Source organism: Hyaena hyaena, unplaced genomic scaffold (genome assembly GCF_003009895.1).
Source record: "Hyaena hyaena isolate Hyena2069 unplaced genomic scaffold, ASM300989v1 scaffold_282, whole genome shotgun sequence".
Classification (NCBI taxonomy): Eukaryota; Metazoa; Chordata; class Mammalia; order Carnivora; family Hyaenidae; genus Hyaena; species Hyaena hyaena.
The window spans coordinates 1,453,426-1,525,514 of NW_024080915.1; the positions used below are offsets into that span (position 1 = coordinate 1,453,426).

At 41.0% G+C, this 72,089-nt stretch overlaps 2 protein-coding genes across 7 annotated transcripts in view; both read right to left on the minus strand.

The window, feature by feature from the left end:
- The window catches only part of SERPINB9 (serpin family B member 9), a 66,088-nt gene extending 55,369 nt beyond the window's left edge, over nucleotides 1-10,719 (minus strand). The window contains exon 1 of the mRNA XM_039246538.1: nucleotides 10,509-10,719. The gene's annotated coding sequence lies outside the window, so the exon portion shown is untranslated. The remainder of the gene's footprint in view (nucleotides 1-10,508) is intronic.
- A 2,557-nt stretch (nucleotides 10,720-13,276) lies between these two features.
- Nucleotides 13,277-52,375, minus strand: SERPINB6 (serpin family B member 6). 6 transcript variants are annotated; one of them, XM_039246545.1, is made up of 7 exons: nucleotides 52,324-52,375; nucleotides 24,478-24,652; nucleotides 22,521-22,667; nucleotides 18,845-18,962; nucleotides 17,455-17,597; nucleotides 14,007-14,162; nucleotides 13,277-13,820 (listed from the first exon to the last, which is right to left on the minus strand). In XM_039246545.1, exons 2-7 carry the CDS (start codon nucleotides 24,640-24,642, stop codon nucleotides 13,416-13,418), a joined length of 1,134 nt encoding a protein of 377 aa, XP_039102476.1. In that variant the 5' UTR covers nucleotides 24,643-24,652; nucleotides 52,324-52,375; the 3' UTR covers nucleotides 13,277-13,415. The 6 variants fall into 6 exon arrangements, with proteins under 6 accessions (XP_039102476.1, XP_039102472.1, XP_039102477.1 ...); XM_039246541.1 differs by lacking the exon at nucleotides 52,324-52,375 and adding an exon at nucleotides 41,262-41,342; XM_039246546.1 differs by lacking the exon at nucleotides 52,324-52,375 and adding an exon at nucleotides 40,785-40,860.
- Nucleotides 52,376-72,089: the final 19,714 nt, after the last annotated feature.

Genomic DNA, 72,089 nt, shown 5'->3' on the forward strand with positions numbered 1-72,089 from the left:
AGGGAAAAAAAGTCTAAGCTCTCTGGAAACAGTGATTTTATCATTCATTATTGAGTGAAAAATCTACATTTTTTTTGTGTGGTTATACTTTAAAATTTTTTTTTAATGTTTATTTATTTGGGGGTGGGGGTGGGGAGAGCATGAGCAGGGGAGGAGCAGAGACAGAGGGAGACACAGAATTTGAAACAGACTCCAGGCTCTGAACTGTCAGCACAGAGCCCAATGCAGGGCTCAAACCCACGAACTGTGAGATCAGACCTGAGCCAAAGTTTAATGCTTAACCGACTGAGCCACCCAGGTGCCCCTGTACTTCTTTATTTTCCAATAAATCATTTCAGCAAGGAGTGGACTCAAAAATTAAGTACTGCATTTTCTTATCTCATCAAACAGAGTGAGTAATGTGCACAGAATGGTGTTTATCATCCACCACAGTGGGTAGCACAGAGAGATCTCTAACCATATGAAGACCAGAAGATGCTGTCTGTAAGAAAATACCATTGGGGCGCCTGGGTGGCTCAGCTGGTTAAGCATCCAACTCTTGGTTTCAGCTCAGGTCATCATCTTACAGTTCATGAGTTCAAGCCCCATGTCAGGCTCCACACACCTGCTTGGGATTCGCTCTCACTTCCTTGCTTTCTGCCCCTCCCCCACTTGTGTGCATGCTCTCCCTTGCTCTCACCCTCTCTCACTCAAACAAAATATCAGCATTTCCTTCAAAAGGCAGTAGTCATTTTAAGAAAATTCTACCCACAGATGACAATCTAATAAGTGCAGCTGTGGGGGGTGAATGTATGTATGACTTTGTGAGGTAGACTTTCCATTTGATCAAATGACTGTTATTCTAAATCAGTTTCTGCCATTTTCAAAAAGTAAACCAATAGTGCAAATGTTGGCTCCATTACCAGAAGACAAATTACATATTGTGAAAGCCAGTTTTATCAAGGCTTCAAATAAAAAAGCAGTTTAGGTTTTTAATTTCATTCATCAATAGAATCAAAGTTAAGCTTTTGGGAGTTGTGTCCCCCGGGGGGGAAATATGTAATAAACTCTGTGAATAAATGCTGCTATTAACTTAGTTTAAAAATGTGTATCAGTGAAGATTTTTGTAATGACAATATGAATCAAATTTTGATGGAACACACTCCCGTGCAAAAACAATATTCTTACTAAATTAAAAACCTTTGGGGAGGAAATGACTTGGAGCTGGTTATAATATACACACCGTTCAGACTGCAATAACAAGTTGTAATATTCTTCCAAGAAAGATAATATATACTTGTGTAAATTTACAAATATTTTTTATATAATCACAACTACAAATTATTTGTGATGCAGCTGCTGATGAACACAATCCACATGTCAACATGGAAGTACATGCTTTTCCCCTTTGGTGTCTATCAGCAGGTGGAATGTGGTTACATGTGCTCTTTGCAAGAATCATTTTAGGGGTGCCTGGGTGGCTCAGTCAGTTGAGTATCCAATTTCAGCTCAGGTCATGATCTCACGGTTCATGGGTTCAAGCCCCACGTCGGGCTCTGTGCTGACAGCTAGCTCAGAGCCTGGAGTCTGTTTCGGATTCTGTATCTCCCTCTCTCTCTGACACTTACCTGCTCATGCTGTCTGTCTGTCTCTCTCAGAAATAAACATTAAAACATTTTTTTAATAAAAAAATAAAAAAAGAATCACTTTAAATTAGCCGAAATGTCCAATGATGATATTAACCTTTGAACTGAGTTCCCGAAATGTCACGTGCATCTTGTTCAAAATCAATTAGAAGGGCAGCATTGGCGGCTGCGGCAGGCCAGCCCTGAAACTGCTGCGTTCCCACACGCAGGCAGGGTGCAGAGGCCTTGGATCCCAGGTTGTATCGCTGCTTGACCCCAGTGGATCTGAGGCTGCTACACTTCCCCACCCACCACTCAATCCCCAGCAGCAGGGAAGCAGAGACCTGCGGGACTGTTTCGGGCAGTGTAGACAAAGTCCGCCGACTCTGGGACCTGGAAATGGGGTGGCGTATGCGGCATAGAACTCAGCCCGCCTTGGCTAAGTCCTCCACACAGGGAGATCGGACCCAAGTGAGTGGTTTGCAATGCTTGGTTGAGAAGGGACTGGGGCAATGCCATTCTTCTGCCCACAACCACCAAGGCGGGGCCTCAGAGAGCGGCCAGCCAGACACAGTGGAGGTGAGACCTGCCTACACCAAACCACGCCCATCCCCTCCAGAGAGCTGTTTTGTTATTGTTGTTTTTACATGAGACTGGGTTTGCGTATTTATTGGTTTTGTCTGTGCATTTGTGTACCTTTGTTCCCTGTGTGGTTGTCTGTTTTCTTTTTCCAGGGCTACCTCAAGAAACAAGCCAAAGTACACATGGTGGAGAGTCCCAAATACCTCTACTAGTAGGGAAACAAAATAACCAAACTCTCAACAAGAGAAACCAAGAGACACCATTCAAAGAACACTTTCTGGATGGACAGGTCCTGAACAGTCAAAGAGCCCTCTTTAATACAGCAGAACTCCCAGGGGCAGAGTGTACAACAAGCTTTTAACATTAACAAGAGATAGAAAACTAACCAAAATGATGAAACGGAAGAACTCTCCTCCAAAGAAATTCCAGGAAGAACTGACAGCTAAAGAACTGCTTAAAACAGATATAAGCAACATAACTGAACAAGAATTTAGAACAATAGTCATAAAATTAATTTCTGGGCTTGAAAAAAGCATGGAAGACATTATTAGAGAAACTATTTCTACAAACACTATGGAGCTCAAAAATAGTTATGATGAGTTAAAAAATGCTATAAATGAGATACATAATAAAATGGAGGCATCCAATGCACTGATTGAAGAGGCAGAAAGGAGAATAAATGATTTAGAAGACACAATCATAGAAAAAGAGGAAGCTGAGAAAAAGAGAGATAAACTGATCCAGGAACAGGAAAGGAGAGTTCGAGAGCTCAGTGATACAATCAAACGGAACAATATCCGTACCATAGGAATTCCAGAAGAGGAAAAGAGAGGGAAAGGTGCTGAAGGAGTCCTTGAACAAATTATAGCAGAGAACTTCCCCAACCTGGGGAGGGAAGTAGATGCTGAAATTCAAGAGGCAAAGAGAACTCCCCTCAGACGTAATTTGAATCGATCTTCTGCAGGACCTATCATAGTGAAACTGGCAAAATAAAAGGACAAAGAGAGAATTCTGAAAGCAGCTAGGGATAAAAGGGCCTAACATACAAAGGGAAACCTATCAGAGTGGTGACAGACCTATCTACTGAAACTTGGCAGGCCAGAAAGGAATGGCAGGAAATCTTCAATGTGATGAACAGAAAAAATATGCAGCCAAGAATCCTCTATCCAGCAAGCCTGTCATTCAGAATAGAAGGAGAGATAAAAGTCTTTCCAAATAAACAAAAACTGAAAGAATTCGTCCCCACTAAACCAGCCCTACAAGAAATCCTGAGGGGGACCCCCTGAGGGAAATGTTGCAAGAACACAAGATGCTAGAGACACTACCACAAGCATGAATCCCACAAACAACACAATGAAATGTTATTATTTCAATAATAACACTGAAATTAAATGGGCTGAATGATCCAATCAAAAGACATAGGGTAGAAGAATGGATAAAAAAACAAAATCCATCTCTTTGCTGTCTATAAGAAATGCATTTTAGACTGGAGGATACCTTCAGATTAAAAGTAAGGGGATGGAGAAATATATATCATGCTACTGGAAGTCAAAAGTAAGTTGGAGTAGCTATACTTATATCAGACAAACTGGACTTTAAATTAAACACAGTAACACGGGATAAAGAAGGGCATTATATAGTAATTACAGGGTCTATCTGTTAGGAAGAACTGACAATTATAAATGTCTACGCACCGAATATGGGAGCTCCTAAATATATAAAACAATTAATCACAAACAGAAACAATCTTATGGATAAGAATGTGCTAATAGCAGGGGACTTTAATACTCCACTTACAGCAATGGATAGATCAACCAGACAGAAAATCACTAAAGAAACAATGGACTTGAATGACACAATGGACCAGATGGATCTGACAGATACATTTAAAATTCTACATCCTGAGGCTATGGAATTCACTTTCTTCTAAAATGCACATGCCACATCCTCCAAGATAGATCACATACTGGGACATAAAGCAGCCCTCAATAAATATAAAAGAAATGAGATCATACCATGCACACTTTCAGATCACAATGCTATGAAACTTGAAATCAATCACAGGAAGAAGCCTGGAAAACCTCCAAAAACATGGAGGTTAAAGAACACCCTACTAAATAACGAATGGGCCAATCAGGCAATTAGAGAAGAAATTAAAAAATATATGGAAACAAATGAAAATGAAAATACAACAATCCAAACTCTATGGGATGCGGCAAAGGCAGTCCTAAGAGGAACGTACATTGCACTCCAGGCCTATTTCAAGAAACTAGAAAGAGCACAAATACAAAATCTAACAGCTTACCTAAAGGAACTAGAGGCAGAGCAACAAGAGCACCCCAAATCCAGTAGGAGAAGAGAAATAATAAAAATCAGGGCAGAAATAAACAATATAGAAACCAAAGAAACAGTTGAACAGATCAATGGAACCAAGAGTTGGTTTTCTGAAAAAAAATAAACAAAATTGACAGGCTTCTCAAAAAGAAAAGAGAGAGCACTCAAATTGACAAAATCATGAATGAAAATGTACTTATTAAAAAATCAATTGGAAATGTTTAATCAAAGTATTCCGAATGGAGTCTCTAAACTAAAATTTTGATGACTTTGAAATCGTCAAACACAAAATTCAAAGTTGTATCTACAGGGACATGGGAGAATGTGACAAATTAATAACCTGAGCTCAACTGTATACAGAACTGAATTCTGAAAGTATACAGCTGATACAACTGAATTTGGGAATATCTTGGCTGATGGGAAGAATCTTTAGAGAGAGTTCCTATTTTTAATTGTATAAATATATACTCTATATTAGAATCCAATGAAGCTGGGGTCAAAAAGTTCTGTAGCATATAAATTTGGTGAAAACTTCAGAAGAATTATATAGATAAATCATTTGATAAGCTTTGTCCTATAAAAATATTTGGAAAAGAAACACATGTTGTGTGGAGGCAAAAAGACCGAAACTATGGAAATATTCCCACCGAAATATTTATACCTTTACACATTTTGTCAGTACAAAATGAACAATTCTTTCAGAATTTCTAAAAAAAGAAAAAGGATGAGTTTTATTCCAGCTAAAGAGAAGACACATGCTGGGGATACTTGATCTCCATAAAGAGAGTGCTCTGTGCAATACACACTTAGATATGTTTTTTGTTGCATCATTGTAACAGAAGACATTCCAGAAGATAAGAAACTTTATCTCATGCCTTTAGCATGTATAAGGCTGCAGGCTTCCAGGTATGGATAGGAATTTAGGGAGATTTTTACTCTTATCTTTAGTTTGAAATGTTTCTTCTAGGTTATTTACTGAGGAGCAGGTAATAGCTTCATGCAGAGAGTTCATGCTCTGAAGTTTGGTGAAGTCATTCCGACCTTGGTGAAAGTTAAGTATAGCTTTCCTGGGAGCCCAGGAGCAGGGTCCACAATCATTAAAGGCTAGAAATTTGCTTTCTCAATTTTAGTATGAAAAAAATAGAATTGAGATCTTTATTTTTCAGAATTTGCTCTGAGCTTACCTAGGTCCCTCAGCACCTGAGTGTTTTCTCAATTAAAAAGATGCTGTAGTCTACAGCAGGTCTGGCTACATAATTTGCAGGATCCAATGAAAAATGAAAATGAAGGATCCTCTGATCAAAACTTTGAACTTCAAGATGATGATAATAAGAGATCATTAATACAAGTGTGGCTCTTCTGAGAAGGGCTCAGAGTGGTGGCACAGGCCATCTGCCTATAAAGCCAAGAGGCCATCAACAGATGAGAGTTGATTGATGATGACAATAATTTCAAATTATTTTAAATTATTCAATGGATGAAAAATTGTCAAAAAACTTTAGTAAGATCATATTGAAAAATAAATGTTTGTGAAATATGCCAGTGACATTTCAGCAGATTCAGCTAAGAAGAAATTAAAATATAGGTAGCAAGGATAATTATTCTGTTTATTTTTTAAACATTTAGATAATCAGTATATTTTTAAAATTTTGCTTTAATGTATGTTTTTAATGTATATATTAATTTATAATCTTTTAAAAAATATATTTCTATTTTTTTAATGTTTATTTTATTTTTGAGAGAGACAGAGAGAAACAGAACATGAGCGGGAAGGGCAGAGAGAGACGGAGACACAAAATCTAAAGAAGGCTCCACGCTCTGAGCTGTCAGCACAGAGCCTGATGCAGGGCTCAAACTCAAGAACTATGAGATCATGACCTAAGCTGAAGTTGGATGCTTAACTGACTGAGCCATCCAGGTGCCCCTTAAAATATATATTTCTAAAGACCATTTTTACAAGAACTATTTTTAAGTTCACTTAAAAAAAAACAAATTGGCAGTCAGTAACTAAATTTCTAAGAATAAAACAATCAATTCTTTTTTTTTTTTTTTTTTTAAGAGGGTGAGATGCACGAGTGAGCAAGAGGCAGAGGCAGAGGCAGAGGCAGAGAAAGAGAGAGAAGTGGGGCTCACCTGATGCAGGACTTGAACTCATGAACCCTGGAGTCATAACCTAAGCCAAAACCAAAAGTCGCACTCTAAACCAACTAAGCCACCCAGGCACATGTGATTTCACACTTTAATATTTCATGTTATACAGCTGTGTATAGGTGTTACATAGGCTTTAGATACCGAAAAAATAATTCTAGGTTTTCAGAAAAATGTGTGCATTGTTCTCTAATCTGATTTCAGCTGTGTATTGATCTATTTCTTCTAAGAATGGGGGAGGAAAAGGAAATGTGACTTCTAAAAAAGAATATTTTTAAGTTACCTACAAGTTCACAGAGAAGTTCTGACACCTACTTTCAGCATTCATTTCCCTTTGTTGTCCACTACTTTTCAGCAAAGTGACATGTGTACATATGAATTTCAAGAAATCTGTAACGTAATTGTCCTTGGCATTCTAAGAAAGTATCTAAATGACTGTAAAAAGAAAGGGTTTTTAATGAGACTGGGAACACTCTTCTATTGTTGAGAAGAAATTTTATCCAGTTTTGTCTACATATTAAAAATAATAACAGCAATATAAGTTGATCTCAAAAGATAGCTATGGAAATTAAACTAGTGTATAAAGGGTTCAGCATTTGCTCTAGCTGATCAAAAAACAACTATCAATAAATAGGCCTATTGTTGTGTCTATTAGCCACTGTCTTCCACTGTCTTCTGCTGTAAGGTTAGACAGCTATTTCTGCATCTGCTATTAAATTTTTTCTCCTTTGTTCTAAAAATGAGACAGATGATGTTAATTTTATCACATTGCATTGAGTGGATTCCTAGGATAAATTCAACTTGTCCATACTATCTTTATATTATCAAAGCTGTGCTAGCCATGTGCAATTGAGTCGTTTTTTCATTTTGTTCCATTTTGTCTTGTTTCATTCTGTGCATATTTTGGCTAAGACTGATTTGTGCCTTGATTGTTACATAGTTTCTATTGCTGGGAATTTGAACTCAGGTTCCACCTGACTGCAAGGCATGCCCTATTCACCAAGATCCAAACTGTCTCAGTTAAGGAGTGAATAAAAACATGGCCCTGGTGCATTCACAAAATAGTTGGGCCTTAACTGATGATTCCATTCTCCTTTCCTCAGACCACGTATGAAACCTTCAGAAAGAATAATATGAAGTCAAAGTAATTTATTGAAATAAAGATACTGAAATGCATCCAAGGACAGGCATTTCTCTTGGCTCTGGCCACCATCTGCATGGCCATTGTAGACCAACTAGTCAAATTGAGAGACGACCATTCCAACCACAATTGTGCCTGCACTGATATTTTAACACTGAGTAGTTTGAAAGAATGAAATGATATAAGAACTTAAGGAAGAAAGAGGATAAGATAGGAGAAATGTGAAAGAACATCTTTGCAGGCATTTATGACGACTTCAAAGGAAAGAACATTCCCAACAAAATATTAGCAAACTGAATTCAATAATACATTAAAAGGATCATACACCATAATCAAGTGGGTTTTATTTCAGGAATGCAACATCCACACATCAAACAACGTGATACATCACATTAACAAAATGAAGGATAAAAACCATATACTCATCTCATTAGATGCAGAAAAAGCATTTGACAGAATTCAAAATCCATTCATGATAAAAGTGCACCTCAACAAAGTGGGTGTAATGGAAACATACCTCAACATAGTAAAGGCCATATATGACAGGCCCACAGCTAAAATCGTACTCAACAGTGAAAAACTGAAGGATTTTTCTCTAATATCAGGTACATTACAAAGATGCCAACTGTCAACACTTTTATTCAACACAGTACTGGAAGTTTCAGCCAAAGCAATTAAGCAGAATAAGAAATAAAAGACATCCAAATTGGAAAGAAGTAAAGTTGTCTTTATTTACAGATGATATTTTATATATATATATATATATATATATATATATATATCCCTGTGGAGTCCCTGAAGACTCCACACACAAACTAAAGAACTGTTACAAACAAATTCAGCAAAGTTGCAGGATATAAAATCAATATACAAAAATCAGCAAATTTTTCAGAGAAATAGAACAAACAATCCTAAAAAGTGTGTGGAACCACAGAAGACCCCAAAGAGTCAAAGCTATTTTGAGAAAGAACAGAGCTGGATCACATTTCCCAATTTCAAACTATTTTACAAAGCTATAGTAATCAAACGCAAGTTGGGTTTAAAATAACAAGATACATAGATTGACGCTAGAATACATTAACAGAATATTAGAGAGCTAGAAACAAACCCACACATATATGGTCAATTAATTCACAACAAAGAAGCCCAGACTACACAATAGAGAAAAGACAGTCTTCAATAGTGTTGAGAAACCTGGACAGCCACATGCAAAGAATGATACTGGACCACTATCTTACACTGTACACAAAAAAAATAACTCAAAATGAGTTAAAGACTTAAATGTAAGATCTGAAATCATAAGACTCCTAAAAGAAAACATGGTGTGGGGGGGTGAGCTCCTTGACATTGGTCTTGGCAATGATTTTTTCTTGGATTTGACACCAAAAGCAAAGGCAACAAAAGCAAAAACAAACAAGTGGTACTACTTCAAACTAAAAAGCTTCCATAAAGGAATCCATCACCAAAACTGGTCTCCTAAGGAATGGTATGAACTGGTATGACAAGGTAACCTATAAAATGGGAGAAAATGTTTGCAAATCATACATCTGAGAAGAAATCATATTTATGTTATCTATATATTTATATATTTTATAGATAGATGATAGATAAATATATAGACATAACTCAATGGCAAACCAAACAATCCAATTAAAAACTGGGAGTAACTGAATATACATTTTTCCAAAAAAGACATACAGATGGACAACAGACAACTGAAAAGATGCTCAACATCACTCATCATCAGGGAAATGCAAATCAGAGCCACAATGAGATAATCAATTCATAACTACTAGAATGATTTTATATCAAAAAGATGAGAAATCCCAAGTGTTGGCAACCCCTGTGGACTGTTAGTGGGATTATAAATTAGTGAAACCATATGATCCAGCAATTACATTTCTAGATACATATCCAAAGGAAATGGAATCACTATCTCAAAGAGATATCTGCACCCCTATGTCCACTGCAGCATTATATATAATAGCCAAGACATGGAAACAACCCAAGTGCCAACTGATGGATAAATGGATAAAGAAAACGTGATAAACACACACAGACACACAGATACACACACACACACACACACACACACACACACACACACACAGGAATATTATTCAGCCTTAAAAAAAAAAAGAAAGAAATCCTTCTTTGTGACAATATAGATGGACCTTGAGGGCATTATGCTAATGAAGTAAGTCAGACAGAGTAAGACAAATACTATGTGATCTCACTTACAACGAGAATCTAAAACAAAGGGGTAAACCACCCAAATTCATAGATACCGAGAACAGACTGGTGGTTGCCAGAGCTGAGGGCTGGGGCAAAGGTGAGTGAAATGGGTGAAGATGGTCAAACTTCCAGGCAAAAAAAATTCCAGGTATACGAAATAAATCTTGGGCATGTAATGCACAGCACAGTGACTATATTCTTTTTAAAAGGAAAGAACAGACTCTGCACATCCTACTCCACAATATAACAGAGACTCTCGTGCCTGTGCAGTTTTTATTTTTCATGATTATATAAGAATACACATTCGTTGTAGAAAAATTTTATATATATGTATGTGTGTGTGTGTGTGTGTGTGTGTGTGTGTAGTTTCCAAAAAATAATAATAATATGCAAAACCCACCTACAATCCTGGAACCTATTTTCAACATGTCAGTGTATAAATTTCTTGCAGCTCTTCTACTCACCTGAAGCCACGGGATTTTGGATTACTGCTCAAGATGATCCCGACGACCAGATTTCTGGGTCATGCCCACTACGGAACAGATCTTAAGAAATAGCATTGAAATCCGAGCGTGGAAGGGGGCTCAGTAGTGCATGACCCCAGGACTCCGAAACTTCCTTAGGTGCATCCAAATCCCAGCTCCAGCGGCCGCCACTCTTAGGATTCTCCACCCCCGTGCCCCAGTCCCCCGCCTCCACCTGCTAGGAACGCCAACGGAGCCCGGCTTCGTGCTGCCCACCAGCGAGCACGGAAGATGAGAACTGGCTGGTGTGCGAGCCCCGCAGTCCATCCACTTCCACGCAAGCTCTGCGGCCCGGCCTCAGCCTCGCGGCGGTCAGCGCGCAGAGGGCGCCCCTGGACGCCACTACCCCGTGCGCAGGGCCTCCCAGGCGTCCGCACCTGCAAGCTCAGCGAGGCCGCGGCCCGGAGGCCACTCCTCCGAGAACCGCGGCGGAATCGTAGGGGCGGGGACCGCAGCACCTCGCTCGGGCGGTCCCGGGGAGGCGGGCGCCCTGGCGGCTTTCCTAGGGCCTGCCGCACCGGCCCTGGTTCCACACCCAGGGCCGTTGTTCGGGATCCAGTACTTCGTGGGTTTTCAGGGCTGGAAATGTCGCAGCCCCGCTTTTCCAGAGGGGAAAACAGAAGCTGAGAAACGAGACTTCTCATGGGAGGCTGGGACATTTCTTGCTCTCAGGCACAGCTTTGCTGATTGGCTGTCCTAGTGGGAGCCGCGGTCTCCACTCAACTCCCCAGAAGCCGAGGTTTGGAGTTCTGTCCCTTTGCTGGTTGCCAGAAACTGTTCACGTTACTTAACCCCCGGGCCTCAGATTCCTCCCGGGTTTATTCATTGCTGAGGATCAAATAAAATCATCTATGTAAAACACCTAATGCAAGGCAGGTGCTCCGTAAACCTTTGTAAGTGGTTGGGACTAACTTCTTCCTAGAATTAAATCCTGGGAGGATTTTATCTTGTAGATCCTTACAGGAAACACTGCAGAACATAATGGAAATGTCTTCTGGTGCAATTTCATAAAAGATGTAGAAACATTATTCTGGTGACTGTGCCTTTTACTAAAATTAGATGTTGAGGGACCCTCCAAAGGCAATTTGACAGCTACAGTTTTAGAGAGAATTCTGTGGGAGCTCTTAGAGCATACGCATGTTGTTTATTCTGTATGCACTGTGGCCTTTCACATGGTTAAGGTCTTACTGTGCTATAGGTCTATAGGTCTAGAACACGGCCACTGGTGTTCATTTTTGTAACTTCCTACTGACACAGCCTGACACTTCTCCAGACAGCAGCAAACACACACAGTGCTCGGGGCAGGGCAGGTGGGGGGGGGGGGGGGGGGCGGGGTATGACAGTGACCCAACCAGCAACCCCACATAGCCCCTCAAACCACTCATAACATTGTGTCTTCAGTCCCAGCTGATGAAATTATGAAGTGTGGTTTGTGAGCAAATGGCTAAGAAAAATTCTTGAGACGTTTGTGGTGCAAAAAGGTGATTTTATCATAGCATGGGGACAGGACCTGTAGGCAGAAAGGGCTGCCCTGGGATTGTGAGGAGTGACTGATTATATACTTCCAAGTTTGTGGACGGAGGGAGATAGGGATAAAGTAAGTTTTTAAGGAATTTTGAAGCAAGGCTTTTAGGACCTTGAGGAGCTAGCTGCTAAGATAAGGTTGCTCTTCACTTAAATAAAACATAAACATGAAGGCACTAAGGCAGCATGAGTTTCTTTAGGAAAGTCAGGCTCTGTATGTTTCAGGTGTTTACTAGCCAGCTGCCGGCTGCAAGGAGATTTAATTGTAAGCTACATTTCTCTTGCCTTTGTTTCCCTCATCACCAGCCTCTCCCCACGGCTAAGCTGCTGGCTTGGGTACAATGGAGAAAGCGGACCAGCAACAGAAAGGAAATATAAATCGCGTCAGTTAAGTTCTGATCGCATCAGGATAGGTCCTGGACGAAGTCCTTGAGGCTGTCCCCAAAACAGAGCACAGCCCTCCCACTTGAACCCCACGCATCAATAGGTTAGAGTGTCTCTAAGCATGGTGATTGCGTTTCTAGCAAGTAACACAAGTGGCCACAGAAACCTTGCCACATTTTCCTCTAAGGCTTGCAGTAAAACAAAATTGTCTGGTATTTACAACTCATGATGAGGTCTTAGACTGCACCACTATGAAAGGAACCTGCCTGACCATCTCTGGCCCCTTGTGGCAATTTAAATCATTCATGGAAACTGGCTGTTGTCCATCTGAACAGGTGTGTGGCCGCAGATCTCTAGGATTACAAGTGACAATAAAAGCAGAAACACAGGTGGCCAACAGGTGCTTTCTCCCCAGTCTAAGGTAACTGCTCTCCTTGCTTCTCTGCAGGCTTCTGGGGTGCTTGCAACAAGTTTGGGATAGAGCTTGCCAGGGGGGTCTCCATGGCCTGCCACTCCTCACAGGCTGCATCACCCTGTCCCCTCACTGACAGTGCCACTGAGTAGAGGAGAGAGAGCACCAGGTACCCTCTTGTGCCTGGAGAAGAGCTACACTCTGCCCCTAAGTGAAGACCTGAGGGCCTCGCGGCTGTGAGCATGGATGGGACCTCTCAGAGCAGGGGGATTTGCTAAGCAGCCCGTGCTGGCCCGGCCGACATGAGCACAGACCTTCCTGAATGGCAGTTTCAGATCCTAAGGAACATCAGACATGTGAACACATGGACATACAGGAGTCTAGAACATGGGATTTCAAAACTGGGCCTTTTATTTTTGGATTGTCACCAAAGGTCACTTTGCATTGTAGGCACATTGTGAAGTGTCAGAGAAAAAGTAGGTCAGTAGGAGGGAGGAGAAGGACCGTGTACAGCGCCCACCATCTCCTTACGGGGAGGAGAATCGGCCACAGAACAGGATACTGTTGGTTTTGCTGTGCTGGATGAAGAAAAGGAAGGGGTGGTCGGCGCAGAACCTGGGCATGATTCTCGCACATCGCAACATCATGATGGCCGCAGTGGCGGCCGCGGCCTCCGTGCCTTCCTCATTGACTTCCACAAAAGACTTGTGCACCACTTTGGACAGATAGAGGTCTTTCCTGGACGACATTCCAGAAAAGTCTGCCTTCCCCTGATCGAAGGCGTCGGTCATGCCCAGAGCACAAAGGATGTTCCCCATATCGTAATTCTCCTCCAGTTTGAATCTAGGGAGGAACACTTCCACCTCTTCTTCATCCAACATGTCTGGCCTCGTCCATTCTGTGAATTTCTCATAAGTGATTTCTTTCTCCACCTAGAAGGAGAGAGTTGAAGATTTTTAGATCCAGACCAGTGCTGCCCAACAGATCTGTCTGCTGGGATGTGAATGCTCTGGGCTCTGCGGGGCAAGACGGTAGTAACAGGAAGTGATGCTAGCTTCAGAAACTGTTCACACCATCCCCCTGCCATCACAGAGTGATGATCACTCAGCATTTGTTACCGTTTTCAAATCAGTGTTTTCATCTGGAAGCATGATGATCATATTCAGCTCTTTGCCCACATAGGGAAGCACCAGAATCTGGGTGAATATTTCTCCGATATAGGTCATTTTAAAGGTGGATTTTTTAAACATCATTTGCACAGGTTTCTCCTCATTCTAAAAAAGGAAACAGATGAATGTTAAGTTGAAGTAAGACCCAGTGGACACATCAGACAAATCGACAGAACTGGCCAGCCTGGGTTCTACAAACACTTCCGTGGTTTTCAGAATACCACCTCAGCCCCCTCTTCTGCCAGCCCATCTTCATTCCCTCATCCTCCAAACCCTGGGGTACTCAGGGCTCAGTCCTTAGACTGTGTGTCTCCCAGTGACCTCAATCTTGTGACTTTAAACAGAATTCTCCAATTTAGATTTCTAGCTGGGACTTCTCCTGCGAACTCCAGATATATTACACTCCCAAACATCTTACTGCTGACTTGGCACTTGTGTTTGTACATTAAAGAAGGCTCCAATGTCACGTGTCATACAGGGCTCCTCATATTCCCTTCCAGGTCTGCTCCATCTACAATGTTCTCCAGCTCAGGTGACAGCAATGCCACTCATCCCATCATCAAAAACTCCTGTCTTTCACCCCACAATGGACTCAGCAAATCGGATTGGCTCTGCTTTTAAAATATTAACATAAATGAGATCAAATCACTCTGTGGTTGAACACCTTTCTGCAGCTCCCCCTCTACTCCCAAGGAGTAAAAAAATCCCAAGTCTTTAATAAGACCTGGAAGGCTGACAAGAGCTTATCTCGTATGCCCTGTGCTCCCACCTCCCTTTGCCCCTTGATGGTTCCATGGGCAATCCCAGTAAGTGCCATCCCAGGAGAGCCCACCTGAAACCGTACCCCCACCAACAACCTGTGCCCCTCCACTGTGTCTGTCTCTGGATCACTGCCACTAACTCATACGCTCTTTTCTTATTTATGCTCACTGTCTCATCCCCAGGAAGACAAGCTTCATGGGAGGGATGTGTCGCTGGTTTTGTACACTGTGATAGTACCTGGCATGATGCCTGGTCCCAAACCAACATCTGCTGAATAAATGGATAAACAATTAAAGGACAGGAAAACTGAAAGGACCAGGCAAAATGAACACATCTTACTAGGAGAAAAATGCATTTGTCACCAGTACATCCCCAGCCAGGCAGTAAGAAAGGCCCAAGGACAGCGACCACATCCCAGCCAACAGCCCTCCTCCACTCCTGACTCACGTGCAGTGTAAGACCTATAGCTGCTCTGCATCTGTCTGGCCCCATGCTGCGGTTCCCAGTTCTCTGGGGCAGCACATTACTCTGCATTAAATGGAAGAAACTTCTGTTACAGCCTTCCATCGGTGCCTTGCAAAGGCTCGCCTAAACTGGCCTGAGCCACGCCTGCCCTCTCGTTCCTCATTAACCTCCTCGGCCGGTTGTCAGCACACTTGTTCTATCACAGGCCAGACAGTAAATATTTTTAGCCTTTATGGACCACCCAATTTCTGTCCCAACTACTCAACTCTACAGTTGTAGCTTAAAATATTTAAACAAATAGACATGCTTGTGTTCCATTAAAACTTTATTTAAAAACAAACAAACAGTGGTGGGCTGGCTTTGACCTCAGGCTGCAGTTTGCTGAGCCCTGCCTGAGACAATTTCTCCTTGTACCCATCCAGGGCTCAAAGCCCCTAGTCTTAGAAGATAAAAGGATCCAATCTCAGTAAGAGAATGATTCATTAAATATACAATAGTGTAGATTAAGTTTCATCTTATTTAGAAATAAAGGAATTTTAAAAATCCAGATAAACTCAAAATCTGTTCACTTTCAGGCACAACAACCCCCTATCCCCATAGGCCTGTGCATTCAACACCTACGACACTCCTCTTTCTCTACTGGGGAGATGAGGAAGCAAGACTTCTAGAAGACTTCACCTCCCCCACAGCTATAGCAGAAGCCACACAGGAGAGAGAACCTAATTCTGGCCCATGAGTTACAGAAGACAGGTTTCACTTTCTGAATATCAGAACCCTGAAGGAGACTTTTGCTCTGCCTTGTGTCCTTTCCTTTCCTCCGGCCTGGATGGTGGATACCATGACTGTGACTTTGAAAGTGGGCCACGTGCTAAGCATGGCAGAGCAGGAAGACAGAGAACTGGTTCCCTGGGAGCACCTGCCACCCCAGTACCCTGGCAGCCACACTCCATGCCCACCTGTAGGCCTCTGCTAGGGGACATGAACTTTCCACGAATCAAGTCCTAATATACATCTTGTTAAAGATTAATTTCAAGGAGAGAAATAATGTACCCAGGTGAAAATAGGGCAGCTGGTTTCAGAATAAAACTCAAAGCAGGGCAGGTGGGTGGCTCAGTCAGTTAAGTGTCCGACTTCAGCTCAGGTCATGATGTCACAGCTCGTGTGTTTGAGCCCCACATCAGGCTCTGCACTGACAGCTCAGAGCCTGGAGCCTGGAGCCTGCTTCAGATTCTTTCTCCCTGTCTCTCTGCCCCTACCCCACTTGCATTCTGTCTCCCTCCTTGAAAAATAAACATTAAAAAAATTAAAAAATAAAAAATAAGGGTGCCTAGGTGGCTCAGCCAGTTGAGCATCCGACTTCGGCTCAGGTCATGATCTCATGGTTCGTGGGTTTGAGCCTCAAGTCCGGCTTGTGCTGACAGCTTGCTCAGAGCCTGGAGGCTGCTTTGGATTCTGTGTCTCCTTCTCTCTCTGTCCTTTCCCTGCTTGCACTCTGTCTCTCTGTGTCTCAAAAATAAATAAATGTAAAAAAATTTTTAAAGAATAAAGCTCAAAGGAAAATACATTTCTTGAGAAACTGAAAGTTCAGGTTCATGTCTGCTTAGAAGATCTAACTGGGTATCCAACCTCTGCAATGCTAGCCCCGAGAGGTAGGCAGGGGGGCACTGTGGCCACTGAGAGGAGGAGAAAGAAATCCCCACAGGAGAGGAGGACTCTTAGGGAAGGTTTCCAGATGCTTCTGGAAAGGAAGGAGTATACAGGTACTGATGGGAATAAACATAGAGAAATGGGAATAAAGGGGTAGGATCCGGTCTGCAAAGAGCCTTACATACCATATTGTGGAGTCCAAACTTTATCTCAGAAGTTCTGGAAAGCCAGAAAGCACCGTAAGCCTGACAACTGACAACAGATTTGTGACTGTAGAAAGAACACCTAGCAACAGTATGGCAGGTGACACGGGCAATGGGACCAGAATCCTCTGAGTACGGAGCTACCCTTGATGAGACAGCAAAGCAGTAAGGGAAGGTGTTCTGGGGGGTCCTTATGCTGGGCTGCCTAAGGCCACGTGCGGCACAAGCTACTTGAGGTGAGCTTTCTTGCATGTTTTAAAAACCAGTGTGAACACACGGACTGTTTCCAAGAATCTCCTTTGTTAATATGAAATATTTACCTTGCTGACTTTAAAGGGTCTTTCCATGGTCTGCCTTTTGTTAAACTGACTATCCCAGTTTCCTTTGAAATAGATGGCATTCACGAGAATCAGACTCGTCATTGGGTCGACTGAACCTGAAGATAACAACTGTGTAATTTTACCTGAAAAGAAGAATTAAAGAATCAGTGAATTTACCGATGGTCAGAGAAAGACAAACACCATGTGATCTCACTATATGTGGAATCTAAGAAACAAAAGAAAGGAACAAAGGGGGAATAAAGACCGGGAAAGATAAACCTAAAAAACAGACTCTTAGCTATAGAGAACAAACTGATGGTTACCAGGGGGCACATGGGCAGGGGAGTGGCTGAAACAGGTAAAGGGGATTAAAAGGACACTTATCTTTTTTTTTTTTTTAATGTTTTATTTATTTCTGAGAGAGAGAGAGACAGCGTGAGCAGGGGAGGGTCAGAGAGAGAGGGAGTCACAGAGTCTGAAACAGGCTCCAGGCTCTGAGCTGTCAGTACAGAGCCCAAAGTGGGGCTCGAACCCACGGACCGTGAGATCATGACCTGAGCTGAAGTCGGACGCTCAACTGACTGAGCCACCCCAGCACTCCTAAAAGGACACTTATCTTGATGAGCACTGAGGAGTGCTCAGAAGTGTTGAATCAGTATACTGTACACCTGAAACTAATATTACACTGTATGTTAACTGAAATTTAAATTTTAAAAAAAGAGTTTCCTGATGCATTCATCAGGGATAATATCTAGACTGGACAATCCCCTTGTGAGGTTCACAGATAAAGAGTTCATCATCTCCCAAATATAACCACATAAGGGGATTCTGGTCTTTATAACAACAGCAGCAACAAAAACTTTAAAAGCCCTGGCAAGAAAAATTCCATCCCTCGGACAAAACACAGGATGAATTCACAAGTCAGACAGAAGGGAATGCTTCGTCCCTTGAAGAAAGGGACGGTCAGAAAGGTGAGAGGCTAGGAGTACACACAAGAGTCTAAGAGCCACAGGTGCCTAAGGGCTTAACCAAGTGTCCTGAAATAACACACAGTAATCTGTACAGAATGAGAACTGTATCTGGATCTTTTCTTTACAGTATTTGTGAAAAGAAAGACTGTATATTAACATTAACAACAGCAATGGCAACAAAGTGGATCGTTCTGGAACAGCTGTACTGAATACTGAGAGACATCACAGAGACATTGATGAGAACAGGGAAGAACTAGAGAAAATAAGACACATTGACAGTATTTCAGAAGCAGATTTTAAAAGCCTGCAGTTATTTAGAGAAAAACATCATTCCTCTTTACATTTTGATGGTCTTGTGAAAGAATTGACAATGAGACCGATTAAGATACTGTTAAGATAGAGCAATGCTGTATTTTCACCTTCCGTCTTATCAGCTACCCAGGTGTTGATGTGTTCTCTGGACTCTTCTGTAGCATTGATAAAGTCAACCTCTTCCATCTCTGCCTGGTAGAATTTATGGCAGGAGTCTTTGAATGACTAGGAGACACAGAGCAACATCATCACATGGCTGCAGAAATAATCAACACTTACAGCTTACTTCTTCACTGCACCAAATGAAAATGTAGGCAATTTTGACTTACATACATAAGGTACAAATAAATATCAGGAATTAACTGAAAATCCAATTTCTCACTTTTCAGCTACGTTTAAACGTAGCTTCTGAACCTAGTAAAACAGTTGTCTGAATATCAAATATCATGAACCACCAGAGTCTTTGAGGAATTAAGTGCGCATCAGTGAGGTAAGTACAAAGACACAGAGATGCGGCTACTACAGAATGTCATTCCTGACAAGCTGCTGCGTTTGCTCTGTGAGTCCTGCCACAGCAGAAGCCACAGCTGCCTCTACATTTCAGAACAATGGACTGGAAACAGGGCCTGCTGTTCCATACAACAGTGCAAAGTGTATGAGTCTACACTACCCTCCCCCGCCCCTCCCGCCGTTCTGTGATGATGGCAATGTTCTAAATCTGCACTGCCCAAAACAATGCCACGTGCTGCTATTGATGCTTGGAACATGGCCAGTGCCACTGAATAGTGAACTATAATTTTAATTATTTACACTGAAATTTAAATAGCTACATGTGTCTAGTGGCTACCGTTTTGGATGGCTTAGATTTAGATCATGAGCAGCTTTCAAAAAAAAAGTTTAAACTGTATCATGTTAATATAGTCTATTAAAGGATGATGACATTAATGAACACTTACATTATGCCATATAAAAGCAGAAAATCTGATAGAAAGTAAATGGAGTCAAATAACTAATTTGTGGACAGCATGCTATGGAATGGTTTCCCAATCCTTCTTTTGACCAGTTTATGGCTATGTATTTTCAAGACTTTTTCTATTACAGGATTTCACATTGCTCCTTTGATACGGCGTCAGAGAGGTCATGTGGCACAGTAATGCAGCTACAAACACAAGTCCTGCAACTTATTAGCTGCATGGCTTTAAAAAAGTCATTTTGTTTCTCTAAGCCTCCTTGTATTTCCCTGTAAATGAGGATTAGGAATCCATTCAAGTACTAGGTGAATTCTTATCATTAGTGCTGTTTTATGAAATCTCAGCATGTCACAGACACTGCACTAGGTGATCTACTGTATCATTTTACTTAGTCCTCAGATACTTTGTGCTCCACCAACTTTGCTGCTCTGCTGTCACTCAATGCCTTTGAAAATGTTTTCAGTCTCTCAACCTAAGAAAACAGTCTGGAAGCAAACTGGGCACTTATGTGTTGATAACCCATCCCACCCTTGGGTGATTTCTACAACTTTTTTTTTTAATCCAAGTTAGTTAACATACAGTGTAGTCATGATTTCAGGAATAGAACTTAGTGATTCATCACTTACATATAACACCCAGAGCTCCTTACAACAAGTGCCCTCTTCGATGCCCTTCATCTCTTTATGCCACACCCCGCCCCCCGACTCCTCTACAACCCTCGGTTTGTTCTCTGTATGTAAGAGTCTTTTATGGTTTGTCTCCCTCTCTGTTTGTATCTTATTTTTCCTTCCCTTCCCCTATGTTCATCTGTTTTGTTTTGATTTCTATAACTTTTAAACACACTTGGGGCGCCTGGGTGGCTTAGTCGGTTAAGCGTCCGACTTTCACTTAGGTCATGATCTCGCGGTTCGTGGGTTCGAGCCCCGCGTCAGGCTCTGTGCTGACTGCCAGCTCAGAGCCTGGAGCCTGTTTCAGTCTGTGAATCCCTCTCTCTCTGACCCTCCCCTGCTCACGCTGTCTCTCTCTCTCTCTCCTAGAAATAAATAAAACATTAAAAAAAAAATTAAAAAAAAATAAATAAACACACTTGAAAATAACTGTTTGCTATTTAAATTACTATTTTATAAGCAATGACTAATCAGACTGAGGGAACATCTAATTATTCGTTGTGATTGGTACTGGATTCTTGGAACACTAAATTGATAAGAAATAATTGAGAAGCGCTTCTAAACCCTTTATCTTATATTTCAATATCAAAATAAGATTTGAAACACCAATGATTTCTTAAAGATACCCATCAGAAAAGAAAGTAAATTAAAGAAAATCACCCAATTTTTGTGTTTATTAGAAGTTTTGTTCTTCTTTATGCCAAAGGCATATAAAGAGATGGGGCAATGGCCGAGGAAGTAGACTGATAAAAATAGTAAAACAGGTTGTAAAAAAATAAATCACACCGCAGTGAACAAATCTTACCATTATTTGACCTCATGCTTGACTACATTTACTTTATTCTAAATATTTTAAAACAGTGAGTCTGCAACAAGTTTAAAAATTGAAAAAAATCATCTGATAGAATAAGATTGATATCCCAAACATACAAAAAGAATAAACCAGTAAGAAAAAGGCAACCCAATAAAAAGTGTGTAAAGAAAATTTGCAGAAAAGATACAAATGTTCAATAAACATAAGGAAAGTTGTTCAATCTCTTAATAATAAAAATTTAAGAGGTTAACAACATGCAGTATTGATGATGAAAAGTGGAAATGAGCACTCTGCTGGTACCCCTAAAGAGAACGTAAATTGGCCACAGTACTCTGGACAATTTCAGTATTTGCTATAGCTTCAAAGCTTCACTCCCTTCCTCCCTGATACAAATCCATCTTGGAGTAACACATGAACATAGGGCACGGGAGTCATTATACACTAACTTTCACTGAATGCCCATCAGTGTGGGAATGGCATACTAAGTATGCTTTAGTACATCCATTCTTAAGAATAGCAGATACCAGTTAAACAGAGTGAGAAAGATCCTCATATATGCAAAGAATTTAAGACACAGTGTTGGGCAAAAAGAAACAAGTTACAAAATAATATCTTGGTATAGTGACGTGAGGTAGAGAAAAAAACCCACACAACAGATTTGTATATGTCTGGAGGATACACATCGCATCTATAAAAGCTCTATGCTGGGGAGGGGAATGATGAGGTGTGGAAGCAGCTGTGAGGACTCTGACTTTGACTGCTTTATTTGCATTTTTATGTAACAAGAATACAGTCATCAAGCAACATGCATGTACTCATATACTCACATACTCACATACTACTTGGGTAGTTTTTAAAAAATGAAAAAAAAAGCATTAAAGCACTATAAATAAACAAAACCAGTATAATTAGACAAATAACTTTACAAAAATTCTGCACTGGAAAAAAAGTATAGAAATATTTACATGTGTAAAAGGTTGAACAAGTATCACAATGCATAAAAAATTATTGATATGTTGAAAACAATGATTAGAAATACTCATTTTGATCACTTCTTTGTTTCAGTCAATTCACTTTGAATTGTGTTTGCTCCATGTTAGTTCTTTTATAACTGTCTCATTAGCCTCACAAAAATCTGGACATTATTCATTATGAGGCTCATTTTATAGAAGATTAAAATGAAACAGGGTTTAAGGGAATGCATGAAGTTAGTACTTGAAGACCTGAGTTCATGCGCAAGTGTATGAATTCATAACCCGCTGTGTGACTTCTCCTTCCCACGGCCTCGGTGTCTTCACTTTCTTAGTCAAAAACAGCAAGTATGACTTACTGAGAGGAAATCATAAGACTTCTCTCCAAAGAGCCTGTTGGCAGTTCTAAGCAAGTACCGCGTGTCAGTCCTGTTGATTTCCGTAAGAAGAGACTGGAACCCTTGGTGAACGTCACCTCCTCCGCTGCTCTTACTTAAAGAAAGTGCCTGGAATCAAAAACAGAATACAAATGCACAACTTCAATGTGCCTTGATTGCAGGAAATGGATACAACACCAAACTCTGCCTTTGAGCTGTACAGATCCTAACTAGAGCTTAAAAGAAGATACATCCAGTTGAAGACAAAAAGTATCTCGAAAGCCACCCAGTCTGCCCTTCTCCAGCACTTTCCGCAGGGAGTCAGAGCACTGCCAGCCCTGGTGTGAGTGGCAGTGCCCCTTTGCAAACTGTGTTCTATGTGCTCCATAGTCTGTCTGCAAATAAAGCTGCCAACCAGTCCTCCCATCTCTGCAAACACAGGCCGCTCCTGATACTGAAAGGTCTGGCCTCTCCCCTCCATCCTTGGGTCTGGCTGGTGCTGTGAGTGGGTCTGGCCACCAGAATGCAGGAGAAGGGACACTATTCCAGGCCTGGGCCTTACAAAGCCTCGTAGCTCCATATTCACTCTCTTGTACCCCAACCACCATGATGTGAGGAAGCCCAGGCTATCCCTCTAGAGGCCCCATGGAAAGTCCTAGAGAGCTGACACTACATGGGGGGAAACTACCCATAGGAGAATGGAGGTCCCAGACACGTGACAGAGGCTTTCCTGGATCATGAGTCATCCCAGCTGATGCCATGTGAGTCAGACCACAGAATCTGAGAAGTCATCAGCCTTTGTTATTTCCAGCTACCAAGTCTGGGATGGTTTGTCTGGTAGTCATAGAAGTTCATGTAGCAATCCAGACACAGACTTCTTTCCCAACAACATCCAAAACATGGCAGTGACTTGGGGCCCAGGCAGCAGGCAAAGGCTGGGAAGAAGGAGAGCAAGGAGATGGCAAGCAGAGGCCAGAAGGCCAGTGAAAAAATCTCTAGCAGTGGCTGGAGAAAAGGGGCTCCTGGCATGTCCCAGCAGAAGAAAGGAGAGACTGCAACCTGCAGTGACGGGGAAGGGTGGGCGTTTCCCTCTGGCTAAGTAGATGTCCAGAAAGAGTAGGGCTTGTAGCTGCCTCAGATGAAGTACAGGAAGGGAAAGATGAGATGAAGAAGGAACTGTTCCATTTTCAAGCAGAATTTAAAGGAAATTTTTCCAACCTAGGACTTGGTGAGTAGAAAATTAAAAGGTTTCTGATTCTCAGCCTCTCCAGCTGGCAAATGATTCTAAACGTGAGAAGTGGCCTCAGAACAAAGATCAAGCCCAAGGCTTCAAGCCAGGATCAAAGTCCACTTTATTAAAACCCGACAAAGATGAAGGCAGGTTAAGTGCCTCACAGACCCTCTCAGCTAGACAACGGGACTTCTGAGTAGTCTAAGGACATTGTCAGCCACACTCTCATCCCAGGCCAACACAGAGAGTTCTGCCTCAAACATGTTTGTGCATGTTATCATTTATATCATTTATGTCAATTATAAATTGACACATAGAAACCCCACAACTGTTTTACACTTAAATGAGAGAACTAAAAGAAAAATTTCTAATAATTGAAAAGCAAGTGACAAGATCCAAAAAATATCACCAAACTCAACTTGGACCTTGTGACTTTACCTCTACTCACAAACTCAAACTCAGGTATAATCGGTCATCAGGGCATAGTAAAATCACTCATTCTTCTAAATGGAGCATACCACTTCCTCCCTAACAGATCCGAGACACCCACTCCAGAGTGCTCACTCGTACAGGACTAACTCTCTGTCCCCATCCTGTGACACTAGCAGAGGGATGTCAAGAGCAAATCCAGGGATGAAAATGGAGGACTAGCCCAACTGACAAATTAACAGCATTTACAGTCGCCCAGAAAAGGCTTTAGGTGCATACCTGGGCCATCTGGGTGGCAGTGTTTCCCTTGGCGCCCATGAAGACCATGGACAGGGCAGAAGAGATGCTCATGGGCGAGAAAAACACATTTTTTGAGTTGTCTTCACCCAGCTTTTTCAGCAGACTTAAGGCAAAGGTGCCATTTGCTTCTGAAAGAGTATCCATGATGGCGAGCCTGAAACAATATATTTTAAGTCAGTATCACATAAGTATAGGCTTACACGCTGGGCTGTATTTCACTCTGTTATTAATAGTCACCACTTTGGTTCAGTGGGCAAATGGGTACATACACAACACTCTATTTCTTTTTGGGGCCCTCAAAATTATTTTGTGTGTTCCAAATGTTACATGAAAAAAAACCCCAAACAATGATATTAATAATATAATCCTGCTTTGGGGGCTTGGGGGAGGCAAGGGGACTGCTATGTGCACACTTATCTGTGAGCACAGAGAAAGCGTGGAAGGTCGTACACTTGACAGCTTACCTGAGTTACATCCTGGGGGTGGGACCAAGAAAGGACTGAATTGGCTTCTATTTCTGTATCGTTTGGCATGTTGTGTGGCCTTATATGTATTATAGTTTAAAAACCATTCAAAATGATAAGTCTAATCACAAGGTTACACCCAAAAAAGATGGCTGAATGCTTTTATCATGTGGCAGAGAGGAACCCAATTTTAGGATAGTCTGCAGCCTGAAGAGATAAATCACAAACCACATGCAAAATGGTACAAATGCCTTAAAAACAAGGACTTTTGACCTTCAATTCTCCTTCTATGAAACCTGTGCTTGTGTCAAAGCCTAAATCCAGGGTCATGTTACCCAAACCTCCTGCTGCCCACCAGCCTAGGCCTTCTTGCCCTTTGTTCTGGACAAGAGCACTGGGCAGCAGGTGCCTGCCCATGGCTGCCTCTGGTTACAGGACTCAAAGGCCAGGTGTCAAACAGTACATATTGGGCATGTAGGGCATGTGGCCACAACACTGGTGGCCTAGGTAGGGCCCAGAGGAGGAATACTTCTGAGCAGTCAGGGTTGGGCTGGATGTGAGAGTCTTCAAGCAGGTTAAAGCACAGTAGGTCTTTAGAAAGACCTATTATTGACTCCCCATTTTTGCCATGGGGGAAGTTCACAGAAGTGAAGTGATGTATCCAGGCTAAGGAACTGAAAAGCTAAGGCGGAACTCAGGGCCAGCACCTGTCTTTCCAGTGCTCCTCTAGATGTCTCTATTTCAGGAAGAGCCTGAAGTGTGGCACACAGAGGTCAGGAGTGACGGTGACAGGCAGTGAAGGGTCCGATCAGTTAGCTGTAGATGCAGCAGAGCAGGCTGGCGGGAAGCAGATACCAGGGAAAGCAGCCCCTGCCTTCTCTGATACCATGTACAGAAGTTTACCAAACTAACATTTCCCTAGATTGAGGAAATGACTCATTTGAGCTGTGGGTGGGAATCTACAGAACAAGGAAAGGGAGAGATAAGAGATCTTCATGGAGTAGAAGGGAGAGGGAAGGAGGTATCTAACAGGAAGACCCTGTGAAGAGCATGTTGAGTTAACATGAAGAGCATGTTGAGGTTGCCTTTACGATTATAACCGTGGTGGTCAGCTGAATATGGATGGCAAAGACATCCCCGTCCTAATCCCTGGAACATGAGAATGTTCCCTTATATAGCAAAAGAGACTTTATAGATGAGATTATAACTTTTTTCCTTGTTTATTTATTTTGAGAGAGAGAGAGAGAGAGAGAACACAAGCAGGGTAGAGGCAGAGAGAAAGGAAGAGAGAGAATCCCAAGCAGGTTCCACACTGTTAGCATGGAGCCTGACACAGGGCTCAGTCTCAGGAACCATGAGATCATGACCTGAGCCAAAATCAAGAGCCTGACACTTAACCAACTAAGCCACCCACGTGCCCCTAAATCAAAGATCTTGATATGCGGAGATCACTGAGGATTATTCAAGTGGTCCCTACCTGTAATCACTTGTATCCTTGAGAGGCAGGCAAAGGGTGGTTTGAGCGAAGAAGAAAGCAATGTGGGGACTGAAGCAAAATGCTACCATACTGGCTTAAAAACTGGAGGAAGGGAGGACAAGCAAGGAATGCAAGAACTGCAGCTCTAGAAGCTGGAAAAGGTGTGGTGACAGACTCCCCGCAACAGCCTCTGGGGAGAGCAAGACCCTGCCAACATCCTGGTGTCGCTCAGTGAAGCCTGTCCATCTTGGCGCCTCCAGAAGCGTGAGAACCAATGCGCTGAGCTTGCGGTAATCTGCTACGAGAGCTCCAGGAAACCACTAATACTGTAACTTACACACCTGATCAATTTTATTTACTGACCTTGTTTTAAACATTTTGTTTGCAAACTCTTCTTGATTTACTCACTATAGAGAATAGCTGGGGCGCTAGGCACTCCTAGTTTGCTCAGACTTTCCATACGTATCTCAAATTACTAATTTCTAACAGAAGTACAACAGAACTCACACCTTACTAAAATTCTTCTGAATATAACGGATTCTTTGCTGATACAGAAAATAACCTCGGGATTTTGCAGAGTCTTGGAAACATCAATAGAAACAAAAGTAGTCATTCTATAAAACTGATGCAAAAACTATATTGTTTTTCTGGATTTTACATCAAGTGCTGCTTGCTTCTCAATTTTAAGAGAAGCAAACAACTGTAAAAATAGGTTTAAGAATGAAGAATTAGGTACGAGGAGGTACCAAGGGGGCAAGAAGCAGAGCCCCAAGCGTTCCTGACGCAATCCAGTGTCAAGACTCAGGCAGGTGTCTGTGAGTCCCCCACTACGCGAATCTTCCTCTTGCCTGGGGACAGGAACACTCTGGCTTGGCCCCCAGGATGGCTCAGCACCCACAGACACTGGCTACCCATGCCCTCAGTGAATTGAGAAAGCTCAAAGAGCGGTAGTTTCTCAACAAAAAGCAGCTTCAGTCTTCTTGCTTTAAAAGACATTGACCCTGGGAAAACCAAACAGGATATTCAGAGGAAAAGGCACAAGTCAGGAGGGAGATGAGGTTTTCAGTCCCGGCTCTGGGACTTTGAATGTGTTACTGGATTTCTGCTCCCTGCATGAGGAAGAGGAGTGCCAGATCATCTGTGTGCCCTTCCATCTTCAACAACTACTGTTAACATGAATGCAGAAAGAAGAGCCAGAGAGGAGTTCACTCTTCAAAGCCCACAGTGAAGTCTAACAGCATTCCATTTCGCAGCTGAAAACGGCTGATAGCTGCTAAAAATAAATTATACCCACGTCCTATAAAAATTACTAAATAAAAAAGAAACATGAAATGAGCGATAGTTGTAGGTTTATTCCAGATATGCAGGAAAATCTTACAGCAGAAAATATGTTAATCATAAAATAACTGAATTGCCCACTCATAATAAACATCCTTAAAACAAAAAGAAAAAGATACTTCCTATACTTCCTTAATGTGACAAGGATTATCAGCCATCATCACTGATGATAAAATGTTAGAAACAGTTCCCTTGTTCCTCAAATGGGAACAATAACTAGTGATTGCATTAAAAAGTTTTAACTTCAGAAAAAATAAGTATTCATTTTTGAGTATATACTACACACTGGGACCTTTATTAGAACTTTTCTTAAATGACTCTTACAACCTTATAAGGCTGGTTGAAAATATCAGCATTTGATAAAGCAAAGAAATGAAGCCATTGCTCTTTTATCAAAAGGCTATATAAATGGTAGCGTGAAGGCTGGAAACCAGGTCTACGTGGCTCTGGAGTTCAATCACTATAGCACACAGACTTACAAAAAATAAAAAAGGAAAGGAGGAGAGCAAATTAAGGATGCCTTTTCAAAACACAGTTTTTGAAAGTTAAAAAACCATTAATTTCCAACAACAACTAAGATAGGTACTCCTTCCTACACTGTGGAAATGCTATAAATTGCTATGCCAATATTTTCCAGAGCATAATTTAGAATTATACAAAAAATAAAAATAAAGGAAGGAAGAAAAAAAGTCCTGAAGACATTCATATTTCCTGAACCAAAAATTCCACATCTAGGGATTTAATTAAAGGTAAAACTCACAGCTACTGTTGAAAATATCATGCATGGACCAAGGTAGCAATATAGGTCGTTCCTGACCTCACTCCCCCTCACAAGAACTAACATCTATTTAAGAACAAGACAGCACTGAGAGAATCCTAGAACACGGGATGAGGCTGAAGCACCCCTGAGCCACAGAGACCAAGTCAGACTGCATTAGCCGGTAAGAGAAGCAGCTACACGTTGGCCGTACTGCCCCTCCCCAGGACAGGGCAGCAGCACGCAGAGAGGTCGCCTCTGAGCCTCTCGCTCTACAGAGGTTACAGGCTCAACCACTGGGAATCCGAGTGGAGAAGAGGGGAGGGGCTTGCAACAACCAGCACAGGGATCTGGGCAGATCCAGTACGTACCTGCAGTGTCCACGAAGTAATCCTACCCGGAGGCTTTGCTCATCTGTAGAACGAAGTCGTGGGTGCACTGTGACCAGGGAACACACCGGAGTGGAGATCTGCCTGATTCAGACCGTCAAACTAGGAGTTTTGCCAGCCCTAGAGCCCAGTTCGCCCACGCCTGGGCCAGATGCTGAGTCATAGCCCCACCCACTGCGGCGGACAGTGCCTTCCAGCCCCACCTAACCAGAAGGCCGGTGACAACTCCTGGAAGCTGCGTTGCCCAGCGGTACTCAAGCTGGGAGGTGGGCAGGTAGAGTTGCTGCCCCCAGAGCAAAGCCAGTACTGGGTATGGAGGCAGTGGGATTGAGTCACAGATGACTGGGGGCAACTCCAGGCCTCTCTCAACCAGAAAGCCTATTGGGGAAACTGAGGGTAGCTTGGAGCAGCATTCTCTTTTCCATTCAGGCGAGGGAGCGGAATCACAGCCCCACCTGCCTGTGGAGAGTGTGTTCTGGCCCCACCTACTAAAAGGGCTGGAGACAACTCCTGGGAGCTGTGCAGCCCAGGGGTTCTGAGCCAAGAGAAGGGCAGATAGAGCTGGAAATTTACAGTAAAGCCAGTGGCCCTGTTCTTCAGGGAAATTAGGGCATGGATCAGCCTGAGCTGAGACAACAAAGAGTTTGGGGCACCTGGGTGGCTCAGCTGGTTATGTGTCTGACTCTTGATTTTGGTTGAGGTCATGATCTGAGTCATGAGATCCTACCCTGTGTCAGGCTCCACACTGGGCATGGAGCCTGCTTAAGATTCTCACTCTCTCCCTCTCCTTCTACCCCTTGCTCATTCCCTAACTCTTAAAAAAAAAAAAAAGTTTTACCAACTCTAGACCTGCTTCTCCCACTCCCCTGGATCATTCATAGCCCCACTCATTACTGAATACCACCTTCAGCCTGTCCAACTAGGGAACCTAACCAGAGCACATGAAAAACATCCCTACAGGGGCATCTGGGTGGCTCAGTAGGTTAAGCGTCCGACTTTGGCTCAGGTCATGATCTCGCAGTTCATGGTTTCAAGCCCTGCATCGGGTTCTGTGCTGGCAGCTCAGAGCCTGGAGCCTGTTTTGGATTCTGTGTATCCCTCTCTCTCTGCCCCTCCCCTGTTCATGCTTTGTCTCTCTCTGTCTCAAAAATAAAAAAAAGTAAAACTATTTTAAAAATTAAGTATAAAAAAAGGAAAGATAAACATCCCTACATACAGAGGCACTTGAACAGAGAGCATAGTCTGTGGCTTCCCCCATCTGCAAAGTGAAATGAGTGGCCTCACCTGAGCAGGGAACTCAGTGCATACTCTAGCCTGATTCAGCCCCTCAAACAATGAGTTGTATACTCCCTGGGTTCTGGCCTGCTGCCCTGCCAGGGCCAGAAGTTATGATTCATAGCCCCAACTACTACTGAATATAGTACCTAATCCTAACCATCTACAAAGCCAGACCAGAAAATCCAAGCAACCGCTGGGCCTATCCTATGGCATCACTTAGGTGGGAAACCAAGACAGTAGTCCTATCCAACTGTTCTCAGCCAGTGGAACCCACCATCTCCATCCATCTTCAGACCTCAAACAGTAGCCTCACCCCAAAAGAGACTATAATAAGAGGCCCCACCTGCCCAAAAACATTATCAGCAGATGTAGCCAAAACCCCAGCTGAGCTTACTGGTGAAGAGCTGTCTCTCCCAAAACAAATCTGTAAAGTCTAGAAGAAGAACACCATTCATCATATGCACAAATACCAACATAAGGGATCAAGGATCATGATCAATCAGGTAAATATGAGATCCTGAATGGAAACTAATAAAGCTCCAAAACTGACCTAAAATAAATGGAGATCTATGAACTGTCAGAAAAGAATTCAGAATAATCCTCTTAAGGAAGTTTAGTGAACCAAAAGAAAATGCAGACATACAACTAAACAAAATTAGGAAAATAACACATGAACAAAAATGAAAAGTCTGAAAGGAAGTATCAACCATCAGAAAACCCCAGAAAACTGAAATGTTAGAGTTGAAAGTGCAATAACTGAACCGAAGAATTCAAGAGTTTCAGAGTTAGACTTGATCTGGGGCACCTGGGTGGCTCACTCAGTTAAGGGTCTGACTCTTGATTTCCACTTAGGTCACAATCCTGGGGTCATGGGATTGAGCCCTGCACTGGGAATCATGCTGAGTGTGGAGCCTGTTTGAGATTTTCTCTCTCTCCTTCTGCCCCTCTCTCCAAACTCATGCACTCTCTCTCTCTGTCAAATAAATAGGTAGGTAGGTAGGTATGTAAGTAATTAAGTAAGTAAGTAAATAAGTAAATAAATAAATAAATAAAATTGCAGACAAAAGAAATCGTGATCTGGAGGACAAGACAGTGGAAGTTACTCAGTTGGGAGATACAAAAATTTTCTGTGAAGAAAGTCCACAGGAACTATAGGACACAATGAAAAGAAACAATATTTGCATTATGATAATTCCAGAGAGAGAAGAGAAATAAAGGGACAGAGAGTTTATTTAAAGCAATAATGGCTGAAAACTCCCCAAACTTGAGCAGAGAAAAGGATGGAGTTATGGGTGAGGGGATGGGCTAAATGGGTAAGGGGCATTAAGGAATCTACTCCTGAAATCATTGTTGTACTATATGCTAACTAACCTGGATGTAAATTAAGAATAAATAAATTTTTAAAATAATAATAATGATAAAATAAAAAATAAAGTTATCGTTTACCATGATCCCTTGGGTTTATCCCTGGGATGCAAGGATGGTTCAACATACACAAATCAACCAATGTGATATAACACATTAACAGAATGAAAGAAAAAACCATAAGATCATCTCAATAGACACATAAAAAGGATTCAACAAAATTCAATATCCATTTATAATAAAAGCTCTTAAAATATTAGGCATAGAAGTAACAGATCACAACATAACAAAGGCCATATATGACAAGCCCACAGCTAAGATCATACTCAACGGTGTTCCTTTAAAATCAGTAACAAGACAAGGCTGCCCACTCTCCCCACTCCTATTTAAAACAATACTGGAATTCCTAACTAGAGCAATCAGGCAAGAAAAAGAAAGAAAAGGTATCAGAATTAGAAAGGAAAATGTAAAACTGTCTCTATTTGCAGACATGATTCTACATATAGAAAATCCTATAGACTCAACCAAAACCTGTTACATCTAATCAATGAATTCTATAAAGTTGCAGAACACAAAATTAACATGCAAAAATCAGTAGCACTTCTATACACTAACAAAACTGCTGGAAAAAAATAAATAGGTATCATTTATAATAGCATCAGAAACCATAAAATACTTAGGAACAAATTTAAATAAGGAGATGAAAGATGTCTATGCTGAAAATCATAAGATGTTGATGAAAAGAAGTGACAAAGATACAAATTAATGGAAAGCTATCCTATGTTCATGGATAAATTAAAAATAGAAAATTAAAAATAGATCTACCATATGGTCCAACAAATCCACTTCTAAGACTACATCCTAAGGAAACAAAAACACTAACTCAAAAAAATAATCTTTAATCCCATGTCCACTGCAGCATTATTTGAAATAACCAAGACACGGAAACAACCTAAGTGTCCATCTATGGATAAGTGGATAAAGAAGTTGTGATATGTATACATTTATGCAATAATGTATATTGCATGAATAATATTCAGCCATTAAAAAAAAAAAACAAAAAACAAGGAAATCCTGCCATTTGCAACAACATGGATGGACCCTGAAGGCATTATGCTATGTGAAATAAATCAGAGAAAGAAAAATACTGTATGATCTCACTTATATGTGGAATAAAACAAAATGAACTCATAACAAGAGAGTTCAGACTTGTTACCAGAGGTGGGAGTTAAAGGGAGAGGAAACTGGAGGAAGGTGGTAAAAAGGTAGAAACTTCCAAATGCAAGACACATAAGTATCACAGATGTAATGTACAACATGATGCTTGTAAACTAATACTTCCTTCTATGTCAGAAGGTTGTTAAAGGGGTAAGTGCTAAGAGTTATCACCACAAGAAGAATTTTTTTCCTTTACTCTTTTCTTCTTTTTTTAATCACATGTGTATGAGAAGATGGATGCTAGCTGAACCCACTGTGGTAATAATTCAAAGCATCACACTGTATACCTTAAACTTATACAAGTGATATATGTCAATGATTTCTCAATAAAATTGTAAAAAATATGATGGCCAAAAGAAACTATTAAGTACTTCATATTCTACAGAAAATGAATTTTAAATGCCCTACAAGAGAGAACCACAAATTCTGTCACATTCATGATGGGATAGTAATGGAGGTATTAATTTTTTAAAAATTACACTAATGTCACAGGGCTATATAGAATTAAGCTGGAAAAAAAAAGAGGCTATAACACCATAAATACAACTTTTAAATGTTCCCCATGTAAACTAGGAAGAAAAGTACATGTAAGCATAATTTAAAGACAGAATGGAAGGAAATACTGTGCACCAAATGTTTCTCAGCTACGGGTCATTTTTATGTTTTTTTAATATTTTTCTGCATTTTCACATTTTCTATAACATGCTTACATTATTTTTAGGGGTCCGGATTTGGTTTGTTTTTCTTTTTATGGAATTAATATTCACCCACTTCGCTTAGTGCACTGTCAGACCGTGCTTGTTGGAGAACAAGAAGCCAGAGGAACTGTAAGAATGTCCTGAAGGAAAAGGACTGAGCAGCAAGGAACTGAAAGCAGTTCCATCCCCAGGCGGAAAGCCACAGGGACTGCTCGTTCTCTCCAGAAGGACATCATACGGGCACTAGGCCAGGGATAAGAATGTTTTGTTTGGTACTCATGACCCAGTATGGAATACACTGCAGGTGCGTGACCTGTCAAGATGCCAAATATTATGTTGTATGTGCTTGCTGTTATCAGACAAGCAGCAAAATAAAAGAGGCTTGAGCCAGGAGACAGGTGCACTGGCTCCTGGAGAGTCTTAGCTGCCAGCTTTATAATTCTCGCTCACCGCACCTTAGGACCTGTCTCTCTTTCAAGTGCTCAGTGAGGTATCACAAATAACTTACACTGCTGCCCTTGTCCTTCCCCGCCCATGGCTTGCTTTATTAGAGCTAGTAGTGATCAGTGCTAAACCTAGTAGTACCCTACGGGCACATTTCCTATCACTTACCACTGCTTTTCCTTAGGTTAATACTGCCTTTCCCCCCACAATTCTTTGGTGTTTCTATGTAGCTATGGCAACTTCCCCCCAATATTCTACATGTCACTAGACCCTTCTACTAACCATTTCATATGCTCAGATGTGCAGAATCATCTACCTGTGCCCTTCTCCTCTCCCACAGTCTGTCACCCCACTGGTGAGCATAGAGAACTTCCCGCCCAAAAGGAATTTTCAGAGACAGGGAACAACATTTCCCACTAAACTACTTTAATTAATGGTCACTTGTTTGGCAGTCTGGTAAAAATACCCCCCCCCTTTTTTTTTTTTTCCAAACAAAGCATATGGCTTAACAGCAAAGAAATTATTGTGCTTAAATATTTAAGTCCTGGTTATGTACTTTAATATGTCAGATTTTTTAATGCTTTCTACATCTTTTAAAGCAAACTTAGGGGTGTTTGGGTAGCTCAGTCAGTTCAGCATCTGACTTAAGCTCAGGTCATGATCTCATGGTTCGTGAGTTCGAGCCTCCCTGTGGGGCTCTGTGCTGACCACATAGAGCCTCCTTTGGATTCTGTGCCTCTCTCTCTGCTCCTCCCCCTCCCCCACTCTCTCTCTGTCTCACACAAGAATAAACATTTAAAAAGTAAACATTTAAAGCAAACAAAAATATTTAAACCTCAGTAAACATTTAGACTTCTATAAACCTTATAAATCAAGACTTACAAACCCAAAAAGCTAGGATCACCTAAGACTTTCAAACATGTTTAAATAGGGGCACCTGGGTGGCTTAGTCGGTTGAGCATCCAACTTTCACTTGGATCATGATCTCACGGTTTGTGGGTTCGAGCCCCACATCGGGCTCTGTGCTGACTGCCAGCTCAGAGCCTGGAGCCTGTTTCAGTCTGTGACTCCCTCTCTCTCTGACCCTCCCCTGCTCACGCTGTCTCTCTCTCTCCTAGAAATAAATAAAACATTAAAAAAAAAATGTTTAAATATACACAAAACAGGGGCACCTGGGCGGCTCACTCCGTTAAGCATCAGACTTCTGCTCAGGTCATGATCTCACAGTTTGTGAGTTGGAGACCCGCCTCAGGCTCTTGTGCTCTTAGCATAGCTCTCTAAGAGCAGAGAGCCTGGAGCCTGCTTTGGATTCTGTGCCTCTCTTGCTCTCTGCTCCTCCCCAGCTCATGCTCTGTCTCTCAAAAATAAACATTAAAAAAAATTTTTTTTAAAACACAAAACATTACATTACTTACAAACTCATTTCTACACCTGTGCTCAAGTATTAACACCATGGGTTTAATGTATTTTAACTTTGTTGTATCTTCTTATATATTTCCTAAGGTTATAGTAATACCAGTGGACCATCCACTCTACACACACACACACACACACACACACACACACACAGCGAACCTGATTCTTAGCTGTGCCATCCCAGCTGCTTCTTGGAACCCAGCACTCAACTATAGTGAGTGACAAGCACATTCCAGTAAGTGAGGGAGTTTTGACCTTCACTTCTCCCTTTGCTGGGATTTTACAAGGCCTCATCCAAACACCAAATTTCAGTTCCTAGTAACCCAATGTCTTTCTTTAAAATGAAGTGCTATTTGAGTTTTCCTCTATCTGCGTTGTAGACCTTGTCTATAAGTATTTTAGTTGCATTTTTAGGCCTTTATGGTTGGTTTGTAAAACTAACTGTGCTTGTTAGCCTAGGAACCTGGAATAACAGAACTTTTTATGTAACAATCACAAGTGAATCATTGTACAGCATTATCCCGAAAAACATTATTCAGATTCTTCTGTGCCTTTTTAAAACTCATTTTGTCTGCCTCATCTGAACTGATTAATGGACCCATGTATTTGACAAATGATACATTTCACTTAGCTGATCTTGGTTTTCTTATTAGTGCTCAAAACTGTCATTAACTGTGCTAATGAGGGTCTCTTTAAATTGGTTACTTTATCTTGACATGTTGATCTCAAACATCCCTGCTCTAGGGCAACAACCCTGGTTCTTACCAACATATTTATTTATTCATTCATTCATTCAATTTTCAGTCCAAGGACTTGAGGTATCAGCCCCTCTCCCGGTCTCTTTTAATGGAGAAGGGCTGTAAAGTACAAAATCTTGAATCTTCAAGGAGTCTGAGTTTTGGTGCTATTGCTTTGGCCACACCCATGGACAAAGCTGGACAGAGGTTTCCTTTCAAGCCCTTAAGATGCCATGCTGTAAATAAGACTGCCACATAAAGTTTTTATACACCTGATTTTTCTGCAACACGATTGCACTTAGAGGTGTTCATCTGGGCTGCCGCAGCACCCCTTCTCTTTCCCTGCACTTAGGGGTTGATACCACTGTTTACCAGCCATATTTTGGACACACTGCTCTTCAGCTTGCCATGCTGCTTGAGGTATCTCTTTGCCAATAATATCCTTTGTGTCAGATCCCAATGTCTTCATGGTTTACCTCCTTTGATGAAGCAAATTGTCCAATAGTTTTCTAAACAAAATTCATACATCTCAAGTTCCTACATGCCCAAAAGACTTTACCATTCTATATAACTGACAGTTTTGCAGGGTCTGGAATGCACTGCACATTATTTGACCTCCAAATCATTGCTTTATTACTTTCCAGCCTTCACCTCTGCTGTTGGCTGGCCTGATGACATCCTGACCCCAGTTCCATCCCTCCTTCTCCATGTCCTCATTCTTAAAAAGCTCATAAAGTCTTATCCTTATCCCTAATGTTCTGAAATGTCAGTGTACTTAATGGGCCCCATTTATTTATTTTGTTGCGCACTTGGGGGACCCTTCCAATCTACCAATTCAATCTAGCAATCCTTCCTCTCTGTGAAAAAAAATTTAAGGCACGAGTTAGTTCCCTCCAGACTGACTCTGTTTCTTTTTCTGTATTCCCTATTAGTCACTAGAACTCGTGGCCTGATCTAATCAGATGCTGCCTAAGTGCCTTCATGTCATGGCACATACAGAGAAAATGGTATTTGCAGGGCGCTGAGAGATGGGCGAGGCTGCCTGCCGCAGAGGTGGAAAGCTCTGCTCTTCCCTCTCGTGCATCTTCTGTCACAGTGACATTTTTGTTCCATTTCCGGAAAGATGGTCATGACTTTATCTTCTAAGCTTCCCACTAAATATTTTTCTAATTTCAACCATTATATTTTTAATTTGCAAGAACTTCTCCTTATTTTCTGCGTTCCTTCTTTACAGCCCTCCTTTCCAAAACCTTGGAGAACATCATTACAGTTTTACTGAGCAGTTTTCTGCTCCCTACACCCACCTTCTCTTTCCCTAGGGCTTTGTTGTTGTTGTTGTTATTGTGGTTGGTGTTTGCTTTGTTTTATCTATAAAGTCTGTTTCATACACAGGCTTCCCACAAATGCGGGACAATCCTTGGGGAGCAGTCTCATTTAAGAGGAAAACAAGAAACAATGTTGCAAATTCTGTTCACATGGAGAGGAAGTCAGCTGGAGGCTTCAATGCAGTGTGATCACGGGATCACTTGCATTTTTTGTTGTTGTCCAGCAAATGGAGGAACCCTCTGATCTGGCTGCTGGTGGTGTTCTGGAAGCAAGCCGGGTAGGGCTGGGGAATTTCCATTGGATCAGTAATCTCCCCAGTTCAGCCCAGTGCTGGTGGGTCCCTGAGTTTGGGATCCCATATGGCTGAGATCGGATCTCCTGGTGGGTGGCTGCTTAGTTGCCAGGGTCAGGGATACCAAATGGTCTAATGGATCTGTCAACACGCTTTCTAACAAGGCCTCATTTTGCAGACCACACTTCACCCCTGCCTTTCCAGATACTGGAATCTCCAACCTTGAGCACTGTCATCTCCAAAGACACTGAACTCCTCCTCCATCACTTTCCTCCCAAATTCTGACATCACTTGGCCAATGTTTATCCCCTCTCTCCTTTTACTCATCCTTTGTGTTTAATGCTTTCAAGGGCTCATTGGTACCATTTTTAGCAGGGTTTTATGAGAGAAAGAAACTAAACACATATGATCACAAATTTACCAACCACTTTTGTGAGCAGGGTAAACCAGTATTTTAATGTTTAAAAGCCGTTTCTGTGGCTATTACCTAATTCCTCTTTCGCCTGTGAAATAAATGCCCAAGCACTGAACACTATTTATTAAAATCTGTCTTCTCCTAAAATGTGATCTTGAAAATAATTCACTAATTATAGGCCACTAATACATAATCATAAAACAGCTTTCATTATTAGTTTGTAATAATATACAAACTGTTAATAATCATAGAAAGATAAAAGTGATCTTAATCCTAGAAAATAGAAATAAACTCAAATTTAAATAGTTTACCACTCACTACGATATTCCAACTATCAAAGAAAATTATAAACAATCTAGTGAGATTTTTATAGTGTGGGATTTCTGTCCTTTTTCTTTTTTTAAGGAAGTGCAGGATTTCTCTTAACCATTCAGTGAATATGCCAGTAATAAGGACGCATGTCTCACAGGAGATCACAGTGCAAACTCAACACCTACCATTGGCTTTCCAAGTCCCTACAATTTTGGCTTCAAGTAAGACAGCCCAAAGTGTCCTTCATACACAACACATACATGCACACATACACGTGCAAAATGCATTATATATTCCAAAGTTATTTATGGTTTTAATAACAGTGTACCTTTTAAAAATAAAAACATTTAATCACAAATATGAAACTGGGTATTAAGGTTTTATATTTCACATAAGAGTATGTATATAAAACAAGATGAACAAATATCCTAGCACTATTGTTTTCCTCATAGCACCACCAGTATCTTTGAGCAATTAATGTTCACAATTGATTTGATTCAACTGATTGTTAACTTATTTTAAGGTGTCACGATCTGTGCTTCCTGCCTTCTTGGATTAAAGATGCCTTAATTTCCTACAAAATCCAACCACTTAAAGATTGGCTTAATGGAGGGGCACCTGGGTGGCTTAGTTGGTTAAGCGTCCGACTTTCACTTGGGTCATGATCTCGCAGTTCGTGGGTTCGAGCCCCGCCTCGGGCTCTGTGCTGACTGCCAGCCCAGAGTCTGGAGCCTGTTTCAGTCTGTGACTCCCTCTCTCTCTGACCCTCCCCTGCTCACGCTGTCTCTCTCTCTCCTAGAAATAAATAAAACATTAAAAAAAAATCTTTAAAGATTGGCTTAATGGAAATGTGACCTTCCGCTTCACCCCTACCTTTGTTTTCTGGCGTACTTGCATGCACACTGTGTGTGAGCATGTGTGTAATTTACTTCTCTGAAAAACAATCTCTAATGTGTAAACGGGATGGTTCCTTCTATTTTTTACTTTTTGTAATGTTTATTTATTTTTGAGAGAGACAGACCCTGATGTGGGGCTTGAACTCACCAACTGTGAGATCATGACCTGAGCCAAAGTCGGAAGCTTAACCAACTGAGCCACCCACACGCCCTGGGATGATTCCTTCTATTTATAGGTTTACTGAGAAAATTAAATAAAGTAATGTCTGGCATACAGTGGGCATTCAACAACTGGGTAAAATTATACACTACTTCCTTTCTTCTGTCTAGGCCTAATCTCAAATTAGCAAGCTTGGAAACATAAGGTGTGTGGTCCCAACCCTCCCCCCATCTTACAACACACACCTGGTGTGATAGAAGGTGTTCTTAGTATAAACAGAAAAGAATGGTGACTCCATTCATTCTAATTTCACTCTACTCTTACAGGTGGAGCTAACTATAATACGGTAAAATGTAATAAAGTGCCTTGGATTGGAAGTGGCCTATAATTTTAAATATTTAGTGTATGTGGCCAAATATGACAAAAATTGTACCCTTTTACTGTGATGGCATAAAGCGAAGGATACATTCACTCAAAAGTAATCATGAAATACCGGGGGACACACCCTGTAATACTGATAAGAGTTTCATTCACGTCAACCAGAGTGCATATTTCTTAGCTCCAGCAATATAATGTTGCCTGCCCTGAATCCAAGGTTACTTTCGTCATCGCATCTCACCATGTCAGTCCTAAACCACACGTAGGAGGAAGCAGGCAGTCTCGGGTCATATTTCTGTCCCCAGGTACGGCCCAGGCAGCAAAAGTACCAACACTGAACCAGTTCCACCCTAGCATGTATATATTCCTGGCAGCATATGAATATTAATTTTCTATACTTCTCTTTTCTAAACTTGAGCTTTATGCGGGGAAGAGAGGCAAGAAAGTACTCTATGTGCCAATTTCATCTAGCACACAAACTCCAGGTATGATTAAAAATTTCCCCACGTCCTCTTAGCCCTGAAGACACCATATCTTGTAATATCTTGCCTGCAGTAAGTTTAATAAAAAACAGAAGTAACAAGACCTGGAATGATGCTCACGGCTGCGAATTTGCGAAGCACCTGACCGGAGGCCACACCGGGTGGGCAGGAAGACCAATGCGCAGGCTGAGTGAACAGATGCTGCGGAGGCCGGACCTGGCCGCCTTTGGCACCGACCCCTGGCCTTCTCTCAGGCCTCCAGCCTCCCACCCTGGATTCCCAACGCCCAGCGCCTGGAGGACAGGCCGCAGGACAGGCGGGGTCACCTGTGGCCGCGGGGACCCGCGCAGCAGCTCTGGACGCTCGGCACAGCCCCCACGCCGGCTCCCGCTGCCTCCACTGCGGGTGGGGGGCTGCGCGTCCGGGTGGCCAGGCACGACTCACCAGATGGCGTCACTGTCCGTCAGACCGCTGGACTCCTCAAGGGAACCCGAGCCCAAACGGTCACACCCCACCCCAGCCCCGCTAAGACTGCCAGGGTCACTGCCCCGCACGGCCACGCCCCTCCCTACGCGCGCCCCCTCCCCACGCGCGGCCACGCCCTCCACACGCGCGGCCACGCCCTCCACACGCACGCCCCCGACGCGCCGCGAGACCACACCCTCCCCACGCGCGGCCACGCCCTCCCCACGCGCGGCCACGCCCTCCCCACACGCGCCCCCGACCCGCCGCGAGGCCACGCCCCTCCCCACGTGTCCCAGAGCCCGGCGAGGCCACTCCCGGGTCCCCGCAAGCCGCTGACCCCTGAGCGACCAGGCCCAGCCCCTCCCTTCACGGCTTCATCGTGCCTCCTGCGCTTCCTGGCCTTGGAGTGGAGGACAGACCCCCGCGTGCCGGAGCGGGCCCCACACCAGACAGTACCTCGGAGGGTTGACGCGACGGTCTGGAGAGAAGGGAGAAGCTCCGGGCCTCAAATACCGGCGGAGCCAGAGGGCGGGCGGAGTCCCGGGAAGCGAGCCAGCGCACCGCCCATCCCCAGATCTCGGGGCGGCGGTGCATCAGCAGCCCGGGGGCTCGCCGGAGGGCGGTGAAGGGAGGTGACCTGGTGTGCGCCAGCTACTCCACTGCACTTTGACCGCCACCCTGGAGCCGGCCTATCTGTGTGCCGCACCCCGCGTACTTTCTAGTCTAGTTGCATTTACCTTGCCCACTGGGCCACCAGGGAGGTGAATCAAACGAAAACCTCCGGAGGTTTCCAGTCGGAGGGCGGCAGTGCGCGGCCACACCAGCGCTTTATTGTGTGGTAGAGACTGTGACATGTTTTCAGTGACCAGAAAGGTGCCAGTTCCCGGTACGTGGGCATAAGTTGTACAGTGCGGGACAGAAATTTTAAATAAACAAAGCCTACGCGGTCATCTTGTGTGTTCAAAGTCTCCAGTAGTCATAGCCTGTGTGAATTAAACTCCAGGTAACTAACAAATGACACAAATGGCGTAGGATGCCCATGTTTGCCGCCCTGGAGCAGTCGTGGAGAACGGAAAAGGTTGTGGAGGGGAAACGCTAGCCACGTTTTAAAAAAATGAGTTTAATTTTGGAAACCTCAGATTGTTTTTGTGTTTCCTCCATCCTTCCCCTAGGCCAGGGTTTCTCAACATGGACACTATTATCACCTGAGCTGGATAATTCTTTGTTGTCCTGTGGCACTACATGTCTATAGCATCCCTCTCCCAGTTGTGACTGTTTACATTTTATTTTTGGAGTAGCGAAACAAAGTAATGCCCAGAGATCTCTCCTGCTACCCCTATCCTCTCCAGTCCTTTTCAACCCAGTTTTGTTTTGTTTTTTAGCTGGCTTGTCTTTCCAGCTGAACTTTTTGCAAACATGTATGTGTGTCTGTGTGTGCACGCTTATCAAAAGGGTGTCATTCTATTACCTATGCATTTGTTGTCTATCGATAGTTCTGCAACTTGCTTTTTTCACTTGACAATAAATTTTGTTACACAGAGAGCATCATTCCTTTTCATAGCTGATCGCATTTCATTGTGCACCATTGATGGCCATTTGGGTTGTTTCCATTTGGGTCATTACAAATAATGCCACAAATAACCTAGTGCTGTGCTTCTCAAACTTTAAGGCACATGGAAATGATCTGGGGTATTGTTAAAATGCAGATTCTGATTCAGTAGGTCCTGAGACTCAGCATTTCTAATAAGCACCCAGGTAGCTGAGGCTGCTGATCCATAGACCACACTTTCAGTAGCAAGATATCAGTGTAAATTCTGCTTTGTATTGATGGAGAAATATCCACCAATCCAGATTCCTAAATTCCTAGAAATGGGATGGTTAGGTCAAAAGACAAATACACGTATATTTTTGTTAGTTATTATCAAATTCCTCTCTATAGGGATGATAACATTTTGTCCTCTCCGCAGCTATATCTGACTGCTTCTTCACAGCCTTACTCACAGTGATACCTGGACATCTTTGGATTTTTACCAATCTAATAGGGGAGAGGTGTTTTATCTCCTATGGTTTTAATTACCATATCCTGTATTATGAGTGAGGTTGAACATCTTTTCACATATTTAAAAGAATTGCTTCGTCTTTGTCTTATTTCCCCCCGGAACCATTCATGACTTTTGTTCATTTTTTTAAATTGTTTGGTCTTTTTCTTCTTAGTTCTTAAGTGCTCTTTATATAGTAGCATTAGTCCTTCATGATAGAAGTCACAAATATTTTCTCCCAGCTTCTCATCTGTTTTCTGACATTGTATTTGGTGGTTTTGGCATATTTTTTGTTTTTAATGTAGTCAAATTTAATGATTTTTCCTTTACTGCTTCTAGATTTTTTACTCCTAGTTAGAAACTCATTTTCCAGATTATAGAGTTCACCAGTGTTTTCTTCCAGTACTTGTACAGGTTCATTTGAGTCCCAGCTGATGGCTAGAGGAAGAGAGGACAGTAAAGAGTGGAAGGCAAGAATATCCCACACCATTTGCCAAAGGCCAGTTGCTCAGTAGTATTCAGTGCTTCATTGGTGTCTAAAGTTTAGAAAATTCACTTCAAATACAGCAATGATGTCAACAAATAGATCTGACTCCAGAGAATGTCTTTTTCATTCCAATCCCAGTTTAATTGGTCTCTGTTGTTAACCCTGCCTGAAAACACTCTCAGCAACTGTGTGGCCTTTCATCTCCCAGGACTTCCCTGGATGGGGGACTGGGACTGTGGTACTCCATGTAAACTAAAAGTAAACAGAACCTTTTAGATGTTTATAAAGCAGTCTGAATTTACAATCAATAAATTGGAAATAAAGATTGACCAAGAATCTTGATTATGATACTAAACACAGCTCATTTTACTTATGAATTTGGGATTGTCACAGGTAAATATTTTGTTTGGCTGTGTTTTATTTTTGAAAATAATTCCCCTTTTAAATGTTGGAAATAATAGATTGACAAAAACCCATTCAAAAAGCATGTGGCAACCTGTATTCAGCTCATTGAACACAAGTTGGTTTTGACATTAGTATACAGCACAGTAACTCACCCGTGACCAGAACAGTAACTAAAACATCACCCTGAATAAATGCATTCTATTCTGCTGATATTTCAACCCTAAAACAAAGGGAGAAGAAAGGATACTCCTCTTTTAACTGGGAACATTTCACCGTGACATTTATGTTATGTAATTCTATTGTTCTTTATGTGTATTCTCAGTGTTGTGTGGACTAACTAACTGAACTAATTTCCATAAAACTGGAAGAGCATTTCTACCTTGATCTAAGCAGTAGACATGGACTTATATTGATTTAGCTATACCTTTTAAAAATCAGATCACAGAAAATGAGCCAAGTGTCTAAATAGTCCCCTGGAGGCTTAAGTGTTTTAAAATTAATAAATAAAATTTAAAAAAGAACCCTAATGGATTGAACCATCCCTGATGAGGTCAATTGCTTGGCAAACTCAATTTAATTAAGTGGATATTTACCACACATCTGCAGTGCAAAACTCTGAGACTGGCCCAGAACTAGAACCTCTGCCCTCCCATTAAAGGCCATAAAATAAGTTCCCAGGGAATTATCTAACATCTATTTGGTTTTCCTTACAGACAGTAAGCATTGCAATGTTTCCTATGAACAACATAAAAGTTATTCAAATGACATGGCAATCCTGTTAGCAAAATTATAATAATAGTTCTTCATATCTAATGTTCTTTCAAAGAAATTATAGCAGCCTCTCCCAGAGATTCACTTGACAAACATGTTGGGTTCGTGGATCACTTCTGAAAGACCAGGTAGGTAAGACGCTGAAATTGGGGTGCTAGAGCGGCTCTGTCAGTTAAGCATCTGACTCTTGATTTCAGCTCAGGTCATGATCTCACGGTTAATGAGATTGAGCCCCGAGTCAGGCTCTGCACTGACAGTGCCAGCCTGCTTGGGATTCTCTCTCCTTCTCTTTCTGCCCCACCCCCCCAAAAAACAAATAAACTTAAAATAAAATAAGACATTTAAAACTACAAGACAACCTCACACCTGTCAGAATGGCTAAAATCAACAACAGCACAAGAAACAACACGTATTGAAAAGGATGTGGAGAAAAAGGAACCTTCACGCACTGTTGGTGGTTATGCAAACTGGTGCAGCCGCTCTGGAAAACAGTATGTTTGAATAGTATCCTCAAAAAGTTAAGAATATAACTACCCTATGATCTGGTAATTGCATTACTGGGTACTTTTCCAAAGAATACAAAAACACTAATTCAGAGGGATACATGCACCCCTATGTTTACAGCAGCATTATTTACAATAGCCAAGATATGGAAGCAGCCCAAGTGTCCATCGATTGATGAATGGATAAAGAAGGTGTGGTATATATATATATAGTGAAATATTATTCAGCCATAAAAAAAGAATGAAATCTTGCCATTTGCAATGACAAGAGTATAATACTAAGCTAGAGTATAATACTAAGCAAAATAAGTCAGAGAAAGACAAATACCATATGATTTCACTCACTTGTGGAATTTAGGAAACGAAACAAGCAAATAAAAACAAAAAAGACAAACCAAGAAACAGACTCTTAACTGTAGGGAACAACTTGATAGTTACCAGGGGGGAGGAGGTGGGGGTTGGGTGGGGATGGATGAAATAGGTGATAGGGATTAAGGAGTGCACTTGTGATGGGCACTGAATGTGTATACAATTGTTGAATCACTATATTGTAGACCTGAAACTAATATAGCACTGTATATTAATTACTGGAGTTAAAATAAAAACTTAAAAAAGATAAGACCCTGCTTAAAGTGGGCAAAATGTGAGAAGCAGAGATCCAATCAGTCTGCAGATAGTGGATGAACAAAGGATGCATACTCCTTCCCTCTGAGAGGTGGTGACACTCTTTCCCAGGAGAAAGACATTGGGAAAACCGAAGTCTCGATTTTTTTTTTACTCAAGAAAATTTTCTGGAACAATATCTAAGAAGCTGAAAGGTAGATGCCAGGCTTTTCTGGGTTTTCTCTTTAAGGGAAGTTTGGGGAGTATCTAAGAATCTGAACCCTACACAATCCAGGTTGTGAGTGCGGGCAGTGCTCCCATACTCCCCGTATGTTCCTGCACTTGCTGCAAAGAGCTGGGCCTCCTTCCAATGCTTTCCAGGTTTCTGGGACTGGGGCAAAGAATCTAACTGTCTTGGAAAGAAAGGAAAAAAAGGGAAGGAAGGAAGGAAGGAAGGAAGGAAGGAAGGAAGGAAGGAAGGAAGGAAGGAAGGAAGGAAGGAGAGGGAGGGATAGAGAAAGGAAGGAAGGAAGGAAGGAAGGACGAACCTACCTGCCTTCTTTTTTTCAAGTACCTTTGTGGAGGTTTGGGCGCCAACACTGGGACATGTCATCACCCTCAGCTTTCCTTTCAGACACATAGGGACCACGTGCTAGAGAAGATTCTTTACCCACTGACTTTCCTTCCCTAAAATGTGAGGTAAATCCATGGTCATTCCGTATAGACCTAACACTGACTTTTCTTTGCCTGTACTGTAATTCTTGGGGAAATCCAGCCTGGATTTTCCTCTTCTCTCACAATTAAAATAACTCATTTATGAGGGTAAGGTGCTCAGAGATGCAACCTGGCAGGGATCGCCTGCTCTACTTTACACTTTTCTATCTTACCGTTTGTAAAAATGAGAAAAGGTAACTTTTGTTTTAACCACAAACCACTTTCACACGCTTGGATTAAATCCTTCCCCAGCAAATTCACACCCTCAAAGCCGCACTAGATAGAAGAGCTGGAAAACCCCAAACTTCTTTTTATTAAACATTTATTCTACTGAGTATGATCTTGTGCACTAAAACTGCAGTAGGTAACTGGTCACAGGAGGTTATAGCTTCCAGTAAGTGACCTCAATGAGAAATCAAAACCAGGAAGAACTGGAAAACCAGTCAAGCAGAGGCAGACAAGCAACATTTTCAAACAATCAGATATTAACAGAACTATAACGTATTTAGATGATCTAAGGGTCTTTTTCAGGTCTACGTGTAAATCAGTAAATCTTACTTTTTACAATCGTAGCAAATTATACCTTGTGAGGTGCAAGTATTTGGAGTACTGGTTGAAAGCAGCTCCCCTTTTCCTCTTGTAACAAGCTTAGGAGTAGCACTTCAGAGCAATCAGAAAGACTGCCTCCCAGACTACAGTCCTCAGTAAAACAATGAATAAAGCATTTACTAACCTACTTTGAGGTTGGTTTTCTTTCAGTGGACAGGATCAGGTCTCAAAGAGGTGGAGAAATAAAGCTGAATAAAACATGGCCCTTCTCTTTTTTTTAGCGGTTCAGATGGATGCAAAAGAGAGATGTGTTTGCAATATTCAGTAGTGGGGATGCCTGAAACTGTCTAGTAACCAAACCCTATGCATATCATGTTTTTTGCTGCACATACATACCTATGATAATGTATAATTTATAAATGAGGCACAGTAAGCTATTAACAACTAATAATAAAATAGAACAATTATGGCAATATATGTAATAAAAGTTATGTGAATGTGATGTCTCTCTCACAGTGAAGATAAGTAGAGTTAAATGGGCACGTTAGGGCTGGCCTGGAAAGGGTCCTTACTCCAGTCTAAGTAAGGAGTTTGGGATTTATTGGTCAGGCAATGGGGAAGCATGGTAAGATTTTAACTAGAGGATTAACCTGATTCATTCATTCATTCATTCATTCATTCCTTTCCTTACTTTCCCTTTCTCTCTCCCTCTCTCCCTCCTTCCTTCCCTTTCTTTCTGACTTTAGCATCAGCTTTTAGGATGGTTTGGATACAGAAGAAAGTGCCCAGGGGTCAGTTAGGAGTTGGCTTTAGGGGCCCAGACCACATGCCATTTGGGTCTAAGCCTAAGTAGTGGCAACAGTGAAGCAGGGAGCAAAAATTTCAGGAAGCAGAAATCAAAGGATATAATGCACAGGTTGATTTAGGTGGAAGGGACAAGGAAAAGAATGCAGTTCCAGATGACACTTTAGTATTCTAACTCAGATAATTGGATACCGGATGATATAATTAACTCAAAGAGAGAATACAAGGGGAAGAGGATAGGTTCAGGGTCAAATAATTAATTTGAGTCAAAAGCACTTTATAGTGCTTGTGACACATTTAGGTGAAGATGTCCAGGACACAGGTAGAAATAAAGACAGAGCCATGGGACACAGGGGCAAGAAGCCAAAAGAGGGATGCATTCAGCTCAGCCAACCTTGCTGATCAGGAAGGCATCTCTCTGGTGACAGAAGTCGAGGCAATAGCAACCAACATTTTAAAAGATTCCTGGGGAAAAAGGCACATAGCAAAGCAGATGGAGAAGAGCAGAAGCCGGACAATGGAGAGCAAGGTCAAAGGCATCAGCAGCTCCCACTGGAGGAAGTGGAGAGGTAAAGCAGGGAGAGACCATTTGCATTACCAAGTCAATAGTTACCTTGGTGACAGTTGCACCAACCACCAAAGTGAGTGGGATTTAAGATGAAAAGAGGAGACATGTGGAGACAGCTGTCTAAGAATACTCTGAAGAAACTTCACTGTGACGAATAAGAAGGCTAGGTAGAGCTGGAGGTCAGCTAGAAGGACTGTGTTTTAAAGACTGAACAGAGCTGAGTGTGCTGTTTGCTTTCTGTGTAGTCACAATCAGGAACAGCCAGAAAAATATTAGGAAATTGTCTGATTTAAGGGAAAATCTAAACAGGAAAAAAAAAAGATTGTTTTGTCAAGAGTATGACGGTGAAGCAAAGCAATACTGCTTCTGTCTGTCTTGGTGATTATTCTTTGTTATTTTAGGCCTCCTTTAATCCAGGGGCTCAGGTGAAATTCTCACTTTCCAGCCCAACAGGTTAACCTGGTGCCTGAAAGACAGGTGTCCATAGGAAGACGCTTAGAACTGGTTCTGTGTGAACACAGAGGGTGTTTTTCAGAATCTACGTTTCAGTTATTTTACTTTATGCATTTTTTATTCACTTATTTCTTTTGAAATCATGCTCTCTTATTTAAAATCTGAGTTCAATTAAGAGAACCTTATTACTCTGGAGATTTTTTCATATTCATGATCATATGATTTTAAGAAATAGATAAATCATTGAATAGAGGTTTCTCTCTCTCTCTCTGTCTCTCTGTCTCTCTCTCTCTCCCTCTTGCTTTTTTCCCCTCTCTTTTCCCTCATCAAGAGAAGCCTGTCTTCTTATATGATCTGGAATTACGTGGGTGGTCTATTTCAGAGTAAAAATGAAAAGAAACGTGAATGGAAACCCATCGTCCTGGGATAGAGTGCGCCAACTCTGAGGTCCAGGTCACTGCTGAAGCAAGCTGAATGAATGTACATGAGAAGCCCAAGGAAACTGTTTTCCCAAATGTGAAGTTAGAGAGACTTAGTGTGCTTGACCAGCGCAGTTCTGACCAGGGCCCTGTGGTAACAAAGCTCCTAAAACTTAAAAAAGCAAACAAACAAACAAAACCTGTTGAGAGAAGGGCTCCACAGGTAGGAGGCTAATTTCAGCCTGTCTATGACCTGCGCTGAGGTGTAAAAAGTTCCTCCAGACCCTGCCATCTTGTTGCAGGGGGTGATCAGGGAGACAAGGGGCTGAAGCTAGGACTTGCATTACTGAGCAGTGACCTTGGAAAATTAATGACTGATTATACCTACAGTATGAAGCTTCCACAAAATCCCAGTAAGATGGGGTTTGGGGACCTACTACATCAGCGAACACATCCACTCTGGGAAGGTGGTGAATTCCCAACTCCAAAGGACAGTAGCTCCTGCACTGAGGACCCTCCCAGACCTCACCCTGTGTACCTGTTCAGTTACATCCTTTATCTGTCTTTTAATAAACTGGCAAGTGTGTTTCCTTGAGTTCTGTGAGCCACTCTAACAAATTAATCAAACTGGGGGAGGGACACGGGAACCTCCCATTAGTAGCCAAACTGGACAGAGATTGTGGATAACCTGGGAACCTATTACTTACAACTGGCATCTGAAGTTGAAGGCGGGTAGGGAGCAGTCTTGTGGGACTGAGCCTTTAACCGGTGGGACCTGACATGATCTGTAGGTAGAATGTGCTAGAATTGAGTTAAATTATAGGACTGTAGCTACAAAGTGCTGTGGAGACGTTTTTCGTGTGGGAAGTCCCCTAAATATATTTGGTGACCAACAGGGCCAGAAGTGAAGTGTTTTGCATGAGAAATAAAGAAGACACATAGGAGAGAAACAAAGGAAGAGGAAATGACTGGGTTTTTTCTCTATTCAAGAGGAATACTGGACTCAGGCTTTTCCTTTAACAGATATGCAAGCAAATGAAATAGGATGTGATATGTGCTGTAATGGCCCTTAGTATAAGGGGCAAGAAAAAGTAGAAGCAGCAACAAGGAGTCTGGCTGGGGAAATCAAAGAAGATGTCACACATTCCGTAACACTTGAGCAGAGATCTGAAGAATGAGGCCAAGCTAGTCAGAGGACGGTTTTCCATACTAGGAGACAGGAGCCTTGCAAAAATATGCCTAGTTGGAGGAAACAACTAATATTGCAATACCATAAAATATAACGCAGTTTAGACTAGACATCTATAAAGGGCTTTATATGTCATGCCAATACATTTTTATTCTATCTTATAGGCTGCAGAGAGTCTTGGAAGAATTCTGGACTGTGGGTCACATAAGCAGTCGTGTACTGGGAAGACTGCTCTGCAGGAATGCAGACAAGTGGGATGGGAACAGGCAAAAGTATCAGAGCTGCAATACTTGAAATGAAAGCCCCCAATCAGGGTAGTGGCAGGAGGGGTGGAGAAATGAAAGTATTAAAAAACAAAATTCAAGCAAGTAAAGTTGAAGATCTAATTGGCAGTGTTAAATGAATGACTCCTGAATCAGGCAGCATCCCATCTAGCAAACAGAGGGGCTCTCTGAGAGGTTGTACAAAACGAAAACTCTCAAAAAAGGAGTTGTTTTTATGGGAAGGAAGGTGGGGCAAGAAAGTTATAAACAAAAGAAAAGGATTGATCTGGACAAGGTCATTCTCCCTTAGCAGGAAGCACAGGGAGTTTTATCAGATTTACCCATTTCTTGGAGGGGGGGAGGCATGAAGAGGGCCATGTGACAGACACTCATCAGAAAATTCCTGACCTACCTGTTAAAACCACATTCCTGGGTGAGGTTGAAATTGCAGCTAGATTAGGTATTTAGCTCTGGTTTAGTGACTTGGCCTGGCCTAAGTAACACCATTTTGGGCCTATGGTTTTCTTTTAACAGAAAGAAAAGCTGTTCAGAAAGAAGGTAGGACAGGACCTGGAGATTGTTGGATAGGTGGATGAAGGAGGAATCTTAGCTGTTTTCAGATTACTTACTCACTGGGAACAGCTAGTGAATGGCAACGACAGTGAACAAGATTGGAAGTTTGGAAACAGGGAGGGTAATGACTTTGGAGAAATGAATGAATTTTGCTTTGCTTAGGGTAAGATTGAGGTTCCATGGAAGGCTCAGGTGAGAGGTCTAGGCACCAGATGTCAATGTAGGGGTTATCAGTAAATGGATGTCAGTAAAGTAATGGGCTAGGGAGGTTTGCTAGGGAGAGCATCCAACCCTCAAGAATACCAATACTTAAGGATGAACAGAGGAAAAGAAGAGCCAGAAAAAGACAAGGAGAAGCCAGAGGCATGAGATGAATCTGGAAAAAGAATTATTAATAACAATGGGGGAGGAAAGGAGGGGGAAGGTTGGTGATACTTGGCGACTTGGGCCGGGCCCCATCCGTTCTTCCCCAGCCCGGGCTGGAGTGATCAGAACCTGTGGCGCCTGCAGGAAAGGCTGCGGGGAAGGCGAGGCGGGAGGGGGTTGGGAAGTCCCGGTTATGGGTAACCGAGAAAGCAACGGGGTGAGTTAGCGGGCGGAGCTCGGGGATGAGTCACCGAGCGCAGGTCTTGATGCTCTGGGAAAGAGAGGAGAGGCGGGCGGGGAAGGGCTCGAGTCGGCCTGGGAGCTGAGCTGGACTGAGCGATAACGGCGCTCGGAGTCTCCAAAGCTGCAGGCAACCGCCAAGCCCCCAAGGGGGCAGCCCGAGCCACGGAGTGGAGGGACCCCAGCCCCCTCCCGGTTCTCTTGCCCGAGAGCCGAGTGCGCGAGGCTGCGGCAGGAGGTTCCGCGATCCCGAGCTGGCTGCCCACTCCCGGCGCGTGCCTCCCTCCCCGCCACGCCCCTGGCGCCCCCGCGCCCGTCGCGCCCTTCCGGCCGGCCTGCCCGGGCTAGTGCTTCGGGCAGCGGATCCCGCGCCCCCCCTACCCCCCCGCACTGCGCCCAGTTGCAAGCGGAGCTCCCAGCTGCCCAGCTCGCCGCGCCCGGAGGAGCCGGGGCAGGGGGGAAGGGGGGTCAGGGGGACCTAGGCGGCACCCAGCTAGGGCCAAGGGATGGGAGAGCGGGGCCGGGCGCCGCTGCAGCAGGGCCTGGACGGAGGATCGCATGCGGTGACTCACCTGGGGCCCAGGCCGAGTGGAAGAGAGTCAAGTGACACTTCATACACCCTGAGGAGGCCTGTTAGTTTCTACCACAGCTCCCTGTGTACTTCCTACACAGCACTAGCCACCGTACGTAATTAGTTGTATTCGCTCGTTCCTGGTTTCTATTAGAAGGTAATTTCCAGGAGAGACAGCCAGGTCTCGAGTTCTCAGCGGCTGGAACAGCGCCCGAGGTGCTTTGGCCAGGGGAGGAAGGGAGGGTGGTCAGGCAGGGGAAGCTGGAAGACCCTGAGAAGAGGAGGAGACTGGCGTTCAGAGTGAGCAGAGCTGGCACCTGCCCTGGCCAAGGGCAGCCTGGGGTGCTGACATTGACTGTGTCCGCCGTCCAGCATAAGGGGAAAACTATCACACTTTACGTAGGACCCGCGGGTCGACCTTGATGCCATTCAGACCTCTGCCAACGTCACGTCCTGTGTAATTGTGTAAAATTTCATTCCTGGACAGTAACAACTCCGTTTTGAAGCTCTGTTTCCTTTCTAACTAATGAATTCTTGAACTGTGCCAGAAGCAGTGATTGTTTTACAAGCAGTTGCTCATAAAATCCTACAGAATAACTGGCATTCGGGCCATAAAACTGTTAATAGAACTTTATGAAGACATAAAAGTTAACTAACGCAGACCAAGTATAGTTCTTTTGACAGCACCAATAAAAATAATAGATTATATAGTAATCAAAGTTAGCATTGAATTAGGAAGTTTGTCTTCTTTTTCTCTAAATCATAAAATCGCCCCTTCTTTCTTTCTCATAAAAACCCCTTGCTTTCCCACAGGAATGGGGCACTTTTCTGGTTACTTCAGAATCTGTCCCCCCCCCATTGCAATTCTGAGACCCCAAATAAACACCTTTGTTCTGTTTTAGTTTGACTTCTTTTCTCAGTTAACAGCCCATAGACCATCAGATCCTCTCCCAAGTCGCAGAGCCACTGGGACAGAGTGTACAGTCTGTTGATGGAAGTCCTGAGGCCCAGCTTTCTGTTGTCACTCTAATTTCTAATTTGATACTTGAGATCTTATCTACACCTTAGACTATTTTTATGGCACTTTCCAAAACAAACACAAGGTATAAATAATTTAACTTCAACCTAAAAGTATAGTTTCCATTATCCTATGCAAATTCATAAAATACTAGATGCAATCTTGCCCGTCATTTACCTTAGTGTACTGTGCTCAAAGTAGCCCAAATAAGTATTGTAAAGTTTTGCTATTCACATGGGTGGGCTTGTCCTTCAAGACAGGAAGGACGCTGTCCTTCAAGAGCTGATCTGCCTGATTCCTCCTGCTGGGGTCCCTAATCAGTCACCTGTAGTGAGTTGCCTGAGATCCAGGGTGCTGTACCTGTATCCCTGTATCCCCCTAGGGTACAGGGCAGGCCTGGGGCTTTTCTGGAGCTGATCATACCTTTTATAACCGGATGCTCCTGTGACTGTTTTGATCAGTGGTGTATTTGTCTGCTAATCCCAGATTTCTAATTTTTGAAGAGCTTTTTCTGATCCACCAAGGAAGGATTCTCTTGTTTTCCAGGGGGACTAAGGATTTATTTGTTTTTGAAAAAAAATTTTTCTATTTATAGGGATGTGGATGTGAAGGCCTCAGCATGAGCTCAGTTTGCCCTCCCCCAACAGAATGTTTTCATCCTATTTCAATTCTGCAAATGTTAGCCTCTCCCCTTCCACTCCTAGTTCAGCCCAGATTGTTCTACAAACACTTTACCTCCATAATGGTGCAAAAGCAACATTTGTCCCTGTAACAACATCCAGCAATCCAGGTAAACAGAAAGCAAACAATGAAATATTCCTCTCCTTTCTCTCCCAGACACCCTTAGGTATATTAAAATATGTATATGTGGAAACATCTACATTTATATAATATTTTTACAAAAATAGAACCATACTATCAATAAAAGGTAATATGGAAAAAAAATCCCTAACAGAAACTGAGACCTCTTCTGATACTACTCTGAAATTGTTTTATATTTCCCTGGGAACAGATGAGGTTAGCAGATTATGAATATTATCTGTTCCTAAGGTCTGTGAAAAAGACAGGCTATATATATTTGCACTGAGGGAAAATATGTAATATCAGCAAATAATTCCCTACTTAAAGCCTCTTTATTTTAAAATCCTGACACACATTAGGGACACCTGTGTGGCTCAGTTGGTTTCCACTGAGTCAACCAGCAAAGTCAGCCAAAGCATCTGACTTTGGCTCAGGTCATGATCTCATGGTTCATGGGTTCGAGCCCCACATCAGGCTCTGTGCTAATAAAGAGCCTGAAATTAAGTCCTCCATTAAGAGCAACCTCAGGCTGCAGTAGCCCAGTTCCAGGAAAAGCTTCAGCTGAAGCCACCCTCAGACCACCCTCAGATCAGCCAATCAAAAGAAATGGGTAACATTCCTGTGGTCTGAGTCAGGGCTGGGAACTGCAGGTAGTTACTCTGTACAAACTAGCCAATCACTTACTGCTTGCCTAAACCCCAGGTAGGCCCTTTGAGCTCACCTTATAATTGGTCATTTTCAACGCATTCTCAAAGGTCATGATTGGGTCCTGCCAAAAGTAACGGACACCTCACAGATACTGAATGGTCAAAACTATAACCATGGGTGTTTGTACAATTATGATTGGTGCTTATGTGATGGTGCAAAACGTGTGCACTGTAACACCCCCGTCCCTTACCCTATAAAAACCCTGCTCGCCATTGTTCTAGGCTTCTCCTTGCTGCCACTGCACCTGTAGACAGGTGAGCCCCTGCTCAAGCTTGTAATAAAGACCCTTATGTACTTGCACCGGTGACAGCTCCTTAGGGGTCTCAAGGGGACTCATGATTCGGGCACAACACTGACAGCTCTGAGCCTGGAGCGTGCCTCAGATTCTGTGTCTCCCTCTCTCTCTGCCCCCCCCCCCAACTGCTAGCACTCTGTCTGTCTCTCAAAAATGGATAAAAATGTTAAAATACTAAAATATAAATAAATAAAAATCCTGACATGAGTTAAAAATACACATGCACACGCACACATTAATTTCTTTTGCAATCATTTTTTGTATTAGCTCCTGTTCAAATCCATTACCCTATTGGTTTGTATACTAGGGGACCAGGGAACCAAGAAATTAGTGGTTGTTTTTGCACAGAATTGAGTCCTCATGCCCCAAATTGTGACCGACACAGAAAAGGTGGTCAGTAGGGGCATCTGGGTGGCTTAGTTGGTTAAGCGTCTGACTTTCACTAGGTCATGATCTTGTGGTTCATGGGTTTGAGCCCCGCGTCGGGCTCTGTGCTGACTGCCAGCTCAGAGCCTGGAGCCTGTTTCAGAGTCTGTGACTCCCTCTCTCTCTGACCCTCCCCTGCTCATGCTGTCTCTCTCTCTCTCCTAGAAATAAATAAAACATTTAAAAAAAAAAAAGAAAAGGTGGTCAGTAAACACATTTTGAATGAATGAATGAATGAGTGAATGAGTCTTACCAGTGTGAAGCTTCTAGAGTCAGCCTATACTTTTATTGTGTTTTTTAAAAAATATATTATGTTTAAGATCTAATTGTCAGCCTTTGAGATAGTGTTGTGTTTGTCTTCCTTTATTCTGCTTTGGTTTCTATGTGCTCAGCTCACTTGTTATCTACTTGTATTTTGAGTTCACAACAATATACAACAGTTAAAGACTTTTAATATAGTAGAACACAAAAACAGAAGATTTCTTCCATTGATACTTAATGTGAGATATTATGTTAAGAAGCAAATTATTTCATAAAGATGTAATAAAAAGTCACAAATTTCTACCTTTGGTGGTAAGGCAAAACACCAGTCCTTAATTCTATATTATAGAAGCAACATATGATTCAGAAAACAGATTTTCTGGTACTAATTCATACACTGTTCATGTCGGATTTGATATTTCTTTTTATTAGATAAATATGGGAAAAAACCCAACCTAGAATGATGTATCAGTCTCTAAAATTACAATAAAAGCTGATAAGCAGCTATCAAGCATGGGTTTTAAAAGAAATAAGAAAAACACATTTTTTGGAGATCTTAGTATTGCTAAAAATATCTTCTTAAGATTTGTTTCATATATTTATATTTACTCTACTAGCTCATAAGATTTTTTAAAAGCAGGGATGTTAATAAGTGTAAACTTTTACATATAAAAATTATTTTAAATACAATTTGTATTTTGATTCATAAAAAAGTTGCAAATGTAGTACAGAGAGTTTCCATACACCCCAACACACTTCGCTAATGTCAATCTTATATTACAATGGCACATTTGTCAAAATTAAGATGCCAGTATTTGGTACCTTAATATTAACTAAACTCCAGACATTATTTGGATTTCACTAGTTTTTCCATTAATGTCAGTATACATATTTTAAAAATAGGTGGCAGAAAAGGAGGATTTAATTTTATATCTTTTTTTTAACTTTTTAAATGTTTATTCGTTTTTGAGAGGAAGAGAGACAGAGCGCAAGTGGGGAGGAGCAGAGAGAAAGAAGAAAACACAGAATCTGAAGCAGGCTCTAGGCTCTGAGCTGTCAGCACAGAGCCCCACACAAGGCTCAAACTCATGAATCATGAAATCATGACCTGAGCCGAAGTCAGCTGCCCAACTGACTAAGTCACCCAGGCTCCCCAAGGGGGATTTAATTTTAGAATGGTAATTTATAAACTATCAAATATATTCTTGAAAAACTTTAATAGCACACCTTCAATTATATATTGTATTGATGTAGCTGAGAAATCAGACCTTGGTAAAGAAGTTTTTTAGCACATGATTCATATGAAATGTACATGACAATGGTGTTTCAAGAATTATAAAGCATTAGGGGCACCTGAATGGTTTGGTTGGTTAAGCATTGGACTCTTGATTTTGGCTAGGTCATGATCTCACAGTTCAGGCTCTGCGATGACAGCATAGAGCCGGCTTAGGATTCTCTCTCTCCCTAGCTGCCCCTCTCCTGCTCACATGTACTCTCTTTCTCTTTCAAAACAAATAAATAAACTTAAAAATTCTACAATAAATAAATAAATAAATAAATAAAAACTTTAAAAAGAAGTGCATAAAAGGAATTATAAAGCATTAAATTGAACATTCTATTTCTTTTTTTTTTTTTTAATGTTTTATTTATTTCTAGGAGAGAGAGAGACAGCGTGAGCAGGGGACGGTCAGAGAGAGGGAGTCACAGACTGAAACAGGCTCCAGGCTCTGAGAGGGAGTCACAGACTGAAACAGGCTCCAGGCTCTGAGCTGGCAGTCAGCACAGAGCCCGACGCGGGGCTCGAACCCACGAACCGCGAGATCATGACCTAAGCGAAAGTCGGACGCTTACCCGACTAAGCCACCCAGGCGCCCCATGAACATTCTATTTCTGAAAAGTAAAAAGATAAGTGTAAATAAAAGTCACATTAACACAAAAATCTTTTAAGGGATAAAAATAAAATTTGTCATTCTCTCTAGCTGTATAGATATGATAATATTTCTAGAGTGAATTATTTTAAGTTTTTTATGATAAAACCAGTAAGTTTGTTTTTTTTTTTAAATGACGCATTTATATCAATATGAATCTACATGAACTTACAAATCCAAGAAGCTCAATGAACTTCAAGTAGGGACTCAAAGAGACCCACCCAGAGACACATAATAAACTGATTACATGACAAAGAGAGAATAGGAAAGACAGCAAAAGAGATGCAACTCTTTGATACAAAGGAGACTCATTAAGATTAACAACCAATTTCTCATCAAAAATGACGGAGGCCCAAAGGCAATAGTATGACATATTTGAAGTGCTGAAAGAAAAACTGTTAGTCAACAATTCTATATCCAGGGGCTTTTGGGTGGCTCAGTCAGTTAAGTGTCAGACTTTGGCTCAGGTCATGGTCACCCAGTTCATGAGTTTAAGCCCTGGGTGGGGCTCTGTGCTGATTCTGTGTCTCCCTCTCTTTCTGCCCTTCCCCTGCTCACACTCTGTCTTTCTCTGTCTCAAAAATAAATAAACGTTTTTGTTTTTTTTTTTTTTTTATTTCCAGGAGAGAGAGAGAGAGACAGCGTGAGCAGGGGAGGGTCAGAGAGAGAGGGAGTCACAGACTGAAGCAGGCTCCAGGCTCTGAGCTGGCAGTCAGCACAGAGCCCGACGTGGGGCTCGAACCCACGAACCGCGAGATCATGACCTAAGTGAAAGTCGGACGCTTAACCGACTAAGCCACCCAGGCGCCCCAATAAACGTTTTTTTAAAAAAAGAATTCTATATCCAGCAAAACTGAGGGAGAAATTAAGACATTCCCAGATAAACAAAACCTGAGGGCATTTGTTACCACTAGACCCGCCATAAAAGAAACACTAAAGAGAGTCCAAGCTTAAATGAAATGAATCAGTCAGTAACTTAAAGCTGTATGAATAGAGATTCCAGTAAAGGTAAATATAAATCCAGTATTGTATTTTTGTTTTGTAATTACACTTTTTATTCTAAATGCTCAAAAGACAAATGTATAGAGTATAACTCTTTGTTATTAGGCCCAAAATGTATGGAGATATAACCTGTGACAATGATACAAGGGAAGGACAGAGCTATATAGAGAAGAGTTTCACTATTGAAATTAAGTTGGTATCAATTCAAATTAGATTGTTATAAATTAGGATATTAAATGTAATTGCCATGGTAACAACAAAATATCTAAAGAATCTACAGAAAAGAAAATGATACGGGAATCAAAATGGTTCAGACAAAAAAAAAATCAACTAAATATGAAGGAAGGCAATTATGGAGGAAATGGGGGGGCAAAAGCCTATAAGAGCTATAGAAAACAAATAGCCCAGGGCGCCTGGGTTGCTCAGTCGGTTAAGCATCCAACTTCAGCTCAGGTCATGATCTCATGGCTAGTGGGTTCGAGCCCTGTGTCGGGCTCTGTGCTGACAGCTACCTCGGAGCCTGGAGACTGCTTTGGATTGTGTGTCTCCCTCTCTCTCTGACCCTCCCCTGCTCATGCTGTCTCTCTCTCTCTCTTTCAAAAATAAATAAAATATTAAAAATTAAAAAAAAAAAGAAAGGAAACAGCCAAATGGCAGAAGTAAGTCTTTCCTCATCAGTAATTACTTTGAATGTTAATGGATTAAAGTCTGTAATAAAAGCCAGAGGTTGGCAGAATACATTAATAAAACATGAACCATGTAGTCTATCTACAAAATTCAACTTATATCCAAATACACAAGTAGATTGAAAATGAAAGGATAGAGAAAGATATTCTATGAAAATGTAATAACAGAGGTCTTTGGTGGCTACACTAATATGAGAAACAATAGACTTTAAGTCAAGAACTGTAAGAAGACAAAGAAAGACATTATACATTGCTAAACTGTTTCAATACAGCAAGAAGACACAATTTAAAACATTTACACACCTAAGAACAGACCCTCAAAATATAAGAGGCCAAAAATGACAAAATTTAAAGGAGAAATAAATTATTTTAAATAATTACTACTTTATGTACAATGTAACAATAGTTAGAGACTTTAGTACTCTACTTTCAGTAATATATAAAACATCTAGGCAGAACATCAACAAAGAAGTAGTGGACATGGACAAAGCTATAAACTGACTAGACCCAACAAACATACCGCATTCAACAACAGCAAAATACATATTCCCCAGGATAAACTGTATTTTAGGGCACAAAACAAGTCTTTATAAATTTTAAAAGATTAAAAACACACAAAGTATATTCTCGGCCACAATGGAATGAAGCTAGACACCAATTCTCTTTAAAAAGCAAATTGAAAAACACGGTCTTAAATAGAAGAAATTACAAGAGAAACTAGGAAATACTTAAAGATGAATTAAAAAAAAATACCAGGACACCTGAGTGGCTCAATTCAATCAAGTGCCTGATTCTTGGTTTCATCTCAGGTCATGATCCCATAGTTTGTGTTCAAGCCCCATATTGGGCTCTGTACTCACAGTCCAGAGCCTGCATGGGATTCCCTCTCTCTCTGCTCCTTGCCTGGGTGCTCTTTGTCTCCCTAAAAATAAATAAATAAATTTTTTAAAAAAGATGAAAGGTCTTAAATCAAAACCTTAACTTTACACTTCGAGGCACTAGAAGAGAAAATGAAACTAAACACAAAATTAGCAGAAGGAAGAAGATAATAAAGATTAGAGCAGAGATATATAAAATAAAAAAGAGAAAAGCAATAGAATCAATGAAACTAGAAGTTGGTTGTTTGAAAAGAACAACAAAATCGGTGAAACATTACCCCAACTGACAAAGAAAAAAAACAGAGAAGATATAAATAACTAAAAGCAGAAGTGAAAATGATAACATTGCTACTGATTTTATAGAAATAAAAATGACGACCAGAGAATACTAAGAAAAATTGTATGCCAACCGATGTAATAATCTACACAGTACAAACTCCTAGAAGCTCACAAATTACATAAACTGGGAAATTTAAAATAGGAAATCTCAACAGATATATAACAAGTAAAGAGATTGGATCAGTAATTGAAAACCTCTCAACAGGACACCTACTCTCACCACTTTTATTCAACATCCTATTAGAAGTCATAGCCAGAGCAATTGGGCAAGAAAAAGAAATAAAAGGCACCCAAACTAGGAAGGAAGAAGTAAAACTGTCACTATTTGCAGATGGCATGATATTATGTATAGAAAATCATAAAGACTCCACCAAAAAATTGTTGGAATAAGTAAATTCAGTAAGATTGCAGGATGCAAAATCAGTGTATGAAAATCTATTGCATTTCTAAACACTAATAATGAACTATAAGAAAGAGAAATTAAGAAAACACTCCCATTTACATTTGCATCAAAAACATACATAGGAATACATATAACCAAAAAGGTAAAAGACCTGTACACTGAGAACTATAAAGACGTTGATGAAAGAAATTGAAAAAGACAAATAAATGTAAAGATAATCTGTGCTCATGGACTGGAAGAGTGTTAAAATGTACATACTATCCAAAGTCATCCATAGATTTAATGCAATCTCTATCAAAATTCAAATGACATTTTTCACAGAAATAAAATAAACAAGTCCTAACATATATATGATATTCTAAAAAGCTCTGAATAGCCAAAATAATCTTGAGAAAAAAGAACAAAGCTGGAGGTATCATGCTCCCTGATTTCAAACTATATTACAAGGTATAGATATCAAAACAGTATGATATTAGTATAAAAACAGACACACAGATCAATAGAACAAAATAAAGAGCCCAGAAATAAATCCACACATATATAATTAATTAATTTACAACAAGGAGCCAAGAATATACAATAGAGAAAGAGCAGTCTCTTCAATAAATGGTGTTGGGAAAACTGGACAGCCACATGCAGCAGAATGAAACGGGACCACATCTTACATATTACACAAAAATTAACTTAAAATGGATTAAAGACTTGAATGTAAGACTAAAACCATAAAACCCTTAGAAGAAAACCATAAAACTCCTGGTAAGCTCCTTGACATAAGTCTTTGCAGTAAGTTTTTGAATTGGACACTAAAAGCAAGAGCAACAAAACAAAACAAAAACCTGCACAGAAAAGGAAAGCATCAACAAAATGAAAAGACAACCTTCTGAATGGGAGAAAAGATTTGCAAATCATATGCCTGCTAAAAGGTTAATATCTAAAATATACAAAGAACTCATACAACTCAACAACAAAACGAACAAACAATTCAATTAAAAATGGGCAGAAGATCTGAATACACATTTTTTTCCAAAATGACATAGAGATAGTCAACAGGTATGAAAATATGTTCAGTATCACTCTTTATCGGGGAAATGTAAATCAAAACCACAGTAAGTTATATCACCTCACATCTGTTAGAATGGTTAGTATCAAAAAGATAAGAACATAGTTCTTCTAAGGGAAGTAGAAGTAGTTTCATTTCATTTCATTTTTAAATAAAATTAACATTAATCAGTTTTTAATTTATTTATTTCAAGAGAGAGAGTGGGGAGGGGTAGAGAGAGGGAGACAGAAATTCTCAGGTGAGCTCTAAGCTTTCAGCACAGAGCCCAAAGTGGGGCTCGATCCCAGAAAACTGGCATCATGATATCAAGAGTCTGAAGCTGAACTGACTGAGCCACCCAGGAGGTGCCAAAGCAGTTTACATTAGAGCTTGGGTGAGAAATAGTCAAAACAAAGATTGAGTGGAAGGCTAAAAAAAATTTTTAAAGCATTCTCTAAGCAATAGAAAGACATTCAAGCTTTTTGATAATTGTGTGACAAGGAAAGACAATGATTTAGAAAACTGAATTATCTATAATATTTGGAATAGTCAGGAAATAGGAGAGTGTATTGCAGGGAAGTAAATTAAGACTGTAACTTCTAAGGTGGTGAGGACCTGATTCAGGTATACAAGTTTCTTAGCTCCTCCCTTGTCCCTTGCCTACTCCTCATAAACCAAATATTCCAATTTAATGTTAACTTTTTAAAAAAAAGAAACAAAGGGGCGCCTCGGTGGCTTGGTCGGTTAAGCGTCCGACTTTCACTTAGGTCATGATCTCGTGGTTCGTGGGTTCGAGCCCCACGTCGGGCTCTGTGCTGACTGCCAGCTCAGAGCCTGGAGCCTGTTTCAGTCTGTGACTCCCTCTCTCTCTGACCCTCCCCTGCTCATGCTGTCTCTCTCTCTCTCTCCTAGAAATAAATAAAACATTAAAAAAAAAAAAGAAAAAGAAACAAAGAAAATCTCTCAACGAAGAAATGTGCAGAACCACGTGGTCTCACTGGTGAATTCTATCTAACGCTTAAAGAATTAACACCAATCCTTTTCAAACTCATCCAAAAAATTAAAGAGGAGAGAACATGTCCAAACTCATACCTTGATACTAAAGCTAAATAAAGACATTACAAAAAAAATAATATTATAGACTAAGATCTTTATAAATACCGATACAAAAATCCTTAAGGAAATATTAGCAAGCTGCATCCCAATGCATATTAAAAGGATTATATATCATGACAATTGAGATTTAATCCAGAAATGCAACATAGGAAAATCTCTTAATGTAATACAACACATTAATAGAATGAATAAAAAAGAAACCAAATGATTGTCTTGACTGACACAGAAAAGGCATCTGACAAAATCCAACACTGTTTCATAATAATTTTTAACACTCAGAAAACTAGAAGTAGAGGGAACTTCCTCCATATGATAAGGGGCATTTATGAAAAAAAATTTTTAATTATCTCCAAGCAATAGAAAGATATTCAAGCTTTTTGAATTTATGAAAAATTTATTTCTAGCCAGAGCAATTAGACAAGGGAAAAAAAAACGCATCAAAATTGGCATGGAAGAAGTAAAGCTATGGCTGCTCATAGATTACATAATCCTATATATAGAAATATATAAAATATCTAGAAAACCCCAAATATATAGAAAATTCCAAATATATAAAATATACAGAAAATCCATAAGAAAGCTACTAGATCCAATATATAAATTTAGCAAAGTTGTAGAATACAAGATCAATGTGCAAAAATCAGTTGTTTTTATACATGTGTAATGAACAATATGAAAAAGAAATTAAGAAAGATATTCTATTTGCAATAGCATCTAAAATAATAAAATGCCTAGAATAAATTTAACCAAGAAAGTTAAATGCTTGTGCATTTAACTGAAAACTACAAAATATTTCTGAAAGAAATTTAAAGAGAGCTAAATAAATGGAAAAGCATCTTGTGTCAGTAGATAAGAAGACTTTATTGTCAAGATATCAGTATTACTCAAAGCAACCTACAGATTCAATGCAATCCCTATCAAAATCCAACACCATTTTTAAGGTTTTTGCAGAAATACAAAAGCCAATTCTCAAAATCATATAGAAATAACTGCAAGGGGCTCTGAATAGCCAAAACAATCTAGAAAAAAAGAGAACAAGTAGAAGACACCCACATCCTGATTTCAAAACTTACTACAAAGCTACAGATATCAAAACAGTGTGGTCCTGACACTAATTGAATGGTATTGAGACTCCAGAAGTAAACCCATACATCTATGGCCAATTGATTTTGATAAAGGTGCCCCGTCCGTTCAATGGGTGAAAGTATAGTTTCTTCCATAGATGATGCTGGGACAACTGGATTTCCACATGGAGGAAGAAGCTGTACCCTTACTTCATACCATATATAAAAAAATAAAAATCAACGAACAATCTAAATATAACAGCCAAAACATAAAACTGTTAGTAAAAAACACAGGAGTGTTTTTCATGAACTTGGATTTTGCAAGTTACTTAGCTATGACACCAAAAGTCCAAGGCAAAAACAACAAAATAAATAAACAAGATAAACTGGATTTCATCAAAACTAAATTATTTTTATGTATCAAAGGAAACTATGAAGAAAATGAAAGACAATGGAAACCAAGTTTGAACAAGGAGCCAACCAAGATGCATGCAGACATGGGGTGTGCAGTATACTTATCACCACACTATTAGTTTGAATCAAGTTAAAGTTTTCTGGGTTATAGAGGTTGATGAGTTCTTTGCCCTACAAAGCTGAAAAGTTAGAGAAGAGTTGCACTTCTGTGGATGCCTTCAATTCTCAATTCCTTTGGAAATATACTCCATTTTTATAGAGTTTGTGGTTCTGATTTTTCTTTGCTTCAATCTTACAAAAAATGAATAACCTCCTACTTCCCCACAGCCCCCTTTTATTCCATTGGGGTATACTTTAATTCATTATCATAGTAAAAGATGAGCTCTGGATGCAGGCTGCTTTGCATCTTTACTAAACTCTTTGGACCTTAGTTTTCTCATCTCTAAAGTGGAAATTACAATAGAAACTGAATTCTGGTGCTGCTGTGAGGATGTAAGACACAGTAAAGAATACTGCTGGTAGATGGTAAGCCTTCTGCAAATGTTAATAATTATTATCACACACTATTCTTATTTTTAATAATTATCCAGAGTATTAAGTTGCCTTTTCAGGGAGTGCTTACTCAATTCACATTCCCTCATCCAAGTTTCATTACTCTGGGTCAGGAAGAAAGTGTGAACAAAGTCATAGAACAGAATTTTGGCTTAATTATATTTGCAATTACAATGATATAACCTTTAAAGTACCATTTATCTCCAATTTTTAATCAAAATTTTACCCATTATACATCAGTGTGTACAGTGAAAGCCTAGTACCTCTATTCATACAATTGCCAAAATGTTCTGATTGATTAGGGTATTGATACAATGTTGAAGATTTGGTTGGGTCCAAGTATACATGAAAGTGATTTCTAAAGGCTTATTGAATTTGCCAGTATTTGGGTGCCAACTAAATCTTTAGTTAAAATAAGATAAGAGGTTTGTGTTCTCATATTTGAGTAGTCAATTATGCATGGTATAGATGACTACATAACATCAAAAACTTATTTAATAACAAAATGTGAATCTAGTCTCTACCACTTTATCTAGATGCTATCCACTTGACATATTATTGATGCAAAAAGCTAATTCATACCATGCTGCCATTACAATTCTACCACTTTTGAGGAAAATTCTAGGCACTTTTGAGGAATCAAGAGTGACCACTCTTGACAAATAGCAGACCTTTCCAAAGTACCATAGGGGGAGAACCTTCTCAGAAAACAGGAGTATTATAAGGAGATGGATGTAATAGCTCATTTCCCAATGAAACTGGCAGGAGTGAATGACTTTTATTTATGTCTGAGGAAAAAGTCATTAGATTTCCTCATGACATTTCAGAGTTTGGATGATCTTTAATTAGAGACAAAGAACACCCTGAAAACTATAATAACTGCTCACCCTGAAATGTCCAAGGAAACTTGAAAATATTCAGAACTACCAGTATGTTCATCAAACAAATATACCTCCATCCTACCTGTAAGATCTATTTCCTGAGAGCTCAGGTAGAAATAACAATAAAATGGAATTAAGAAAAATAATATCTGGTTAATTGCTTTCAGAGGAATAGGACCCCTCCCCAATAAAAGTGAAAGACAATGTACAGAATGGGAGAAAATATTTGCAACTTATTTACCTGCTAATATAGAGAATATATCAAGAACTACAACTCAACAGAAAATAGACAGACAATCCAATTAAATAATGGACAAAGGACATGCACAGACATTTCCCCAAAGAAGATATGTAAATGGACAATCAGCACATGAAAAGATGCTCACCTTTGTTAACTATCAGGGAAATAAAAATCAAAACAAGGAGATACCACTTCACACCTATTAAGATGTGTGAAAATTAATAAAGGGGAATCTCACTGAGAATACTGAGGCTAGAAAGGGGAGTCATACTGAGGCACTATAGGGAAAATGAAAGGGAATTCATTCCTGCAAAGTCACTGGTGGGAGGCAAGAGTGAAAAGTTTCCATATGCTTAGAGACAAATACCTCCTCCTCCAGAAAGAGAACAAAGGAGATAGAACAAGTCATCAGGGAGCAATGCTTGTTTGAGCAAAACCAGAAGAAACAGTTTACACAGAAGTAACAATATTAAGGCTACCTAAACAAGTATTTGTTTTTCAGGCCTCTGACAATGTCAGCAATGAAGAATCACCATCGTGTGATTGTCTTGTGACCACTAAAGAGTAATGACCACTAAATAATGATCCCATGACTAAAGGACATTGCCCCACTCCTAGCCCCTCATCCCTTGCAAATGTGCCTTTTTAACCTATGCATACTGCCCATTAGGGGAGAAACATTCTTGTCAGGTCCCAGGTAGACAAGCTATCCCTAATAAATTCCACCTGTTTTCTTTCTCTTACATTCAGTGTTCATTTCTATGACATTGAGACTCAGAACCTGGTCTTGGGGTCCCATAGCAATACCACTCAATGTCAATTATAGGCAGAATTATCAATTACAGACCCCAAAAGAATAATCAATTACAAGCTCCCAAAGGGGAAAGACATAGATTGCATCTCCTACAAAAAATTGACCACCCCTTGGGGCGCCTGGGTGGCTTAGTCGGTTAAGCGTCCGACTTTCCGACTTTCGCTTAGGTCATGATCTCGCGGTTCATGGGTTTGAGCCCCGCGTCGGGCTCTGTGCTGACTGCCAGCTCAGAGCCTGGAGCCTGTTTCAGTCTGTGACTCCCTCTCTCTCTGACCCTCCCCTGCTCACGCTGTCTCTCTCTCCTAGAAATAAATAAAACATTAAAAAAAAAAAAAAGAAATTGACCACCCCTGCAAATTCAGCCAATGAGAAATCGTTATCACCCTGAACTCTTGTTCTTCTCCAGTGGCTTTCATTCAAAATAATCCCTTCCAATTTACTCCTTCCTCTTCATAAAATAACATTCCCCTCCTTTGTTTGTTGGACTTGCCTATGGTTTTGCCATCACTTGCATGTCCCAAATTGTAATTCTTTGCTATTCCTAAATAAACCCATTTTTGCTGGTAAAATAACTGACTTTTATTTTAAGGTTGTTTCCCTTTGAAATAATTTTTCAAAGGGATATAACAAATGTTGAGAATGTGAAAAAATCATAACCCTTGAACATAGATGGTAAGAATGTGACCAGATACAACTGCTATAGAAAACAGTTTACCAGTTCCTTAAAAAGCTAAAAAGAATTACCATAAGACCCAACAATTTCACTCCTAGGTATATACCCAAAAGAACTGAAAACAAGGACTCAGATACTTGTATACCAAAATTTTTAGCAAGATTATTCACAATTGCCAAACAACCCAACTATCTAACAGATGGATGGATAAACAAAATGTGTCATATATGTAAAATGGACTGAGCTGAATATTATTCAATCATAAAAAGTAATGAAGTTCTGGCTGGAGCTGAGACCTTGCAGAGAGGGCATCAGGAGCGCATGCCTGACATGAGGCTTTGGCCTCAGGTAGCCTCTTGCTTGGTGACTCAGCCTGTATCTCATTTCGGCCTCAAGTACTGCCTTAGTGCCTGCCAGCCCCCATGGATCACAGTTCATCAAGCCACATGCACTTTCTATCCATGAAGTATCCTTCAAATCTCGCTTATCATCACAGCAGTCAAGGGCAAGAATATCATTTTTTTTTAATTTTTTTTTTTTATTTCTAGGAGAGAGAGACAGCGTGAGCAGGGGAGGGTCAGAGAGAGAGGGAGTCACAGACTGAAACAGGCTCCAGGCTCTGAGCTGGCAGTCAGCACAGAGCCCAACGCGGGGCCCGAACCCACGAACCGCGAGATCATGACCTAAGCGAAAGTCGGACGCTTAACCGACTAAGCCACTCAGGCGCCCCAAGAATATCATTTTTTAAAAAAGTAATGAAGTTCTGATATGTGCTATGATATGGAAGAACCTTGAAGATAAGACAGGGAAACTGAGGGGACTCCATTTGTAAAATGGCTCCCTTTTGGAAGGAGGAAACAAGATGGTGGAACAGCGTGGAAGTCTTTTTTTCTGTCTTTCATACATGAAATAGAGCCAGACCAACAATAAACCATCCTGCACATCTAGAAAACTGATATGAGGATTAACAACAATCTGCACAACCTGAACCACAGAACTCAGCAGGTACAGTGAACTGGGGGAGAGAGGAGCTGCAGTGAGTTGTTTTTGCTTGTGGAGAGAGGATGGAGATGGGGGCAGAGTATGGGAAAAGCATCCCCCCCAAAAGCAGCTGGAGAGAAAGTAGAAAAAAGGTGGAAACAGCTGCAGGGACTGAACTGAAAAGGGAGAAAGGAAAAAGGAGAAGGTTTAAATTCCATTAAGACTCTATAAACAGGGGGAGCACAGAGTCTGAAACTCCACAGCTCAAATACCTAGTGGTGTTCTGGTGGGAAGGGCAAATTACCAGGAGAGAAGTGGGTCAGGGAGGTCCTCGAGCCACATGAGATTTTCCATAATCCCTGAAATGCTGCTGCTACATGATCACGTGAACTTTTTCTGGGGCAGGCTGGCACTCAGCTGCAAGTCTCTGGACATTGGCAGCAGCAAAGTCTCACTAGTATTTCTGTGTGCGGCCAGCACCTGGCCATTGCTTGGTGAAACCCTCCCCCAGAGGATCCAAGCGGGTCAAAGCCTCAGTGCTTCAGAAGTGAGGTGTCAGGAAATACAGCCGCATCTCAGATAAAATTCAGGAGTGAGGTGCCACCTGGCAACATGATGGCATGATTACAGGCAGGGCAAAAGCAGGGAGTGGAATGAAACTGAAGACAAAGGACAGGTGCGCGATTCCTGGTCAGGGAGAACACAGAGTTCTCATACTAGCCTGGATACCAGGGTGATGTCATTTTCACCCCACCCACGCATGCACATACACACCTACAGGTGTCACAACAATCCACCCCAGTAAGCTAAGCATCGCCATCTAGGGGAGAATGGAGCTGTTACACTAAGCCCCCTCCCCCAAACCCCCACCCCCGCTCTCCAACTGGGCCAACCTTGCTCTTCAGGAACACCACAAATCTCTCCACCTGCTCAGTTTACGGACTATAAAATCTTTCATAGTTTGACTTCCAGGGGAAAACGATGTAATATTAATCGTATTTCAGTCTGTTCACTGGCCCATCTATTCAGTTTTCTTTCTTCTTTTCTTTTCTTTTTTTTCATTTCTTTACTTTTACTTGAATACAGAAAGATAATTTAAAAATTGATTTTTATTTTCAATTTTTATTAAAAATATTTTCCTTGATTTTTAAACTAAATTTTTATTTTGTAAATTTTTCAAATTGTATTTTACTTCAATCATTTCAAGTTACTCTATTTCATTGTATTCATTTTCTCAAATTTTCAAACTTTTTTTGTTTTTGTTTTGTTTCTTTTTTCCTTTTCTTTTCTTTTTCCCTTTTTTCTCTAATCAATCAAGCTCCTTTCAATAACCAGACCAAAACACACATAGGATCTACCATCACTTATTTGATTTTGTATCTCTGTGTGTGTTGTTTTTGTTGTTGTTTTTTTAATTCTTTAATTTTAAGTTTTTTCCCCTTTTTTCTCTAGTCAATCAAGCTCCTTTCAGTAACCAGACCGAAACAATCCTAGGATCTAGCATCATTTATTTGATTCTCCTTTATGTGTGTTGTTTTCAGTTTTTTAATTAAAAAGTTTTTTACCTTATTAATCCCTTTTTTCCTTCAAAATGACCAAATGAAGGAATTCACCCCAAAAGAAAGAGCAGGAAGAAACATCAGCCAGGGACTTAACCAACACAGATACAAGCAAGATGTCTGAACCAAAATATAGAATCACAATGATAATAATACTAGCTGGGGTTGAAAATAGATTACAATCCCTCTCTACGGAGATAAAAGAAGTAAAAGCTAGTCAAGATGAAATAAAAAATGCTATAGCTGAGCTGCCACAGCGGCAAGGATGGATGAGGCAGAGCAACAAATCAGCAATACAGAGGACAAACTTGTGGGGAATAATGAAGCAGAAAAAAAGAGGGAGAGTAAAGAAAAAGATCACAGTTTAAATCTGGAAGACATGGACAAATTCCTAGAAACATATATGCTACCAAAACTGAAACAGGAAGAAATAGAAAATTTCAATAGACTAATAACCGGTAAACAAATCAAATTAATAATCAAAAATCTACCAAAAACCAAGGGTCCATGGCCCAGATAGCTTTCCAAGGGAAATCTACCAAACATTTAAGGAAGAGTTAACACTTATTCTCTTGAAGCTGTTCCAAAAAATAGAAATGGAAGGAAAACTTTCAAACTCTTTCTATGAAGCCAGCATTACCTTGATTCCAAAACCAGACAAAGACATCACTAAAAAAGAGAACTATAGACCAATCTCCCTGATGAACATGGATGCAAAAATCCTCAACAAGATATTAGCCAACTGGATCCAACAATACATCAAAAAAAAATTATTCATCATGACCAAGTGGGATTTATACCTGGGAGACAGGGCTGGTTTAATATACACAAAATAATAAATGTGATTCATCACATCAGTAAAAGAAAGGACAAGAACCACATGATATGAAAGACCCAACGCTAATATTATCCTCAATGGGGAAAAACTGAGAGTTCTCCCCCTAACGTCAGGAACAAGACAGAGATGTCCACTCTCACCACTGTTATTCAACATAGTATTGGAAATAATAGCCTAAGCAATCAGACAAAACAAAGAAATAAAAGGCATACAAAACAGAAAAAAGGAAAAAAAACTTTCAATATTCACAGATGACATGATACTCTATATGGAAAACCCAAAAGATTCCACCAAAAAACTGCTAGAACTGATCCAGGAATTCAGCAAAGTGTCAGGATATAAAATCAATGCACAGAAATAGGTTACATTCCTATACGCCAACAATGAAGCAACAGAAAGAGAAATGAAGGAATCAATCCCATTTACAATTGCACCAAAAAACATAAAATACCTAGGATTAACATAACCAATGAGGTGAAAAATCTATACACTGAAAACTATAGAAAGCTGAAGGAAATTGAAGAAGACACACACACACACACAAAGGAAAAATATTCCATGCTCCTGGGTAGGAAGAACAAATATTATTAAAATGTCAATATACCCAAAGCAATCTACATATCCAATGCAATCCCTATCAAAATAACACCAGCATTCTTCACAGAGCTAGAACAAACAATCCTAAAATTTGTGTGGAACCAGAAAAGACCCTGAATAGCAAAAGCAATCTTGAAAAAGAAAACCAAAGCAGGAGGCATTATAATCCCAGACTCCAAGCAGTATTACAAAGCTGTAATCCTCAAGACAGTATGATACTGGCACAAGAACAGACAGTCAGGTCAATGGAACA

Excerpts from the sequence above, each read along its gene's own strand:
- SERPINB6 (XM_039246545.1), bottom strand. The coding sequence starts at position 24,642 with ATGGATACTCTTTCAGAAGCAAATGGCACCTTTGCCTTAAGTCTGCTG. Across the intron at positions 14,163-17,454 it reads GACCCTTTAAAGTCAGCAAG|AATGAGGAGAAACCTGTGCA; the intron begins GTAAATATTTCA and ends TTCCTTTTTTAG. Across the intron at positions 13,821-14,006 it reads AAAACACTGATTTGAAAACG|GTGGAGAAAGAAATCACTTA; the intron begins GTAACAAATGCT and ends CTCTCCTTCTAG.